This window comes from Macrobrachium nipponense, chromosome 42 (genome assembly GCF_015104395.2).
Source record: "Macrobrachium nipponense isolate FS-2020 chromosome 42, ASM1510439v2, whole genome shotgun sequence".
In the NCBI taxonomy this organism is placed as follows: Eukaryota; Metazoa; Arthropoda; class Malacostraca; order Decapoda; family Palaemonidae; genus Macrobrachium; species Macrobrachium nipponense.
In genome coordinates this window covers 50,022,510-50,086,027 of record NC_061103.1, presented here as the reverse complement: position 1 = coordinate 50,086,027, position 63,518 = coordinate 50,022,510, and the positions used below count along the sequence as shown (strand labels likewise).

General features: G+C 40.5%; 1 protein-coding gene across 1 annotated transcript; it reads right to left on the bottom strand.

Moving 5' to 3' along the window:
• Positions 1-4,624: 4,624 nt before the first annotated feature.
• On the bottom strand, positions 4,625-59,423 carry LOC135213201 (stress-induced-phosphoprotein 1-like; the record flags this gene model as incomplete). Its single annotated transcript, XM_064247174.1, is given in 8 exon segments — positions 4,625-4,883; positions 6,354-6,434; positions 23,220-23,362; positions 26,695-26,821; positions 33,813-34,005; positions 46,458-46,600; positions 49,644-49,778; positions 59,336-59,423. Coding segments are annotated over 8 exon segments (1,169 nt in total), but the record flags the coding sequence as incomplete, so codon positions are not given.
• Between the last annotated feature and the right edge of the window lie 4,095 nt (positions 59,424-63,518).

Genomic DNA, 63,518 nt, shown 5'->3' with positions numbered 1-63,518 from the left:
GAATATAAATGGACTTCCGGTATAAAGAGGGCACTTTCTATTATCCTCAGTGAACAATTACCCAGTTTACCTATGTCAAACCCGCAAAAAGGAGTGTTTATGTGCATATGCATCGTCATTTTGTTTACATATGACCAAAATCCGACCAAGCCACCATTCCCTTTCTGGTCGGTCAAGAGCTCAAAGAAGTCCGTTCTTTGCTTACTGATTCAGCTAAGTGCATAATATTAAGTTTGCCATAATCAACTCATTTCCCAGCACACGTTAGATTTACGATCGTTAGGCTAGCTCAGAAAATTTCATTTTTCGCTTATTAATCTCATTACCGAGGTTCATGGAATGATAGATGTAAGTTGAAAGCTAAGTGTACAATTTTAAGTTCGTGGAAGTTTTTTTAGTTTTTAAAGTTGAACAAATTGTGGATTAAAAGCTCTAAACAGTCGTTTTTCAACGTAAACATTGGCACTAATGATTTAGGATTATTAGCTCAGATTTTCGTTCTTCAGTTACAGATTTTTTTATTGAAGTTCATGAAAACAAGTTGAATGATAAGTCCCCAATTTCCAATTCCAGGTAACAATTTTTTAGTTTAGACAGTGGAAAAATAATTTTATTGTGCGTGAAAAGCCATAAACTGGCTTTTTCGCCAGTACACTCCGGAGCTTCTTACATTTTGTGATCATCAACTGTTTGTAGAAGCAAAAATTGTTTTGAAGAATTTATTATTCTTAGAAGTTATATCTAAAGAAATTATCTACAATTATCATTGATAACATAGATAAAGGCAGTCCGCGGGTTATGACGGGAGTTCCGTTCTTGAGACGCGTTGTAACCCGAATATCGTCTAAGCCGGAACATCATTAAAAATACTAAAAAAAACCCTTACTTTTAAGGCTTTGGGTGCATTCAAACTTATGTAAGCTGCACTCTTTTTACATTTTCCATCACAAAAAAACCTTCAAATATTGATTATTTTGCATTTTTGATGTCATATTTCTTCTGCCAGATCAGAGTTGTAGGTGTTGTAACCCTGGAAATAATTTCAGATGAATATAATTGAAAAGCGCCTTAACCTCGGAACGTCGTAAGCCGGGGACTTCCTGTAATCCTTTCAGATAACGATGTCTGGATTATGTAGCCTACAATCTACTTTAATTCAGTGAGAACATGTTAGTTAAACTGTAGTAGATATTGTCTGTAGCCTACAACGTAGGATTACAGCACTGAAGGTGAACAAAAATATCCTGGATTACGTAGCAACCTAAATTAACCCTTAGTAGACGGATACTCTCACATGAGCAGCAATAACAGGTTTTGGGTGGACAACGGAGTGACTCATGTTGAGTAACAATATTACCTGCCACCAATTTGGGGAAATCAGGCAGGAAAGTGGTGCCATCACTTCTATAGCCCATAAATTCACTAATGGCAACTTTAAGACTGGCTGAAATCGACAGGGCGGCTCATGAGACTTAGTTGGGATCTCATTTCAAAGGAGGATGTAGTGCCTCTGTCTTATTTACTCATAAATATGCCAAAGGGTTGCTGTTGGTTTTAGTTCTTATCTTTTATGATAGTATGTCAGTTATAAATGTAATTTTGCAAAGAAAAATAAGAAAAACCTGTAGAAATCCAAAAAAGATATTGCGCCTTCGTTCTCGGTAAATTTATGTAAATATTTTACAACAAATATGCTCAGAATTTGTTACTAATTCTACTTTTTGTTTTGTTGTGTGATCTATAATTATAATTTTACAAAATAAATGTATTTTAGAAAAATCATGTATAACTTCGTAACTTTTATGATTGTTTTGCAAAAGAGACTCCACAAGGGATTGTAAATAGTAATTTTCAACTTCTTGTGGTAGGTAGGAAAAATTTTGAATAATTTTTTTCTTACACCATGTGCATTTACATATCTTCCTCTTCCCATTGTTTTTTTTTTTTTTTTTCTTAAATTAACCAACCTCAAAACTTTGCCGGCCTGGGTTCTGCATATATTGATTGCCATTTTTTGTCGAGATCTGCAATGAATTTTTTCCCATAAGAAATAACTGAAAATGGATTAGTCCTTTCTTGACCACCAGTTATTACCCTAACCTTGCCTTTTTATACAAAACATTACCCATAAATAACAATTACATAACTTCAGTGTTAAATAACATACAATTCAATGCATTTTTTAAATTTTTCAATATATACTGTAGTAAAACAACTGCCGTAAGTGCACCCATTTTGGCCATGATACAATGGTTGACTGAGCGCCACAGGCTAGCCTGGGTACGTAGTATGTACTGTAAGGGGTGGGCATAATTATTGTTGCTAAGAAAAACACTGAATATCAAGCCTAAATCTCAGCAAATTAATAAAACACTAAAAATAAGCCAAATTAGGTTGTGTTATCATAAACTTAGCTAGTGGCCATGAGCAGACTTAAACAGACATAAACAAATCATACCCTCTACTGGATACTGTATACAAAATCACTTTAAAATATCTTTCAATAAGTGTTATATTAAATTTTCTCTCTCTCAAATTATTGTCGTAAAATGAGGGCACTTTTCATAGCCGCTGTATGCTTTATAGCGTGACATCAGACATCATTATCAGCGGAGTAATACCCATTGAAAGTAGATCCTCATAAATGTATGCCTTTAAAATTGGAAAGAAAGAATTCCGATATTAAGGATAACTGGGGGGCTGTCTATATCACAAAACCCTTTAATTTGATTATAAAATACTACCTATATTATCGCTTAGTAAACAACAAGGCTTGAAGTCATGCACGACTGGGAACTACGATTTACGAGCATCGTAAATCAAGCACGAGGGGAAATTATACGAATAATGACTAATGAGCAGACTGCAAAATGTTTTGGTAGGCAAAAGCATTGCCTGAAAAAAATATGTAGCACTTTACTTAATATACTACGTTTATAAATAATGTAGCTGCAATTCTTAAACCCAGTTTGCTTTTGCGAATTAAGTTCCATTCAGCATCTTAACTCAGAGATCATATCAGTAAAATGAAATCAGCTGATATATTCCGAATGTAAACAATACCAGAATGCACATGCCAGATCGTTCTGTTCATAATATAATTTGATAATATGGTAATAATACATGCTGTGTGTGTGTGTGTGTGTGTGTGTGTGGTGTGTGTGTGTGTGTGTGTGTGTGTGAGAAATGCAGGCAAAATTGATGTTCAAAAATAGCGAAATCACACTTTACGCTCATACAATCAATTATTGTGCCACATTTAAACACAACTTTGTTAATTTACAAGAAAGTATATAAATTACATATCTACCAGCCAATTGTAATGGCAATGAAGATATCAATTGCTCAATCAGCCAAGATTTTGAGAATGTAAACAATATTGAATGCAAATGGCTTACGATGACAATGCTTATATTCTATAAAATATGTTTTAACTTTTTTGAATTATCATTTTCTCCAGAAAATATTTATGTTTAGGCTTACACCTCTTCGGTTTTTAGAATTATGGATAGAGATCCTACTACGGTAACAAAGTAGAAACTCGCTCATCCTAACATCTAATTATGGTAATTGCTGTAATTAGTTTTGTTTACAGTATCAAAAGTTGTATCACTAGTGATTCACTTGAATAACCTGGTTTTTACCATTAATATTAGGTTACAAATGTTCTTTTTAGTGTCGAGTTGTGACTGTAGGCAACTATTGATACAACTATCAACACTTCAAGGGTTAGCCTATCATTGAAAATATCACAGGATTTTAAGTTGTCACAGAATGCCTCTTACTTTATATATTTTCAACAATCTTAAGTTCAATTGTGATTCTTACTACTATTTTCCTCACCAAATGAGCATGGGAACAACACCTATTAGTGGCGACTGACTGAACCACTTTTGTTTACAAAAATCATATGATTCATTAGGTCGGTTTCCGGATTTTTGGTGAGCTCAGATGACACGTTTACTCAAAATTTTCCGTTGAGATCCGATTATTTTGAGTTCTAATAGACTCGAGGTCCGGGTCTACTGTATTGTATTATTCTATATATTTCAAATTTATTTTTGTTATCTTAAACTTATGTTATTTTCTGTAATGCATTTTGTATTTCTATAGGCTTACATTTTTTGCTGATCAAACTAAAGATGTAGGAAATTTCATTTTCCTTATTTTTCTAACAACAAAAAAAAAAAAAAAAAAAAAAAAAAAAAAATCCACAAGTTAAAATTTACACACATTGGAATGATGTAAGTGGAAGTATTTCTGAATTTGACATAGCTAAATAATATGAGCCAGATACGATGAGTGAAATAAAAACCTGAAGTGAGGAATACAATAAAAGCCTGAAGTGATGAGTGCCTTATCTACAAGTGTAGAAACTTGTGGTAAACAACCTAATGGTGCAAATCTGAGGTTAATAATAACAAATAATCTGATGAATGTATATAAGCCTTACTACTGATATTCATGAGCTCAATTCATGTCTCTATATTTGATAAGTACCTTAAAAAAAAAAAAAAAAAAAAAAAAAAAAAAAAAAAAAAAAAAAAAAAAAAAAAAAAAAAAAAAAAAAAAAAAAAAAAAAAGGACGAATGCAACAAGGCTGTAGTACAGACGGGATACTTACTAAACTTAGGGTCAAGTCGTATGCATTCATCACAATCCTTCAGCCCTAAGTTGAACTCAGCTAGTTTAGTGTAGCAAGCAGCACGATTGGAGTAAATCTTTGGGTCGTCAGGGTTTCTTCTTATGGCCTCTGAATAATGTTTGATAGCCGCTGGGTAATCGCCATTCTTGAATTTTTCATTTCCTAACTCCTTCTCCTGCTCTGCTTTCACAGGATCTATGTAGGCCTTGCGCTCTTCTTCTCTAATTATCTTTTCTAACTGTAAAGTCAACATTTCACCTTTAGATTATGTCTTCAATAAGTTAATAACAGGCACTGAGGACAAAATATCCAAGTATAGGCAAAACCAACTACCAGAACCTGCAAAATTCTATTTGACTAAAACATACTTGAAAGTAGGATTAGAAAAACATTTATCAAAATCTAAAACTTTTGCATAGAGCTTTGTGACAATCTTTTCCAAGGCATACAGTAACTTGACCATATATTGTATTTTAATAAAACAATGGTTCCTAAAGTTTAAGGGGAATGACTGTTTCTACCTTATGATTGAAGGGATTTGCTTAAAATTATTACCACTCATTTTACAGCTAATAATGTAAATTCTTTCTTGAGAAATTTAGAAATTTGACCTCTTAGTTCATTTGTTTTGCAGTTGAAAAAATTGTTAAATCACTTCAAATTTAATATGCAAAATTAAAAGTAACACAGAATAGCAATTTTCCCAACAACAAAATAAAGATATAGTAAAGTTATACTACACTCTAAAATTTAATTTTCATTAAATTTGGAGAAATGAGCATTAAGTTTTGAACAAAGTATTTTTGAATAAATTTTTTTCGCATCTGATTGGCATGCCTTTCCTTTTTGCGTACAAAAGAAACAACATTGTCCATAAACCAATCTAAAAATGGTTTTTAGCAATATTAATTCAAGATATATTTATTTACATATAAACCCAGGTCCAAAATGAAATAACTCATCAAACTTAATTCTATCCAGAATCATTTAGATTCTTTGTTTTTTACTATTTGTCATTCACTGTGCATTGCATTACAAGCGATGAACAAAATTGTCCATGAACCAATCTAAGCTTTTCTTTTCTTTTTTTAGCAATCAAGTTTCTAGATAAGTTTACTTACAAATAAAACAGTGAATAACTTACTTGATCCTATCCAGAATTATTCATAGACATATTTTACAAATCTTTTTCACAATTTGTGGTTCACAATGTCATACAAGTGATGAACAAAATTGTTAATAAACCAATATAAAAAATGCTTAGCATTATGGCTTCAGGATGTTTATTTAGACATAAAACAGTTGAAAACTAATAATAACTAAAATTCAATATACCTTTAAGGGTGTGCTGACCGGTGAATTTCGAGGAATTGTCGTATTTTAGTTATTAACAATTTTCAACTGTTTTATATCTAAATACACATATCCTGAAGCAATAATCCTAAAAAAAATGAGTGTCTCTATGTAATACCAATCTTGATGGAAATATATGTTAGTATACCAAAATCTTCTGGAATAACTTAAAACCAAATCCCTTTAATCAATAACAGTAATTCAAGCATTTCTGGATGGTCTCCTTAGGTTGCCAGTGATTACAGAGTATTTTCTATAAAACAACATGAGCATTATCAATTAAATGAACTAGTGCAATAAACACCAGTTATAACCCCGTTCCCATCACCAGCATGACATGTTCCGACAAACTCACCTTACTTAGTAGTTCTTTTGTCTCCGGCGTCCTGTGTTCTGATAGACTCTTCTCATAAAATGTTTTCGCATTCTTAAAATCCTGAAAAGAAAATACAGGTTTGGTTAGCAAAACTATACACACTAGTACCTCAGACTTCGAACTTAATGCATTCCAGAAGGCTGCTCACAGAATGATTTTTTCGAAATATGAAACAAATATCCCCATAAGAAATAAAGGGAATCACGATAATTCGTTCCAGCCAAAAAAGTCAACCTTTTCATATTTTTTCTAATATTAATGTGTTCAAAAGTTGAATCAAGAGTGTAAAGTAATGAAGCAGTACGTTGTTTGAAATAAAATTTGTAATTTTATTTTTTGTGTACAATTTAGGAACTGTTTGGTGAAAATGATGCCCGGCCGGCTGGGGGACGGAGGAAGGTGAGACGGAAACCCTTTGAGGAAACTGAATTGGTTGCAGTACGCAAAGGTTCATAACATTTTATTCACATTAGGCACCAGGATAATCAAAGGAATCGCTAGTGTGTCTGAGAGAGAGAGAGAGAGAGAGAGAGAGAGAGAGAGAGAGAGAGAGAGAGAGAGAGAGAGAGAGAGAGAGAGAGAAAATCAGCGTGTTTACACTTGGATCTTTAAGTGCACAAGAGAATAATTATGCCACAATACATCAACTTACTGTTGGCAAACAGCAGACTTCTTAAAACAAACATGAGGATTTTGCAAACAAAGTAATAAGTCAAGACTGCAAGAAAAGGAGATAAAATAACTTTTCACAAGGAAGCCGTTTAAACAAACAGAGGCATGCAGAAGCTGAAAGCGGCACCAGTTTGTTTATTACAGAGCTAAGTTACTTTCCTTTCACAGAAGTAAAAAATCGTAAAAAGCAATTGTCACTATTTTACTGTAACAAAAATAAGTGATCTGTGATCGAGTGTAAGTGAATGAAATGGGAGAATAATCACCCCAGCTCAGCTGATAAGTCAGTGGGAAGCAGAGCCATTCTTCCCTCTCCTCTCCTCTCTCTCACTCTCTCTCTATCATCTCACTCAGTGCACCAAACACTGACTCAAGCAAGCTTTTTCTTAATTTCTTTTTATATTTGTACTATATTGCATTTGATTGTTTTCATGTTTTATCGTTATGTTGAATTTATTGTGAAATAACACTTATTTTTTATGCAAATTGGTACTGCTTTTAGATACATATTATAAATATTTTATTGTCTCTTCTCTCCTCAACAGTAAAAAACCACCATACACTCAAATGACTTAAAATCATTCATTCATTATTCCTCAAAAATATAAATGCCCCCCCCTTAAGTTAGCTGTGTATAACCGCAATGACGAATGAGTTTGTTACTTGTGTATGCTAAATTTTATTGTGAAAAGCTTTGTTTTTTTATTTATTAATTTGCTAATATTGTTAAACTAGACCATCTCACTTGGCGCACAGAACACTGGCTCAATTAAGACTTTTTCTGTATTGCATTGGATTGTTTTCATATTTTATCATTATGTTAAATTTAATGGGAAATTCCCTTTTTATGTGAATTGTTATTGCTTTTACATACATACAGTACATTAATATTTTAAGTCTCTCTTCTCCTCCTCTCCTCAATATATCAATGCTCCCTCGTTCAGTCTCAAGGCAGGTGGGCGTCACGTCTCCACAGTTACATACAATTTTATACATCTTTTATGCTAAATGTTATATTGAAAGCTAAATTTTATATTAAATGCTTTATGTATTTATTTATTTTGTCAAACATGGTTATCATTAAACTATATATTGTAAATGAAATTTTTTTTTTAAATATAGTTCAACTTGTTAAGCCCAGTGGACCATCGAATAAAAGTATAAACTAGATAACCAGTCAGTTTGAAGTACAAGCATTTGTTCAACAAACGTTACAAAATTTTCTCGAAAATTTCGTTTGAAAAACGGAAAGTCCGCCATAAGAAACGTTTGAGAAACGAGGTGCCACTGTATAACAAGTCCTGTTCAAAATTGTGATTAAAATAAAACGGGAAAAAAAATCTGATCAAAATATAAGTCTCATGAAAATTATTTCTTGAACACACAGCATTAAGTATATGTATAGGTATATACTAATAAAAAGATATTAATAAAGTGTTTCTAGACATACTTCAGCCATGTGAAGTGGCACCTGCTTCATAAATCACCTCTCAAGTACTATACCAAAATTTCATGTCATAAAATGATATTGTTATAATACAATAAAGTTTCATACATACTTACCTGGCAGATATATACATAGCTAAGACTCCGTCGTCCCCGACAGAAATTCAAATTTCGCGCCACTCGCTACCGGTAGGTCAGGTGATCTACCTGCCTGCCCTGGGCAGCAGGACTAGGAACCATTCCCGTTTTCTATCATATTTTCTCTCTTCCACCTGTCTCCTGCGGGGAGGCTGGGTGGGCCATTAATCGTATATATCTGCCAGGTAAGTATGTATGAAACTTTATTGTATTATAACAATATCATTTTCATACAATGAACTTACCCTGTTCCAGAATATATACATAAGTCTGATTGGCACCCTTTGGTGGAGGGTCAGAGACAGCTAATATGGAATAGACAGGTAAACAACATATGTTGTAGGTATAAAAGAAAAAAAAAAAACCTTGGTTCCTACCTGATAGGTGGTAGACTTCGTGGCTGTAGCCCGGTAGTCTGCATCACCTCAAAACTTTTAGCGAGATATTAGATCTATGGCTAGTTCTTGTGGGTCTGTCGATGGGTATAAGAACCGCTTACTCGGCAGAGCCTAAAAGGACTTTGTCAATGGGTACTGGACCACTTCTATGACAACACACCTTGTGAAGGAGCATAACCAATCCCGACCACCTGATCCTAAACCACCATGTTAGTTATATGAAATTGCTCTGAGTTAGCCCCGAACTCATAACAAACAACCCATAACTCGAAACGAAAAACTCATTTATACAAAAATTCTCAAAAAAAAAAAATTTTTAATACTCCCCTAAAAGATATCACAAGAGTTCCTTACTGAACAACAGTGACTGGCCGCCAGTGCAGCACCGAGCCCTCTTTGTCAGCAGGAAATCTAGAACTATCTAGTAGAAGGTATGTACAAATTTTAAGGATTGGTGTTTGCTCCCGTACCCAGTATTGTATCCGCCGATACACATGGTCCGAGAGAAAAACATTTCTCGTAGGTCACGCAACGTCTTTAAGATAGTGAGATGCAAAAACCTGAATTGGGGCCAGCCTCCAATATGTCGTGTCAATGATTTTCTTTAATGACATATTCTTCTGAAAAGAGAGACACGTCGCCACTGCTCTAACTTTCATGTGCTTTTACTCTTAAAAGCGGAAAAGAGTCGTCAGGACAGAACTTGTGAGCATCCGAATGACGCTCCTAATGAAGAAAGCTAATGCGTTCTTAGACATGATTCTTGTGGGGTCCTTAATCGAACACCAAAGACTTTGTCTAGAGCCTCCACTTTGTTTCTTTCTTTGTAAGAAGAACTTCAAGGCTCTTACCGGGCAAAGAGACCTTTCTGTTTCTCTCCCTACTAGACTCGATAAGCCTTTGATCTCGAATCTCTTGGGCCAGGGATTCGATGGATTTTCATTCTTCGCTAGAAAAAGAGTTCTACAAACGAGCAAAAGGCCGAGTCTTTGTTAAAAAAAACCGACTTCATCTTCTAGGGCATGAAGTTCGCCAACTCTTTTGGCTGTCGCCAAAGATAGAGAAACAAGCATTTTCTTGTTATATCCCTGAACGAAGCTACGTGGGGAGGCTCAAATCTGTCAGACGAAAGGAACTTGAGAACTACGTCCAGGTTCCAGCTGGGTGGAGTTAGTTCCTTCGATTTTGTCGTTTCAAACGATCTAATCAAGTCGTGCAGATCTTTATAGTCAGCAATGTCTAGGCCTCTGTTTCTAAATACTGCCGACAGCATGCTCCTGTATCCTTTGATTGTCGATACAGACAAATGAGAGACCTCTCTCAAGAACAATAGGAAAATCGGCGATTTCGGTTATAGAGGTACTGGAGGAGGACAACTTCTTAGACTTACACCACCTTCTGAATACCTCCCACTTCGACTGATAGACTCGTCTAGTGAAGCTCTGCGGGCTCTAGCGATAGCGCTTGCAAGCTTCGCGAGAAAACCCCCTCGCTCTGACAAGTCTTTCGATAGTCGAAAGGCAGTCAGAGCGAGAGCGGGGAGGTTTTGATGAAACCTCTCGAAGTGTGGCTGTCTGAGAAGATCCATCCTTTTTGGAAGGGATCTTGGGAAGTCTACTGTCCACTCCAGCACCTCTGCAAACCAATCTTGTGCTGGCCAAAACGGGGCTATCAGGGTCATCCTTGTCCCGTTGGACGCTACGAACTTTCTCAACACTTGTCCCAGGATTTTGAAAGGGGGGAAAGCGTACACGTCCACATGAGACAGTCCAGCAGGAAGGCGTCGACCACGAGAGCTCTTGGGTCTTCCACCACTGAACAAAAGACTTCCAGCCCTTTTGGAAAGGAATGGGCGAAACAGATCTACGTGAGGAGTGCCCCAAAGATCCCAAAGACTTCTGACACACCTCTGAATGGAAGAGTCCATTCTGTGTGAAGGACCTGGCTTCTCCGGCTCAGTCTGTCCGCCCTGATGTTTCTCGTCCCCTGAACAAATCTTGTTAGGAGGGCGATGTTTCTTTGTGAGGCCGGCCCAAATTAGCAGATCTCTTGCTATCTCGTAAAGCGACACTGAGTGTGTTCCTCCCTGCTTCCGAATGTAGGACAGGGCGGAGGTAGTGTTGTCCACATTCACTTGGACCACACTGTTCGTCACAAAGGGTTCGAAGAACTTTAGCGCTAATGAACTGCTAGAAGTTCTTTGCAATTTATGTGCCAGGACACCTGTGCTGTCCTTCCAGGTGCCTGACACTTCTCTCGGTCCTAGTGTTGCCTCAACCCTTCTCCGATGCGTCGGAATACAACACTCGGCTTGGGTTCGGAACTTCCAGAGAAATTCCCTTGTTCTCTTTTAGAGGGGACAACCACCATTGCAGGTGTGTGGTTTCATCTCCATTGGAAGGAGAAAAACTGTCGGAGAGAAGTCCCGTCTTCCAGTTCCACGATCTCCTTAGGAAAAACTGAAGAGGGCGAAGATGTAGTCTTCCTAGAGGAAAGAACTGTTCGAGCGAGGAAAGGGTGCCTAGTAGGCTTAACCATTCCCTCGCCGAAGTTCGTTCTTTCCCTAAGAAGAGAGACTTTTTCCAAGCCTCTCACGATTCTCTCTTGCGAAGGAAATACTCGAAAACCCCGAGAATCCATCTGAATCCCCAGATAGACTAAAGTTCTGTCTGGGAATCAGCTGTGACTTCTCGAGGTTCACGAGTAGTCCCAACGCCTTTATCAGGTCTAGGGTCAAAGAAAGGTCCTCCAAACACTGTCTCTCTGTTCTGGCCCTGATGAGCCAATCGTCCAAATATAGAGAGATGTTAACGCCTTTGAGGTGAAGAAAAACCTCGCCACATTCTTCATCAGGCTTGTGAAGACCTGAGGAGCTGTGGACAGGCCGAAACACAAGGCCCTGAACTGAAAGATCTTCCCCCCGTCATGAAACGGAGGGGTACTTCTTCGACGAAGGTGAATCGGGACATGAAAATAGGCGTCCTGGAGATCCAGCGGGACACCAATTCCAATCTCCATTGACGTAACGCCGCAAGGACTGAGCGGCCCGAACGTCTCCATAGAGAAACTTCTTCCCTTCGAACGAACTTGTTCAGAGCGCTGACATCTAGAACTGGTCTCCAGCCCCGAGGCTTTCACAACCAGGAAAAGCCGATTGTAAAACCCCGGAGAGTTTTGCTCTGGAACCAGTTCTATAGCTCTTTTGTCCCACATTTGATTCACCATCAGACGAAGAGTATCCCTCAGTACAGGGTCCCTGTATCTGCTGACAGTTCCCGCGGAATGGTCGTTAGTGGAGGACTGTCTTGGAAGGGGATAAGATATCCCTTCCTGATTATGGACATGGAAGAGGCGTCTGAGTTTATGAGTGACCAGGCGTCTGCAAATTCGAGAAGCCTGGCCCCCACTGGTGTTTGGAGGCTGTCTGTCTCACTTCCCTTTCTTAAAGGGACGGGAAGGAGCCTTACCTCTCCTCTCAAGACCTCTTCTCTTAGAGGTAGCTCTGGAGAGAGGCCCTCCTCGAAAGGGCTGAACCGTAGAAGTCGGTCCTTTCTTGTCAACAGAAACAAGAGGTCTCTTCTTCCTTGCAGTTTGCAGGAGAAGATCCTGAGTCGCCTTCTCAGTCAGTGATCGAGAAATGTCCTTCACTAACTGAGAAGGAAACAGGAAGTCAGACATGGGAGCGAAAACCAGGGTTGCTCTCTGTGAGGGAGGGAGAAACCGCCTTGGTTAGGAATGAACTAAAAATACTCCTCTTCTTAAGGAGTACTGCTCCGAAAAGAGAGGAGATTTCTCCCGATCCGTCTTGTACCGCCTTGTCAATACAAGCAAGAATACTGAGAATGACTTCGGGGTCAAGACCATCCGAGTCATGAGCTTTCTTAGACATCACCCCAAGGGACCAGTCTGAGGAAAATTAAACACTTCCAAAATATGGAAGAGTCCCTTGAGGAGATGGATCGTTCTCCGAAATAGCCCAAGACACGCGAGCTCCATTCAAAGCGTGTCTCCTTGACGAGTCAACCAAGGTTGAAAAAAAAGTCCCCCGCTTCTTGGCTGCCGCTGGAAGAGAAAGGCCCATGTTCTCCCCAGTTCGGTACCAGAAACCTCTCTTGCCAGAAAGTATGGCTGGAGGCATACAGAAGGTGGTCCTGCCCAGATCCTTCTTAGACAACATCCATTTGTCTAAGGACTGAAGCTCTCTTCATAGAGATCGTAGGTCTCATCTTCAAGGACCGACGAAGACTTAGGCACAATCGCACTCGAAAACAGTGATCGAGGCGAAGGAGGAGCGGCAGGAGTTAAAAGAATCTCCGTATTCTCGTAAAAGAAGGTCAGTTAGAAACTTTATAGTTCGAGACTCCTTCTCTCCCGTCACCCTCTTCTTCCAAATCTCCTTCTCCACCTTGTGGAGAATTCGGCCTGAAAAACGAGAGGATCTTCATCCCGTTCTCTCTCTACTGGTGACAAACTCCTACTAGGAGAGGGGCTCATAGAGTGAAACCGACTCTCTCTCACGTCTAAAAGAAGTCTCGCGTCTTTGCTTGACTTCCTGCGTGCCTGAACAGCTCCTCGCGCCTTGGGTCTGGCGCCTCGCGCTTGTCTTGCGCCTCGCGCTTGGCTGGCGCTTCACGCTTGGCTGGAGCGTGTAGCGCCTGGCTGGCATCTTCCGCGCCTGGCTGACGTCTCGCGCTTGTCTGGCGCCTCACGCAACTCCTCGCGCCTGGCTGGCGCCTCGCGCTTGGCTGAATCCTCACGCCTAACTGGCGCCTCGCGCCTGGCTGGCGCCTCAGGCCTGAGCGTATCCTGATCTCGAGCAACTCGCTCGGATAGATCCTGACGTTTGTACGACTCTTCGTGCCTGGAAGACGTCCCATGTCTGGCGGACGCTTCACGTCTGGCTGGAGAAAGAAGACGAGACTTCTTAATAGGAAGTCTAGCGTCCTTCTTGCGAGGGGGATCCCTTGAAAGAACTCCAACCAAAGAGGCAATCTGCTCTTGAACTGCAAGCAAAATCCTCTTGGAAGCCACCCCAGCGTCCTCTTCAGTAAGAAGCAGGAGAACTCGAAGGAGTGCGATCATCAAATACAGCTCTAGGAGGCGTCGAAACCAGCTTAGCCTTCTTGATAGAAGAAGGAGCTTCCTCCGAGAAGCGCTCCGGGCTCGAGTCGAACGCGCGCTCTTTCCAATGCCTTTTCAGTGGCCTAGAAAGATCAGAGTCCTTCCACCCTCGTTTAGGTAAGGAGAACCGGACGACGAGAAACAATCTCGTAGGACGCTTCTATTTGAGCGGTCCTGAGCAGACTGTAACGAAACGAACCTGCTGAAGGACGCCTGACCGTTGGGGATTCCCCACAACCTCCGTACGACTTTCGACTTTCCTACTCCTCTGGGTATGTGAGTTTTGGAAGAGGTCTAGGCCTGGGAGCATCGCAGGGACGGTCAGAACGCCCCCTCCTACAACACTGGGAACACTCACTTCACTTTGTAATTCACAATCACTAGCCTTACCTTGCATGGCCGCCATCTTTGTCTTCATTTTACGAAGAGTAGCCTTCAGATTGGCGATTTCAGAAGCCGAATCCGAATGCAAAGCCTGTGAGGATTCAGATACATAGGGAGAATCATATTCATTAACAAAAGGAGAGTTAGACTCAGAAAAAGGCTCAATAGGCCTTGTACTCACACTCTTTTGTGCAGCCCGTCTAATCCTATCCCTCTCTAACTTCTTCAAGTAAGAAGTTAGAGTCTTCCATTCATTAGCATCCAACTTTTCACACTCAATACAGGTGTTAGCCAAAGAACAGTCAAACCCCCTACATTTACGACATACAGTGTGAGGATCAACCGAAGCCTTCGGTATCCTCACCTTGCAGCCTACATTCACACACACTCTCACACTAACACTTGAATCAGACATTCTATTAGAAAAACATCAAAAGCAAGTCCAAATCCAGTCCACAGTAGCGAATGCCCAAAACACGATCCAGTACGTCACCAAGAAATCCCAATAAAGATGATCAATAAAGTCTTGAAAAGCGAATTCCAGTCAGGCAGGTTAGTAACAAAATGATGATACACCGGCGACAGAGAAAATATGATAGAAAACGGGAATGGTTCCTAGTCCTGCCGCCCAGGGCAGGCAGGTAGATCACCTGACCTACCGGTAGCGAGTGGCGCGAAATTTGAATTTCTGTCGGGGACGACGGAGTCTTAGCTATGTATATATCTGACAGGTAAGTTCATTGTATGAAAATTTACATTTATAAAGAGCTCAGTCAATTGCATTATGTATATATACTTACCAAGTTAATACTTAACTAACAAAGTTGCTTGCACGGCATCCTAAATTGAAAAATTCACAAACAAGTGACTGTTGCAAATAGGAGGCAGGCCCACCCACTGCAATGGGCGTTAGCAAGCAAAAGAAACCAACAGCATTCTAATTTATTGCCTCAATGTTCATCAAAATCAGAGGGGAGGAGGGCAGGCCCTGATTTAGTAATTAATTGGTAAGTATAACCTATATAAAACCTAATTTTGTTATAAAAATATTTTTATATAAGTAACTTACCAAGGAATTACAGAGCTGAATCCCACATTGACAGCCGGATAGGATGAATGGACTAATCTAATTCAGGGCTTGTCACTTCCTTAACTGGTAAGTGTGTTACAGCAGGGAGATGCTGTCTCTGGTGGTGCTCATCTTAACCTGCAGTGTGCGCAACTGCAGGGAATCTGACTGCTGATTAGATGTAATATAGATAATTTATGGCCCTGCCATAGGCACAGCATATCAACAAGACCTGAGAAATAACCTGTCACTTTACAGCATATCAATATTAAAAACCACTAAACCACCAATAAACTGGTGGGTCCTCCAGGTACCATGTACCTCCCGGGCTCCCCAAAAACTAGACACCCTTACCAAAAGAAGAGATAAAAGAGAGTTCATTTCTCTCCTATGTTCCCTCACCCAATACCATGCCAGCCACTGCCAATGGACCAAGGGTACTGCAAGTTTTTAAATATGCTCTCCTCTCTTTCTCTTCTATAGTACGACGCGAAGATACTTACACCTCCAATAAGTTGACTGAAGGATAGATGAGAGTGACAAGCTATGCTTGAAAGAGAGAGAGGTGGCTATTGCACTGACCGCATCAGCTCTAACTTTAAGTAACGGGAAAGAGTTCTGGATCCGGGAGTGTGTTTCAGATATCAGGTCACTAAAGTGGCCTACTAGGATCTTTGTTCTTAGCAAGGAAGCCCATGGTGAAAGAACAATCTGCATTGCTTTGGGAGAAACTGAATTTTATCTATTGCATATAGCTCATGCGTTTACCCATGGCCATGGCTACTAGGAACAGTTTTCTGCATGAGGTTCTTGAGGGAAGTGGAACTGAGCAGCTCGAAAGGAGGGCCAGTAAGCCACTTAAGGACTACATCCAAGTTCCAAGATACCACTCCAGACTTCTGCTGTTTGGATGTATCAAAAGATTTCAATAGGTCATGAAGATCTTGATTAATAGAAAGATCCAAATTTCAGTGCTTGAAAACCGAGGAGAGCATGGCCCAGTAACTTTTAATGGTGGACAAGGATAGGTTCTTAGAAGTCCTCAAGATGAGAAGAAAATCCACAATCTAGGCTACAGAAGTTTCAGAAGAAAATCTGCAATCTGGGCTACAGATTTTTCAGAAGACAAGATGTGATGTCTGAAGCACCATCTACGGTACACTGCCCACTTCATAAACTGGCGTCTGCATTTTGCAATAGCCTCTGCAGCTGCTCTTGAAAATCCTTTTGCTCTCATGAATTTCTTGAGTCTGAAGCCTGTTAGAGTGAGAGTGGACAACCCTTTGTGGTATCTCATGAAGTGCAGTTTTCTAAGTAACCATGGTTTTGGGGAAGCAGCCGCAGGAGTCTACCAGATGATGTAGAAGATCCGGGAACCATTCCTTCGTGGACCAGAACAGGGCGATGAGTGTCATCAAAACATTGTTGTGACCAAGCTGAAGGGAGGGAAGATAGAGAGGTCCAGACCCAACCAGTCTAACAGCATGGTGTCTGTTGCCTAAGCCAGGGGATCCAGGGCTGGAATACATAAAAGAGGAAGGCAGTTGTTCCTCGATGTTGCAAACAAATCTACGAAGGATCTGCCCCACAATCTCCACAGGTCAGTGCAAATCCTGTTGTCCAGGTCCAATCGGTGGGAAGAACATGTCTCCGACGACTCAGCTCCACCACCGGGACATTCAATTTCCCTCGAATGAATTGTGATGAGTGTCATGGTAACGGAACCAGTTCTTTTGCCATCTGACAGATGGAAGAAGAGTATGCACCCCTGTTTCTTGATATACAACAGGGCTGTGTGTTGTGGTGCAAGGACGAAGAGAAATGAAGGAGGCCCAGATGAATGGCCTTCAATTCCTTGATATTGTGGAGATTTGTCTATTTTGGGGGCCCTGTCTCAGAAACCTCTTGTTTCCCTTGAAGGGCTCCCCAGCCTAGATCTGAGGCATTTGAGTAGAAGTCGAACGGATCTCGCCGGTGAAAATCTTCTGTCTGGAAGCCACCACTGGAGATCTGTCTTCACCTCCCGAGTGATAGGAAAGGCAATCGAGTCCAGTTGAGTCTTCCTGTCCCATTTGGCTTTGAGGAAGAATTGATTTCTCATGTGCAACCTGCCCAATGGAACGAAGGTTGCAATTGAAAACAGTGTTCATAGAAGGCTCATCCACTGAGGGGCCCACGACGAGAGAGAGAGAACTTGTTGACCATCTGAATGTAGTCTGCGACTCTCTTGGGGGACGGAAAAGCCCGAAAGGTCCTAGAGTTGAGAATCATCCCCAAATAAAGAATCTTGCTGAGCTGGAAAAACTGGGACTTCTGGCAATTTAGGATTCCCAATTTTTGAGAGTATTGTTTGAAGGTCCTTCGTGCATGTTTCCTTCGAAGGGGAGTGAAGAAGCCAATTGTCTAGATAGATCAAGGCTGATGTTGATACCCACTAGATGGAGCTATTTGGTGAGAGGAGACAGGACACGAGAGAATACTTGAGGGGCTGTGGAGAGGCCAAAACACGGGGACCAAAATTGAAAAACCTTTCCTTGGAAGGTGAACAAGAGATATTTCCTGGCATCTGATGGGGATATGAAAACATGCATCTTGCATATCCAGTGATGATCCAATTGCCCAAATTAATGGAGGCCATGACTGACTGGCTCGTCTTCATCTTGAACTGGTCTTTACTACAGGGCAACTGAGGGTGCTTACATCTAATACCGGCTTCCAGCTCCAGGATGCTTTGGGAACTATGAATAGGTGAATGTAGAAGCCTTGGGAGTTTGTGTCTTTTACTTCGTCTAAGGCATTCTTCAGAAGGAGGGAGGATAATTTCTTCGAAAGAACCAAATACCTCTCCGAGCCGTAAGTATGCCATCAATGTGATGGGAGAAGAGACAAAAGGTGGGTCTCCAAACCTGGGATGCAGTAGCCCTCCTTTCATACCCTGACAATCCACGGTTCTGCTCCTCTGTGATTCCACTTCTCCCAGAATAAGAGAAGTTTGGCTCCCACTGGAGCATGAAGGACTTCTGGCTCACATCTTTATCTGGAGCTTGGAGGAGGAGTGCTTCTTGGAGGATTTTGACTGAAAAGCACAGGCTGGAGCGAGGCGTAGACTGAGACTAAGGTCTCTTCTCACTAAAGGAGTGCTGCTGAAGTGGACACAAACTTCTGGCAAGAGGACACAATCAAAGAAGTCTTGGGGCGATGCAATGACTGCGTCAGTTGATCCTGGGTAGATTTCTTCTGCAGATCCAAAGCAATTTGCTCTACCATCGCCTGAGGAAGAAGACGAGATGGGTCCAGAGGTGGGAAAAGCAAGGTAGATTTCTGCAACAACTTAAACCTCCTCACGAAGTGAACGAACACCAAAGGTCCCTCTTCTTCAGCACTCCAAAAGCGAAAAGAGACCCAAGTTCAGAAGAGGCATCTTGAATTGCTTTATCAGTGCAAGAAAGCATGCCCAAAAGGTCTGCAGTAACAGCATCATCTAATCCTTTTGCATGTTCAATCTTCTTGTGAGGGCTCCCACTGTCCAATCTAGGAAACTGAACACTTCCAAAACCTTGAAAAGATTCTTTACTAAGGGGTCCAGTTGCATAAGGCCGATAGGTTCTCTTGATTAAGTGAGAGGGAGGGTATGGAAATGTGACCACTTTCAAGGCTTTCTTAGAGAAGGTAGACAGCACCACCTTGGGAGGGCGAGATAAATCGAGCTGAGCCTTAGAGAGTTGTAAGCAGTAAGTTGCAGATTTTTGTTTTGTATCCTCATCTCCTGAAGAAACAGATGGTACGTCAGGAGCAGTCTTGGTATCTCTTGAGGGAGGAGCTTTCCTGATATAATTGAGGATCTCCGTAAGTTGATCCTTGAATGGAGCGAGAGAGGGGTCATCCAATTCTGAAGCTCGAACTTGTTACAGAGGATGAGAAGAGCATCTGAAAGAAGATGGCGCAGTGTTAAAAGTCTGCTGTAATCACAGGTGCATGAAAAACAGGAGACAGCAGGAAGCACGGGAGACAGTGATGGGAGTGCAGCCATGACTGGACTCTCAGGTGTGGGAGCCTTGTGACAAGACAGGTGCAATGCCTGTGATTCGACTCCAAATCTGAACTAGATGATAAGCGGCGCATATCCACTGATATGCCTTTCCAATGGCAGACAGTCAAATCCTGGGATTTAACAAAAGGAGGGATAAAGGGGGCAGCAATCTGTGGGCAAACCCCATCAGCTTTCCTTGGACCTCCGGTATGTCTTCTAACTGGAGCAGGGGAGCGGGACAGTGACCTTCGTCTAGGAGAGCTGATGGGATGGGAAACCACCTCCTCCACTAACACTTTATCACTATTCACTTTGTCACACACACTCTCAACCTCATCCATGAGGACTTGAAGGGTCACCCTTATCTCAGATGACTAAGTTACAACTAGGTTAAATTTCCTACCAAATCTGGAATTAATCCTAGATTTGAGACTGGCAATGGCATCGGTTCAGTAGCATGGCGCTGAGCCTGGGAGTGGGTGGGGGAATAGAAAGAAGAATGAGGATGGGAGAAAGTCATTTTTAGAAGAGGTAAGTGCAAGACCGGGGTCTATCTTAGGCCTAGGTGAAGAATCTCTACTAACAGACGTCCTACTTACGGCACAAGCGGCTGCCTTTCTAATCCTACTTTTCTCCAATTTATTCAGGTCCTTTGACTCCAAACAAGTAAGCTCTCTTGTACAAACTTACACCCTACACTTACTGCACATGGTTATGTGCATCATAGCAGCAAATCGAACCAAAGAGGTACCAGTTGAGAACTAAAGAGGATATTTCACAGACTTCTACAAACCGATGAACAATGAATGCATGAGCAAGACTGTGTTGTCGACTGCACAGCATAAATTAGAATGATGCTGTTGGCTTCGGTTGCTCGCTAGTTCACGTTGCAGTGGACGGGGTCTGTCACACCCCTTTTGCAAAAGTCAACTGTTTGCAAATTTTTTAATTAGGATGAGATGCAAGCATAATTGTTAGCTAAGTACTAATTACTTGGTAAGTTACTTATATAAAACTAACATTTACATTCTTGGTACTAACAATATTACTATCTATGTGACCCATGAAGAAGTGCTATGGATGTGACAACATTTCACAAACTTCTGCTACTACTTATCTTCGTACACCTTCCACTGTTTTGGGTTGCATTACTTTATGCTGGCACTATAACAGGCCTCCATGTGTTGCACAGTTCCTTCCAAACTCTTTCACCACGTAGTCTCATTATGCAACTCATCCTAACCCTTAAACGCCGAAGCAGTAAAATAAAAATTGTCTCCCGTGTGCCGGAGGTGTTTCGGAGTGAGCGAGGAAGCGGAAAAAATATTTTTTTCAAAAAATCACAGCGCACTTACTTTTCAAGATTAAGAGTTCATTTTTGGCTCCTTTTTTTGTCATTGGCTGAAATTTAGTATGCAACCATCAAAAATGAAAAAAAATATCATTATCATATATAAATAATGAGATATATGATAGCGCAAAAACAAAATTTCATATATAATTGTATTCAAATCCCGCTGTGCGCAAAACGGTTAAAGGTAACAAGTTACTTTTTTTTCGTTGTAATGTACACTAAATTGCGATTATTTTGGTATATAACACATTTTAAAACAATACAAGCAACACAGAGAAAATATTATCACAAAATAATGCATGAATTCATAACGCGCGAACGTAAACAAATATTTTTTTCAATAATTCACCATAAATCTAAATATTGTCCTAGAGACTTCAAATTTCTTTCAAAATGAAGACAAATGATTGAATATTACTATACTGTAAGAGTATTAGCTTACAATTGCAGTTTTCGACCATATCTGACGAGTTAAAAGTTGACCGAATGTCAAATTTTTTTATATATTTCTTTTTATATGCAATTATTTCGGAAATTAGAAAAGCTACAACCTTCAAATATTTTTTGTTTTATTCTACATGAAATTGCGCACATTTTCATATATAAAACTCTATGAAATGCCTAATATGAAACAGGGCAAATATTCCGAGAATGGGACGTACGCATTTCGGAGATTTGTGGCACCGCGCACTGAGGGAAGGAAAGTTTTTTTTTTTTTTTTTAATTCACCATAAATCTAAATATTGTGCTAGAGACTTCGAATTTGTTTCAAGATGAATATAAATGACTGAATATTACTAGACTGTAAGAGTTTTAGCTTACAATTGCGTTTTTCGACCATTTCGGTAGAGTCAAAGTTGACCGAACGTGGTTTTTTTCTATTTATTGTGATTTATATGCAAATATTTCAAAAATGAGAAAAGCTACAACCTTCAATTATTTATTGTTGTATTCAACATGAAATTGCACACATTTTCATATATAAAACTTTATGTAACGGCTAATTTAAAATGGTGCAAACATTACCACAATCGCACGTATGATTTTTTCGGAAAGTTACCGCGCGGACGTAAAGAAAATGTTATTTTTTTCATAAATTCACCATAAATCGAAATATTGTGCTAGAGACTTCCAATTTATTGCAAAATGAAGGTAAATGATTGAATATTACTAGAATATAAGCGTTTTAGCTTACAATTGCGTTTTTCGACCATTTCGGTAGAGTCAAAGTTGACCGAAGGTTGAAATTTTGGCACTTATCGTTATTTATATGAAAATATCTCAAAACTGATAAAAGCTACAATCAAGAGTATTTTTTTGTTGTATTCTACATAAAAATGCGCACATTTTCATATATAATTCTCCATGTAACGGCTAATTTAAAATGGTACAAAAATTATGTCAAAGTGACGAAATAATTTCCGAGATGTGTCACAGATACTTTTTAGTGCGTCAAGAAAGAAATTCGCGCTTGCGCGCCTGCATAACGATTGTAAACAAAACAACCCCTTGATCCGTGAACTCACAGCATCCCCCAAGGCACGTGATTCAAGAGTTTTCGGCTGGAAGGCCTAAAAGTATTTTTCCGCGAATGTTTAAAAAAACTTTTGTATGTCGACGTAAAATACGTCCAGTCGGCACCCGAGACAAAAAATGTTGACGTAAAATACCTCCAGTCGGCGTTTAAGGGTTAATAAACATATCCTAAGTATCGGGTGGCCCGACTCTAGAGGCCTTTTCATGTCACTGCGTTTTACCAAATTGCAGAGTCAGGGAATTTTTGTTGACCAAGAATACAACAGAGATAAAAAAAACTTTTATTCTAGGGCAGCTCAGCCATAAACTACTACGAGTACCTAAGGGGGTGGCGAGCCATTTTGTCAGATACATGCCTAATGGGAACCTATACCAATTCCTTATTCTTGTGTACCTATCAGCTTGGTTCCTTAAATTTTAGCATCTTGCAACTCAAGAGGTACTGCAAGTAGTTACTAAGAAGGGCTCTTTTCCTTCCTCCCCAGCCATTCCACAGCCGTGCTTTCATTCAAACATATAACTTTACTTTTCTCATACACTTTCAAGCAATTTGTCTCCCCTCCCCCAATTTTTATCTCACTATTACCCATCCAAATACAAAACTAAGAACAGGTGTACGTAATTTCTTAATGACCTTTACTTAAAAATGCGCACACACAAACATACACACAAAAACACAAACAGTCTTAGTCCTTACCTTTTTGGCCCTATAACAATTACCAATTCTGGTGAGGACTCTTGCAATTAACTTGAAATCAGCTCTATTTTCACGACCAACATCAACAGCTTCTTGACAAACTTTTATACATTCGTCATAGTTCTTCATTTCAAAATAAACAGCTGAAATTGAAGTTGATTATTATTACACATCACTTTACAGGTAAAAGAATAAAAGAAACTCCTGAGAGCATAACATCTGATACAATATTTGTTTATTCTCAAATCTAAGAATCTTGTATAGCAAACATGGAACAAGGTTGTACTTTGCATGGCCTTTAGAGCCACTGCCTGGCAGACATCAATAAACATAAAGATCACACATTACAGTCCTTACTCATATCGCATATGTTCACAGTACACAATTCACCTATACCATAGCATCCCCATTTTACATCCAGAGTCCTACTAAGCAGGCAGTTCACATGTATCTTGCACCTGAGTAAAAATGTGCCCAATTCCAAGGCTACTACAGGAGTGTGAAATTGGAATATTCCTTGGGTATGATGTGGCAAGACTTGTCAGGCAGGCCATCAAATTGTATGTATTGATTATATATCAGTTTAAAGTTTAGTCAGTATCATTTTATTTTTATTTTTCTGCATTGGTGAAATGTGGGTGGTATTTATTTATAAAATGTATAAAAAACCACACGTTCAATTTTATAAGATGTTTCACCACAAACCAATAATTATATTTCGAAGTGAAACCACTTGTGTTGTGATGTCAAGACTGCAAGATGATGGCGCAGGAGGGGGAAAAATGTAAACAAAAGCAAGATGAACCAGCAAGTCGTGTAGTTATGTGCTTAGATGCGAGCTCTCTGTGTTAGGTTGCAGTTTGTGGGTTGTAAGTCAAGTTGCGTTGTTTTTATGCTATTAAGCTGGATTATACTGGAAGAGGAACGTGAACAGGTTCGGTAGATTGGATGATTGTAGCATATTGGACAGGCTATGCTAGAAAAATATTCAAGCGCGACCTGCTGTCCCCAGTTATGCTGTTATGCCAACAGTATCCATTTGCAAAAACAAATTACTATAATACACTAGGATTTAAAATATTAATGTTTTTAATACATTTTTTACTTACTGTACCCAGTGATATTGCTTGCATATACAGTTAGTGCACAGTTGCAGTCCCCCGGTTATTGGAGATCTGGTTTTATGGCACTTGTCTAGCCATGATGACTGAGTTTTTGGCACCAATCGCCACTTAACAGTGGCAATAAACAGGGATCGGCACTATTTTTGCCGATTTTTAGTCATCGTCACGCCGTTGGGAACGGAACCCCATGACCAACTAGTATAATTGAGGACAGTAGACATGGATATCAACTGTCACCAATGAGTCAAAGCTCGTGTGAAACCTTTTGATGCCTCTGACAGGCAGAGGCAGAGGATGCAAAACGACTAAATAGGCATCATGAAAAAAACTCTCTTAATGACACTCCTATCTTCAACTTGGAAGAGGTTAAATGAAGAACTTACTCATCTGAAACAGCAACTCTTCATACTTCCTCAATTAACTATTTTGTGCATTCAAAGCAACATAAGGGAACTTGCCTTCAGAAAAGGAAGGCTATACCATTGCACAAGACATCAATAACCCTGGGTTCTATATTGTCAGTTGAATTGAATATAGAATTTTGGCCAAAGGCCAAGCACTGGGACCTATGAAGTCATTCAGTGCTGAAATGGAAATTGACAGTACATAAAAGGTTTAAAAGGTGTAAAAGGAGAAAAAACTCAGTTGTACTATGAATCAAATGTTAGAAGAGGGTGGAGAGTAAGATAGAAGCACAAGAATATGAAAGGTGGTACAGTAAAATGAACAAAAACAGTTGCACCTAAGGGCAAATGGCACGCTGCAAAGAGCTGTAAGGAAGAACAACCCCGTATGTGCCTTCATCCTATAACTGGCAATTTGGCTAATAACAATCCTCCTTGTCTGGGACAAGATATGAACCCTTCATCTAAAAAGATTTCCTGGAAGCATAAGCTGGAAAAAAAGATGACTGCTGGCACCGAGATTGAATGTTGCAAGGCCTTGGGCAGTAGGGAGACTTGTGACTTGGAGAGGGAAGATGTGCCCCCGCTGCAAATAAATGACTGCCCTGGTGTACATGAAAGTAGGCATTTCACCAAACTCTTTGAAAAATGAAAGGATCCAAAGGGTCAGCTATGTGAAGCCAAGATGGTTAGCAGAAAATAGATGACTGGAGAGATCTTTAAATGTGGTATACCTCTTTAACTTTTATCAGACGGTATAGTGTAAGCTAAGTGTAGATGTAGGTCCTACTCAAAGGACTTTAGAAACACCCTCTTAATATTTGGCATTCACATGACAGAAAACTGGCATCATTGAGAACCTACAGGCCTGGAACAAGCACCCATGGCTCCTAAAATATTTACATTTATGCTGGTTTGGCAAGAACAGGCAGAAAAAATCCCAGGCAGTCATATCCTATGCTCATCTCGTGCATGAACCTCGCATTTTAAGTAACTTCTCTAAAAATGGTGAAAATGGACTTCATCATAGGAAGATTACACCTAGTAAATGTCTGTCGCCCTACCACAAACCAGCAATTCAAGCTTTCTTAAGGGAATGTGAAAGATATTCAGAACTGAAAGGCAGAATGATTCTCAGTGATTTCCTCAATCAAAGTTCACCAATAAACTTTAGCCTGTAAGGAGCTGAACCTTAAAATAAAGGAAAGACCAGGTTGTAATCCATCAGCCAGCAATTCACGGCAGTCAAAGTTACATGGATGACAGGAGTCACACTAAATCTCCAAAATACAATGTGGATCCTTTTCTGTACACATGAGAACCATTACAAGCAGTTATGGATGACACAAAACACAGGCAGTCCCCGGCTATCGGTGGTCTTGGTTAATGGTGATCCAGTTTTATGGGGCTTGAAAATTGATGATTTATGGCATCAAAACGGGCTGAGTTTCAGTTATCGGCGCCATAAGGTGCTGATAATAGAGATATGGCACCATAAGGTGCTGGTAATAAGTTATGGCACCATAATATATCCAACAACAGCCCCAGTAACCAAAACTCGGCGCCCCAAGCACCATAAATCACCAAGTTTTGGTTACTGGCAGTTTTCACTTAGCACCCAGCTGAGAACGGAAGCCCCGCCAATAACCAGGGCTGCCTGTACTGGGACCTATCTCACCTAAAATGCACTATGGTCATACTCATCAGAGCACAGCCAACTGGTACAAGGAAAAATTATGACCTAAGTTTACAAAAATTCACTAAATTAAGCTAGCTCACATGGTTACACCCAACTGTAAGGTAACATTACTGCAGACAAGAGAACAACTACCTAAGGGATGCAGCTTTTAGTATGCACTATGTGCAGTACATTGCTGTAAATTATTAAATAATGAAAACCATAACTTATTGACTTACTTGCCCTTAAAGCAAACTGGGACAACTTACCAGATTTGTTACTGATGAAAGTCATATCAGTAGGATCCAACTTGATTGCTTCATCATAGTGATTCAACGCAGTAGGAAAATCTTTGGACTTGTAAGCAGCATTTCCTTTTTCCTTACACTGAAGAGCCTGAAAAATCATGAAATAAAGCAGTTTGTTATCTATTACTGTCAATACTTTACCAACTACCGTAATGAACTGCTATTAAAATGTCAGTCTTCTAACACAGAAAAACCATATTTGTGGTGGTCTGAGAATTAACCCTTACAAGATGGGCTGAATACGTATACTATATCAAGCACACCCTCAGACTAGGCAAACTTCAAGGTTGGCCAAAAAAAAAAAAAAAAAAAAAAAAAAAAAAAAAAAAAAAAGAAAGAGGAAGATACGCAAATGCACATGGTGTAAGAAAAATAAATTAACAATTTTTATGTACCTTCCTTAGGAAATTGAGAGTAAATATTTACAACCCTGTGCGAGGGCCTCTTTTCCCAGACATTTGTAAAAATTTGCTAATTTTACCAAGTTATACTTTTTATTATAATTTATCTCATTTGAATTTGTAAAATATTTTCATAAAATAAAGTTTCACATATACTTACCAAACAATTACATAGCTGAAAGTTTCCTTAACTGGCAGTCGAAAAATCAAATTTTCCTGCCCACTTTTGGTCATATGCTGCCGAGCATATGACCAACAATTGACTGAGTTTGGTTGTACAAGGGAAGCAAGTTCACGTAATATTAGCAAATACAGTGGTCCCCCCCTATTCGTGAGGGATGCGTACCAGACACCCCCCCCCCCAAATAGTTAAAACAAGCGAATAGTTGGAACCCCTATAAAAACGCTAAAACAGCCTATTTTGTCAGTTAAGACTCAAGAAAAACCCACTAAAAATTTTTAAACTGGGTTTGTTAATAGTTTTGTCACAAAAATTGCATTTTATGATAAGATGAAATTGATAAAAAAAAATAATAATAATAATAAGATGCAATAATGACTCTCCCTACAAAAGCTAGTGTAACTAGCTCGTGTTTGAAATTGTTGACAAAAGTTCAGAACCAGCTAGACTTTATTTTATATATTTTAGTATATTAGAGGGGAGGGGACCAGGTGCCAGCTAAGCTTTTCAAGACACCTTTGAGTGTGACAGTAAGAGAAATTTTGATTGGGTTTTTCTCAAAACATTAGTTTTCTACATTCAAATCTCCATAAACAAGTGATTTATAAATGGTTTTGAATACTTCAAATAGCATAATATTCAGTAATTATTTGGGAATAATTTTGCATGGTAATTTTTCATTTTTAATTGTATTTTCTATAATACTTTATGTAATTTGTGGGGGTTTTTGGTGCTATTTATTATTTTATTTTTTCATAGTAAACAAAACCTAACTTGACAATTCTATTTATGCAATTTTTCTTTGTGATATAATCTTTGATTTGGTTTTTGAATATCTGAAATTGATTGATAAATAATGGTGGATAGTGTTTTCAAAATTTGGAGGAAAAAAAAAAAAAGTATCTAAAAACAAACTCACAAAAAATACATTTTTGCTCCCATAAATATTTTGTGTACACATTAATTAAAACAATATAAATCAGCACTGTAACTTTCATTATGATAGCTTATGATAACCCAGGCCCCCCGGCTGATACCCTTAAATAAATTAATGCCTCTGGTCGGCGCTCTCATCACCTGTAGGAGACGTGGCAGTAATGGCCAGGTTTGTCCGTACTTCTTGTGGGATTTTGTAACCATGGCAATTCTCCGATGATTAACATAAGACATACAATTTGTCCTTGCCCTGGGCAAAGACCAGACAACAAACCAAAATACCATCACCTACACTAAATTTAAAACCACACAACCCAACCCAAAAAAACTAGAGGGTACTTTGAGTACATCGTACCCCCAGGCTTCCCAAAGATTGACAACCCTCGAAATACACAAGGCAAAGAGGCAGAAGGAAAGAAGTCCCCCCAATGCTTCCTCTTCCAACACCATGCCACCTACAGATAATGGCCCCACATTAAGACAGTTTTTTTCAAAAGTTGATTCTGTGTCTTTCAGATAGTGTGAAGCAAACACTAACTTCGATTTCCAAAATGTGGCTTGAAGGATGGAAGACAGACTTATTGTGCTGAAAAGCAAAGGTCACTACTACTCAAATTTTGTGTGCTTTCACCTTAAGGACAGGGAGGACCTCTCAAACTTGTGAGTGGACTTTAGAAAAACTGAAAGAGCATTCTTGGAGAGTGGATGGTAGGGTCTCTCCAAACACCAAAGACGATTCGATGTTCTTCTTTTCTCAGTCCTATGAAAATAATACCCAATAGCTCTTAATAGACAAAACAGTCTCTCCTCCTCCTCTGGTCCCAATATGTCCAAGAGGTTTTCAATTATAAAAGAACGAGACCAAGGCTTCAATGTGTCTTCGTTCTTTAAAAGAAAGTATCCTACATGAGAGTACACTGCATTGTTTTAAGTGAAACTCACCTCCTTGCAGGTGTCATGAATCTCCCTCACCATATTAGCTGTTGTCAATGCCACTAAAAATAGTGTCTTCTTCATAAGTTTTTAAAAAAGCAAACAACATTGCAAGACAATGTCAAGGTTCCAATTGACATCCCCAAACTTTTCCACTTTCGATGTTTCAAAGGAATTGATTAGGTCACTGATATCCTGATTGGTCGAAAGGTTAAGTCATCTATGCTTAAATACCAAGGAAAGCATAGATCTACAGCCCTTTATGAGAGTAGCCAGTTTCTTCTTCTCTCAAAAAATAGCAAAAATTCCACTATTTGTGCAATAGAGGATGAAGAAGAAGATATGACTCTGTCGGCACCAGCTTCAGAAAATACTCCACTTGCAAGAAGCAGCTTTTACATCTTGCAATAGCTTCTGCCACTCTGCAGAAAATCCCTTCTCTGACAGGATTCCTGACAGTCTGAGCCTATCAGGCCAAGAGTGAATAACCCTTGATACTACCTCTTAAAGTGGGATTGTTCGAGTAGATATAGACTTTGTGGAAGAAGTCTGGGGAAGTTCACAGGCAGAGTGAGAAGATCTGGGAACCAATCTTTCCTGGGCCAGAATGGTGCCACAAGTCATTAACACATCCTGATGCGACAAACTTGTTGATGACCTCTCTTGTGAGTCTGAAGGGAGGAAAGGCATAAACATCGAGTCCTGTCAATTCCAGGAGCACCACATCTGTTCTCCAAGCTTGCAGACCTGGAACAGGTGAGATCTATGGATGGTTTGCCCCTGTAACCTCCAAAGATCTTGGCAAACTCTCGCATTCAGAGCCTATTCCGTAAGGAGAACTTGGTTGAAGCGACTCAGTTAGTCTACTAAGACATTCATCTTATCTTGAATTAAGCACGGAAAAAACTTGCCTTTGTCACGGTTCGCCCAAAGTAGAAGATCCTTGGCCACCTTGAGAGAAAACGAATGAGTCACAATCTATTTGTGGACATATGACAGAGCCGTGGTGTTGTCTACATAAATCACCAAGTTTCTCCCTGCGACTAACAGTGCGAAGGCCTGAAGTCCTGGGAAGATCACCTCCAATTCCTTCACGTTTATGTGGAGGGCCTTCTGTTGGTCTGTCCAGATCCCTGATACTCTCTTCCCTCCTAAAAGTGCTCCCCAGTCATTGTCTGATGTATCAGAGAAAAACTCTAGGTCAGGGTTCAGAGTTACAAGAGAAATCCCTTCTTGAAGCTTCTCCAGCGACAGCCACCACCATAGCCATAGATCTAGTTTTATTTCCTCTGTAATTGAAAAAACAAGTCTTGGTTGATCCTTCCGATTCAAGCTTGCCTTCAGGAAGTACTGGAGAGGTCTAATGTGGAGATGGCCTAATGTTATGAACGACTCCACCGATGCTGAAGTCCCTAGTAAATTCATCCACTCCAGGGCTAAGCAAGATGGATGAACTAAGAACTCTTGGACTGAACTAGTCATGAATCATCATCAAATAAGGAATCCTCAATTTTTCCTTTGAAGATGAACCTCAAAAATTTCATGGACGACTGGTGACTAGGGACATGGGAGTAGGTATTTTCCATGTTGAGGGTCATCATCCAGTCATCTGGCTGGAAAGCTGATATAACAGAATGACTTGTTTCCATGTGAAATTTTGTCTTCAAAACACAAAGGTTCAAAGCATTGATGTCTAGAATGGGCCTCCGCTCCCCAAAGCCTTTGGGACGTCAAAAAGTCTGTTGTAAACCCTTTCAGGTTTAAAAGTTCTTTACCTCCTCTATTGCTTGCTTCCTGATCAGAGCCTCCACTTCTTTGCTTATAGCCAAGGCTCTCCTGATCCCTCAAAGTATGCTGTCAATGCAATGGGAACACTGGACAACGGGGTTCTTCTTGGAAGAGGCTTGAGTAACCTTCCCGAAGCACTTGTACTACCCACGGTTCTGCTCCTCTCTGGCCCCACTCTTCCCAGGTCTCACTCCTACTGGTGTGTGAAGGACTTCTGGATTACTTAGATGTCAACTTGAAGGATGCCTTCTTGGTTGACTTAGCTGGGGCACAAAAGTTGGACTAGGGTCATGTCTGCAGCTTCATCTTGCCTCCCTGAAAGGGGTGCTTCTGTAATGGAGACGACTTAGCTCCTGTAGGTGGTCTCTCCTTCAGGCACCTTGTAGACTGATTCAGGAGATCTTTCGTTGAATTCTTTTTTGAGATCCAAAATCACCTGGAAAAAGGTGTGACTTCAGGGGTGGGAAGAGCAAAGTACATTTCTGGGTCATTACTCCCCTGGAGGAAAAGCAGCACCACAATTCCCTCTTCTTGAGAATCCCCCTTGTGAAAAGGGAAGCTAATTCTCCTGAGCCATCTCTCACTGCCGGACAAGGCACCCAACCAGTCCGACGCGAATTCTTCACATGAAGACTGGGATTCCTCAATAATGACTTTCATGCCTCTAAACAAATTCTTAACAAGATAGTCAAAAGTCCAGTGTCAAAAACATCACTTTCGCCACAGCAAAAGCTGATTTTCTATTAGCGTCTGCCAGACCAGAGGCATCTCATCGGGAGGAAGAGGCAGAAACTCCCAGGGAAAAAACCTTTACACTTGTGTAAAAGCAGTACTTCTTAGTGAGAAGTTTTGATAGTGGATAGGCAAAAGATGCCTTCCCTAACTCTGGTTTGGTAGCCAACCACTTGTTCACCTCCAACACCTTTTTTGCGGACTGTGATAGCACAAACTTCGGCAATCCACTCTCGACTGTCTTCCTGTCCATTACAAAACTCTTGAGTGGAGAGGAGGGGGGAGCTGATTCGAAGAAATCTAAATAATTCAGTAGAAAATACTTCAGAAGGTTTGAATATCCTGCTCTGGTTCCTCTTGTTCTAACGACACAGGCGACAGAACAATATCTTCCCCCCAGGGAGCAGTAGCTTTCTTGAGAAAACCCATTAATTCTTGAAGCTGCTGCCTAAATGGTCCTAATGATCTATCATCTTTGGCGCAAAGGGTATAGACGTTAAAAGCTGTAGAAGTCAAATGATTCACGATTCAGTCAGATTGACTGAATGGTGAGGTTTGCACAGGAGGAGGTGAATAAGAAGAGACTCCTGTCAACGAGCACCTGGGAGAGTCAACAGCGCTGGAGCGAGTCTGATGATCCGAGCACCTTGGAGCCAGAATCTGTCATCAGCATGACCTTGACTCTCTCCTGATGCCTGATGTGATCCTTAAACAAAAGGGTCAGGCACAAAACTGCAGGATGGATGTGGACTCCTTACTGGCTCCTTATGCTTCTAACTGGAGGAGTCAAACAATCTGCAAAAGAAGCATGCCTCTTGAGAGGATGAGAAACCACTAGACATCTATGACGTTGCTTCTTGTCCGGCGACGACACTTCCGACTCCCACGAAAACTCCACTTCACTCACATCAATGCCTTTCCAATGGTGCTTAGTCGAAACCCTCGAGTCAACAGGTTCAACGGAGTCGATGACTGCCCGTGGGCAAAACCCACCCATCTCCCTTCGACCTCTAGTACATCTTCCGGGTGCAGGGGAGCAGGACTGGCCTTTGTCTGGGAGTACTGGGGGGATGGACAGCCACCTCCTCAGGAACAACACTTGCATTGGCACTGGGCACTATTCAATTTCTTGACAAAAGTTTCCCACATTGGATCATCCCAACCCTGACATTCACTGCAAGTCAATTCTTTATTGCACTCTTGCCCCCTTTAACTAGAGTCCAACATAATTAACACTAAGCTAATTTAGCTAACTGAAAAGCTAAATGAAAGCTAATAAATCAACCACCAAAAGAATACTTCACCAAAAATATAGATAACACAAAAGCGATGAAATAAGACTGCAGCAGGAACCACCGATGTTAACCAGTAGCCGGCCGAAAACAAATTGTTGGTTGTTTGCTCAGCAGCGCCAGGTGTTCCTGAAAGATGGCGGGCACTGTTCACCTACACTAATGATGGCATCACCGCTGCCAAAATTTGAAGTTTCAACTGCCTGGTAAGGAAGCTTTCACCTATATAGTTGTTTGGTAAATCACTTCTGTGAAAATCATAATTACAGCTCACACAATATAACAACAGATAAGAACTAAAATCAGTAACAAATTCTGAGTACACTGATTGTAAAACAGTTATAATAAATACTGAGCTGAGGAGATGCAGTACCTTTTGAAGATATATGTATGTTTTTCCTTACATTCCTTTGCTTTTTTTTTTTTACTATTTCCCCTGAAATACTACCATAATAGATAAGAACTAAAACCAACAGCAACCCCTGGGTTTATTTATGAGCAAATACATAAAAAGATGACCTGGGATAGGGATGGGCAGTACATTCACCCATCCAATTTCAAAATACACTGTCCTCTACTGAGTTACTAGAGCTGCCAAAAGGCATTTACGGCCCATGGAAGTAATATGAACAACTTTCCCCCCAAATTCATCCAACCCTACAGTGCCTAACATTAACACTCATTTGAGTTAGTCCAGCATTCTCAAAACCTGTTAATAGTTCCTCATATGATCACATCTGTCCAGTATGGGTTAATTCTGAAAATGTTGAGATCATGTAGACTCCTAGGGTCAATATGTATAACAAACACTTTTACCTTGAGTTGTTCTGGTGTTTTGTCAACTTCCATTTTTTCCTCTTTCTTAGGCGGAGGAGGAGATGCTTTTTTAGGTGGCGGAGATTGCTCAGAATCTTCGTCGTCGTCGTCATCATCCATTGGCGCTGCTCCTACGTCCATGCCTAACAACACGCTCAAAGTTGTAAGGATTCTCTTGTCATTAAGACGAGTCCTGCAAGCAACAGAGATTTGCTGAGTGACGAGAGGTTTTTTCTCTTTGAGAATACTTAACTACCAAAACTACAGAAAACATTTCATGTTGGTTTGAAAATACTTTTGCCAAAATATAAGGTTGCAGATACTACATAGTACCTAGAGCTTGAGCTTTAACATCTTTTTATTTAAAAAAAAAAAAATTATTCCTCTGAAAACCAACAGTACTCATGAACACCAAAATTAAAGCATTCAATTCACAAATATAGAATAGTGAAAATATCCATAATTTCAAGGGTATGCCATACACAAACAACTGGACTACCACAAATATTTGTAACAACTTGGTTCACAAGCCAAAATCAGTTTAAAAAAGCATTCATGACGAATAAAGACGAGTTCTGAATCACAATAAGAATGAAGTGAATTTGTAGATAGCAATATCCATCTCTTAATTTTGCTTATGGAACCTACAATGATTCAGTAGGTAGGAATGTGAACCGAGTTTTCTTCTGTCTTGTTCACTTTCTAATTAAATTTCGAGGTATAGGTTTCAATCTGAACCCTTTTCTCAAAAGTTTTTAATTTCCTATCTCCATAATTCAACAGCTACTAGCGGTCACACTGACTGCTAATCTGCCACTAAACTTTATCCTGATAATTCCTTAGACACTGCTGTTAAGACTGGTTGCTCCACACCAATTCATCCTCCTTATTCATTTCATCTAACACTATTCAGACTAAGGGAGTCTACAATACAAGTGTGTCTGGCTGACAAACAGTTGCCAAATTCCCCATACAGTCAACTGGTCCTAATCTTGCTTATTCTTTATCCACTAATATTCAGTCTACATGATCCTTTCCCACTTACCTTTCTCTTGTTAACCCCACATCTGCTAAATATATTTACAGGTGACACCCCCACCCCCTCATATGTGGCTCTGGATTTGCACCTTTGCCTATTTGAAGATTTTCCTGTGGAACGTATAGCTAAATCCCACTTTTGCAGACTCACGATTTGGGGATTTTTCTACAAACCGTATATACCAATTACCCGTGGAAAATTTGCCTATTCAGTATTTTTCACTGGGAAATATTCACAAATTACTGTATTTTCACAAAATTTTTTTACTAAATGCACTTTTTGTGATAAAACTAAAAAAACTCGGGTATAAGCATTTTCATTTTTTTTTTTTTATAAATATATAACTATCAAATAGGCAGTTCCATGCATTTTTAGTGATTTCAAGTATTTGTGGATTTTAGCTATTTGTGTGGAGGACAAGGTCTCCTGTATCATCATTATTTGCAGAAAATTTGCCTATTTGCAGAACTTCTCATAGAGAAATATTCACTATTTAATATATTTTCTTATTTTCATGACTGCATTTTTCATGACAAAACTATTAAAATAGGCAGGTACACATTTTTAGAAGGGGGTTTTAGGTGTTTGAACTATCAAAATAGGCAGTTTAAAATGTTTCAGAGGGGTGTCGAGCATTCGCAGATTAGCTATTCACAGGGGCTGTGGTCCCCATCCCCTCGAATATTGGAGGTCAGCTGTAGTATTTACTTTCCTTGCTGTGCACAGTCCATAACACACTAGGATATTGTTCAAATTCCACATTAGTTGCAAACAAACTTTTACATCCTTATTCTAATTCTAAGTTCTACATAACAGAGAATATAAAAAATCTATTGTGACAAAAAAAAAAAAAAAACTTAGCATATTTTACTTCTTCCAACAGTCTATCAGGCTATTCTATCCAATTGTTCAATTTAAAGCCTCCTGTTATTCAAATACTAAAAGGAATCTTTATTTAGGACAAAGCCTTAATGCTTCATCAACCAAAGTTAAAATAGTACACGAATAAAAATACTGTTATGGTATTAATTAAGCAATAAAATGAGAACTGACACCTTTGTCACTTGTAATCTGTTCCCCATTAAGACTGTCCTTTGCTTTTGCCATCCATGAATGACCTCTGAACCTTGAAACTATCAATTTATGAAATATAATCCATTAACTTGGATTGCAGTTGGTTCTGTGTAGCAATAAGACCTACTGGTTTAAAAATACCAAATTTGTAACTAATTTGTATTTTTCATAACTAACAAACCTGAGGTCTTAACATTAGGATTTACTAGCGCCAAGCTGGAAAACCGGTAGATTTAAAATTACCCTTGTGAATCAAGGGACTAATGGCATCTATACCAGGTCACGGGGCATGTATACCCAGAATGCCCACAGCTACCTGTGACCCACCAGTTATATTTCTAACCCAGTTTAGACTACTAGAGGGGTGGTTCGAGGTGGGCCTTTAACTGTTAAGACCTCAGGTTTGTTAGTTATGAAAAATACAAATTAGTTACAAATTTGGTATTTGTTCATACACGAAACAAACCTTCGGTCTTAACATTAGGATAGACTTACTATTGGAGGGAGGTAAGTCTCTACAACTGACTGGGAGTTTGCCACCTTATCCATTTCCGAATATATAGGGAAATTCTAAGAGAATGGACAATGAACCTAGGACCAAAGATATAAGCGGATCTATTGGTTTTCCACGGGTGTAGATACCATTCTACTGTTTACTCTTGTCCCTTGCAACTGGATCCACCTTACCCCTCTTTTCCCTATTATCCAGAGGGGGCGTGTGCTTGCTACTGAAAAGTATATCATCACCTAAGATAGCTTCACAGTATGGCTGACCACCTCACCTGCATCTAGTCCATTCCAGCACATGGACGGTTACTCTCCGTTCATATTGGCCCGTAGTTAAAGGGAGTAGGAAGAAAGTAGTAAAGAAAAAAGACTAGTCATCCCATCCATTCTACTTTCATACCTTCATCTTAGACTAGACACAAACTGTGTAGCAATAAGACCTACTGGTTTAAAAATACCAAATTTGTAACTAATTTGTATTTTTCATAACTAACAAACCTGAGGTCTTAACATTAGGATTTACTAGCGCCAAGCTGGAAACCGGTAGAATTAAAATTACACTTGTGAGATCAAGGGACTAATGGCATCTATACCAGGTCACGGGGCATGTATACCCAGAATGCCCACAGCTACCTGTGACCCACCAGTTATATTTCTAACCCAGTTAGACTACTAGAGGGGTGGTTCGAGGTGGGCCTTTAACTGTTAAGACCTCAGGTTTGTTAGTTATGAAAAATACAAATTAGTTACAAATTTGGTATTTGTTCATACACGAAACAAACCTTCGGTCTTAACATTAGGATAGACTTACTATTGGAGGGAGGTAAGTCTCTACAACTGACTGGGAGTTTGCCACCTTATCCATTTCCGAATATATAGGGAAATTCTAAGAGAATGGACAATGAACCTAGGACCAAAGATATAAGCGGATCTATTGGTTTTCTCCCACTGGGTGTAGATACCATTCTACTGTTTACTCTTGTCCCTTGCAACTGGATCCACCTTCACCCCTCTTTTCCCTATTATCCAGAGGGGTGTGTTGCTACTGAAAAGTATATCATCACCTAAGATAGCTTCACAGTATGGCTGACCACCTCACCTGCATCTAGTCCGTTCCAGCACATGACGGTACTCTCCTTCATATTGCCCGTAGTTAAAGGAGTAGGAAGAAAGTAGTAAAGAAAAAAGACTAGTCATCCCATCCATTCTACTTTCATACCTTCATCTTAGACTAGACACAAACTGACCCGCCAGGGGCACTGGATGAACTATATCACTTGTTGGGCCGCCACCACTGGACCCAAGGAAAAGGTGTCCAAGGATCTATGGGCAACATCTTTCAAATAAAATGAGGTGAAAGTTGTTGGCGTTTCCACACGCCAGCTTTCAGAATTTTATCCACAGACATGTTCTTCTTAAATGCCAGGGAAGCACTCACGCCCCTGATGTCATGAGCTCTAGCTCCCACCTGGCTATCTGACCCTCTGTCTTCTGCCGTATAAGCATCTCTGATCGTCTCCCTTAGCCAAAACGATATTGTATTCTTGGACACTTCCTTCTTGTTCCGTCCTGTACTTACGAACAACCTCCGGCACCCCAGCCTGAGGTGCCTTGTTCTCTTTAAGTACTCCCTTAGTGCCCTGACGGGGCACAGGAGCATCTCAGCTTTGTCGTTGTCTACAAAGTCTGCCAAGGAAGGTATGGTAAAGGAGTCGAATCTGCCGTCTACTATTGTTGGATTTTGGGTCTTGGCCACGAATTCTGGGAGAAACTCAAATACCATTGATCTCCAACCTCTTGAGTGCTTTATGAGATATGAGAGGCCATGTAGCTCCCCCACCCTTTTGGTTGAAGCCAGGGCCAATAAGAAGACTGTCTTCAGGTCAGGCTCCTATCCGTGGACTGCCTTAGTGGTTCGTTCCGATAGGGGGGTTTTGTCAGACTACTCAGTACCTTGGTCAGATCCCAATCTGGGGCTTTTAGCTCCTTTGGTGGGCATGACTGTTCAAAGCTCCTCATCAGCATGGCCAACTCCCATGAAGACGATATGTCCACTCCTTTCATTCGTAAGACTGAGGCTAGAGCCGCCCTGTACCCCTTCACTACAGATACAGACATATGTTTTTCTGTTCTGAGATATATCAGAAAGTCTGCTAACTGCTGAATAGTGGTACCGAGTGGAGACACGTTCCCTCTACGACACCAATCACAGTATGCTGACCACTTTCCTTGGTATACTGTCGCAGATGATTTTCTGATATTACCTGCCATCTGAGTTGCTGCTTTCTGCGAAAACCCTCGCGCTCGGAGGAGATACTTGACAGTCTCCACCCGTGAAGCGATAGGGACTTCACCGACTGGTGGTACCTCTCCACGTGCGGCTGACACAGAAGGTTGCTCCATGGAGGTAACTCTCTTGGCACATCTACTAGGAGTTCCAGTAGGTCTGGAAACCACTCTGCTTTCGGCCATAACGGGGCTACCAGGGTCATCTTGAGGTTCTGAGACCGCATTACCCTGTTCAGAACCTGACGGATTAGACAAAATGGAGGAAATGCGTACACGTCCAGATTGTCCCAGGGGTGTTGTAGCGCATCTTCTGCTACTGCCTCTGCGTCTGGGACAACTGAACAATACACTTCCAACTTTTTGTTGTACCTGGTTGCGAATAGGTCTATGATCGGTCCTTCCCACAACATGAGCATCCTGTCCACTACCTGTTGGTGCATAGGGACCACTCCGTTCCCAGAATCTGATCCCTGCGGCTCAACTTGTCGGCCACTATGTTTCTTTTTCCCGGAATATACCTGGCCTTGATGTCTACCAGGTTCTCTATAGCCCACTGGTGAAGTTGAACTGTCATCACATGTACTGCCGAGAAACTAGGCCTCCTTGCTTGTTTATATAAGCTACTACTGTGGTGTTGTCTGACATCAATACCACTGAGTGTCCCTTTACTCTCTCCCTGAATTCCTGTAGAGCCAGAAAAGCTGCTTTCAACTCCAGCACGTTTATATGGAGTTCTCTGTCCTTGCAACTCCATTTTGCTGACACCATCAACTCCTCCATATGGGCTCCCCAGCCTTCTAGTGACGCATCCGAGAACAGCAAGAGGTCTGGGGAGGATTGTTGAAGGGGGACACTCACTGTCAGATTGTCGTCGTTCACCCACCACAGCAAGTCTTTCCTCACTTCTGCCGACAAGGGAATTTGCTTGTACGGGTGATCTACTGTTGGTGACCAAAACTCCTTCATCCTCCATTGTAGGGACCGAAGGTGTAGCCTTCCTTGTGGTACTAGCTTCTCCAGGGAGGTTAGGATTCCCAGCACCACCTGCCACTGTCTTGCTGGCTGTGTCTGTTTTCCCAGAAAGGCATTCACCACCCCTTGTTTTGCATTTCTCTATTCTTTCGGTCTGTCGGGAATACTTTGGCTTGTGTTGTGTCTATCCACCATTCCAGATATTCCAAACGTTGATGAATCCACTGCGACTTCTCCTGATTTACCACAATACCTAGGCTGTGACAAAGCTGCAGGAGGGCCGCCCTGTCCCTGAGTAATTTCTCCCTGGACTTTGCTATCACCAGCCAATCGTCCAGATATCTTATTAGCCTGATCCCCTGAGCATGCGCCCACGCCGACACGAGGGTGAACACTCTTGTAAAAACTTGAGTATACGTTGTCAATCCGAAGCACAGGACCTTGAATTCGAAAGCTTTCCCTGCAAGACTGAAGCGGAGAAATTTCCTTGAAGACTGATGGACTGGTATCTGAAAGTATGCATCCTTTAGATCGACTGTCAGCATAAAGTCTCCGATTCTGACTGCTTGTAGAACCGTTTTCGGAGTTTCCATCTTGAAACTGGTTTTCCTTATAAACAGATTCAGCGTTGATAGGTCTATTACTGTCCTCCACTCCCCGTTGGCTTTGGGTACCAGGAAAATCCTGCTGTAGAAGCCTTTTGCCGGACTGCATACTTGTTGCACAGCTCCTTTTTCCATCATCTTCTTCACTTCGTCCTGCAGAATAGTGGCCTTCTGAGATTTGTGGGCATAAGTGAGGGGTAAAACGTGGGGTAATGGTTGATCTGTCAGGGGCGGGGTTACCTCGAACGGGCATCAAATACCCGATCCTGAGAACATCCACCACCCACTGCTCTGCCCCTAGTTCCTGCCACACCTTCCAGTGATTTGCCAGGCAACCCCCACTGGTGTGGCCGAGTGATGGGAGGCGCCCATCCTATCTTCTTGAGCCTCTCCTCTTCCCCTATTGCCCCTTCCTCTGTTGTTTCTATTGTGAAGGGCCGATGAGTTATCCTCTTTGGGGAAGAGGGTCTTGTGACTATTAGGGATGCTATGTCTCACTGTCTTCTTTCGAGATATCTGCTGTTGTCTTCCCTCCAAAGGAGTAGTTTGACTGTTAGACGTTTTCCTAACTGCCTGTTGCACCAACCTATCGTTAGTGTCCATCCTTCTTCTATCTATCGCCCCTTCCAGTATGACCTCTGGCAACAGCAGTTGCGATTCCAAGATATCCCCATTCCTCATTGCTAACAGGGAATCCAAATCCACATTGCGGCTTAGTCTAGCCAACGCTGCATCTCTCCTCATTAGCAGGATATTTGCCCAAACATTGGCACTTACGTTTGTCAGGTACGCAATCGCCTTGGAACCTGACTGTAGTAATCTAATGAACAATGGTTCATCCACTACTTTTCTTGTTGCTTCCGAGGATGCAATCTTCGCCACTGCTGTTGACCAAAGGTCTAACCAAGAAGCAGCCTGAAAGACAGAAGAAGCTGTTGCTTCTAAGTAGCAGCCTCTTGGTACGTCATCGAAGGGCACTCCATTTTAACCTGATCCAAGGTTAATCCAGGCCTTAACCTTACAACATTAGGGTTCATTTGTCTAGACAGCAAAGGGACCTTCGGTGTCGTATAATATTTCCTTTGCTTTATCATTGGGGGGGGGGGGGGAATAAATTTAAATGATCTATTAGATCTAAGAATTGGAATATCCCTCCCTGCAATCTTTGCATTTACGTGTTGCAAGACCGATTCTGCATGACTCGAACAAGGCAATTCATACGACACCTTTGGTATCCCTCTTTAGTCCAAATGCCATGTCAATTCCAGGAGGAAGCATACTGGCCGGTGTTTCTGTCTTCTCCGGAAAGGTTATTGAATTGACGAATCAAATCAATCACTCTGCATACGAGGCCAGAAACTCTTGGTTTTCTCCTTCCTCCGGCTCTAGTGTACCATTCTCGTCACAAGGGATGTTGTCTCGCCTCTATCTTCTGACAGACGGCCCGGAATTCCACGGCCGCCTGCCCCTACGGCCGCGGTCTCTTTGATCTTTGCTGGCCGCTGTTGGCTCGATCCCAGGATAGCAGCAGGGGAACGAGAACGTCTCACTCTTTCTCTGCTCACGGATCTAGAGCGAGAATCTCCGTCTAGATCTCCAAGATGAAGGCTCCCTTAAGACAGAGATAAGTTCGTCTCTATTAGTATTGGCATCGTTTTCGAGCGTCGGCGAGCCCGGCCTCGACCTTCTATCCAGACGGACACTGCCTTCCACGAACGTATCCGCCGAGGTTGCCAACTTCCTCCTATTTTGTTTTTCGTTAACTTTTAATAGGAGCCTTATCGACCTTTCGTACGTATTTTGAACGGCCTTCGAAGGGCGAAACTGCGGGACCTGCATTCCCATCCTCATGCTGACAACCTTTCGCCGCCAACGTCGATTTTAACCAGAGGTATCGCAGTTTTTGCGATCCGAACTGGCAACTCCGCCTCGGACCGCTAAGCCCGGTCGGCCGTCACCTCCTTCTCGCTTGTTCGGATTCTTGCGAACGGCTTCGTCTGCCAACCTTGTGCTTAATAGCCACTGACTTTCCGACCTTCTTGCTGACTTGGAAATGACAGTCTTGTCCGAAGATGAGGAAGAATTGATTCTTCTCCTCTTAGCCCAGAGGATCCGCCAGGAAACTCCCGAATCCTCCTCCAACGCTTGACTGGCGCTCGCCGTGACGTTATCGGACTTAGCGATGACGCCGAACTAGAGGAAGAAGACGAAGAAGGCGAATCACACTTTTTCGTTTTGTCTCTCTTATTCATCCTCTTCTCTATATCCTGTAATTTCTGCATTACAGTTTGCATTGACGGGTCAGAAGGCGTATTAGCGTCTGGGTGTAGCGAAAAAGGCCGAGAATCGGTCTGTGACGTCATCACGCCTGCCATATCGGAGTGTGACGTATGTTGTGACGTCATCCCTCTCGTAGGGAGAGACTGAGAGGTTTCTGCTGGCAACCGCACGTTTGCTGCCAAACTACCTCCCACGTTCTGCATCGCTGTAAACACTGAGTGGGATGGTGAAGCACGGCATTAATTCCCATAAATTGCAAGCCCGGGGGATGAGGAACATTCAGCGCTGCCGGAACCCTGCTGGAACCGTGAGCGTCATATAATGCGCAAGCAGGACCATCCAAGGTTGGTACGCCTGGTAGGCCTAGCGCTGACCACGTACCATCTTACCTATGCGCTTGAGTAGCAGGAGCCTGGAACAAAGATGGCAGATCTCCCCCTCTACTTGCTGGGAACAAAGGAGAGTGCAAATTATTCATAAAATTACCAAGGCCCCTCCTGACGTTTCCGATACAGAACCGCTAGGAGAAACCGAAGGGGTATGAGACAAATCAAAAGCAGGTGGAGAAACATATGGAGCAGCCTGGTTTTATTACCGATACAAAAGAAGGCGGTAAGGTTTGGTCATCCAAAGATGGCGTCCCCCCCACCCAACTGCACCCCTTCCTTTTGTATTGGCTTTTCCCATAGAACTTCTTCCACTGTTCCACCGACCAACCGCGACAAACAGAACACGGATTAGTAACCGTACATTACGTTTTCCCTGCACCTACTACACGTTGGATGAGGATCCATCGACACCGAAGTAGAACCTAGAACATGGAAAGCCACTGACTCCTGGGCATTTCCTTTGTCTCCTCTTCGAAACGGTAGACGATCCCGATGTTGAGGCAAAATTCTCCATCATACAGTATAACACTCTTACCACACACTGATCACACTTGGAGAAAGAAAAGGAATGAAAAATAAAAAATGAAATGGATAAAGAACGGGCAAACTGAAAAAACCGGCTTTAAATGAGATAGACAGTAACACGTCTTATCTTAAAGGCGGTAGGAAAATAACTGGTGGGTCACAGGTAGCCGTGGGCATTCTGGGTATACATGCCCCGTGACCTGGTATAGATGCCATTAGTCCCTGATCTCACAACGTGTAATTTTAGTTTCTCCGTTTCCAGCTTGGCGCTAGTAAATCCTGTAATGTTAAGACCGAAGGTTTGTTTCGTGTAGAACAAATATTAACCTCTTAAGCCGGAGCCCTAAAAATCAAAACGTCTCCCGTATGCCGGGCCTGGTTTGGAGTGAGCGCAGAAGTGGAAAAAATTATTTTTTCAAAAAATTACAGCGCGCGTACTTTTGAAGATTAAGAGTTCATTTTTGGCTCCTTTTTTTGTTTTTTTTTGCATTGCCTGAAGTTTAGAATGCAACCATCAGAAATGAAAAATAATATCATTATCATATGTAAATAATGCGATATATGTAGCGAAAAAAAAAAAATTCATACAAAATTGTATTCAAATCACGCTGTGCAGAAAACGGTCAAAGCTAACCAGTTACTTTTTTTGCGTTGTATTGTACACTAAATTGCAATCATTTTGATATATATACATTGTAAAACAATAAAATGTAACACCGGAAAAATATTATCACAAAATGATGTACGAATTCGTAACGCGCGGACGCAAAAAAATATTTTTTTTTTTTTCAAAAATTCACCGTAATTCTAAATAATGTTCTAGAGACTTCCAATTTGTTTCAAAATTAAGACAAATGATTGAATATTACGATACTGTAAGAGTTTTAGATTAGAATTGCAGATTTCGACCATTTCGGACGAGTTAAATTTGACCGAATGTCGAAATTTTAATATATATATTTTTTCATATGCACATATTTCGAAGATGGAAAAAGCTACAACCTTCAATTATTTTTTATTGTATTTCTTCATGAATTTGCGCACATTTTGATATATGAAACTCTATAAAAAGGCTAATATGAAAGGAGCAAATATTAGGATAATGCCATGTACGTATTTCGGAGACTTGCGGCCGCGAATCGGCGCGCGGTAGTGAAGGTAAATATATTTTTCAAAAATTCACCATAAATCACAATATTGTTTTAGAGACTTCAAATTGTTTCAAAATGAAGAAACATGACGGAATATTACTAGGCCGTAAGAGTTTTAGCTTACAATTGCGTTTTTTCAACTATTTCTGGTAGAGTCAAATTTGACCGAACGTGTGTTTTTTTTCTATTTATCGTGATTTATATGCAAATATTTCGAAAAAAGAGAAAAGCTACAACCTTCAATCATTTTTAGTTGTATTCTACATGAAATTGCGCACATTTTCATATATAAAACTTTATGAAACAGCTAATTTTAAATGGTGCAAACATTTCGACAATCGCACAAAAAAATTCTGATTTTTTCGGAAGAGTTACCGCGCGAACGTAATTTTTTTTTTTTTTTTCATAAATTCACCATAAATCAAAATATTGTTCTAGAGACTTCCAAGTCGTTGCAAAATGAAGGTAAATGATTGAATATTACTAGAATATAAGAGTTTTAGCTTACAATTGCGTTTTTCGACCATTTCGGTAGAGTCAAAGCTGACCGAAAGTTGAAATTTTTGCACTTAAACGTTATTTATATGAAAATGATTTCAAAACTGATAAAAGCTACAACCAGGGGTTGTCTTTTGTTGTATTGTGCATGGAAATTGCGCACATTTCCATATATAAAAACTTTATGTAACGGCAAATTTAAAAGGGTGCAAACATTAGGACAATCGCACGAAAAAATTTATCGGAAGAGTTTATCGCACGCACGAATAAGGAAAAGGTTTTTTCATAAATTCACCATAAATCGAAATATGTGCTAGAGACGTCCAATTTGTTGCAAAATGAAGGCAAATGATTGAATATTACTATAATATAAGAATTTACGCTTACAATTGCGTTTCTCGACCATTTCTGTAGAAGTCAAAGTTGACCGAAGGTTGAAATTTTTGCACTTATCGTTATTTATATGAAAATATTTCAAAATTGATAAAAGCTACAATCAGAGTATTTTTTAGTTGTATTGTGCATGAAATTGCGCACATTTTCATATATAATACTTTCATGTAAAGGATAATTTAAAATGGTGCAATAATTATGTCAAAGTGACGAAATAATTTCCGAGATGTGTCACTGATACTTTTTAGTGCGATAAGAAAGAAATTCGCGCTTGCGCGCCTGCGTAGCGATTGTAAACAAAACAACGCCTTGATCCGTGAACTCCCAGCATCCCCCAAGGCGCGTGATACAAAAGTTTTCGGCTGGTAGGCCTATAAGTATTTTTCCGCGAATTTTTAAAAAAACTTTTTTGAGCCGACGTATGATACGTCCAATCGGCATACGGGAGACATTTTGACTCGACGTTTAATACGTCCAATCGGCGTAAGAGGGTTAATATAATACTGCTAGGCACCAACAAGAAGCATCTACAAAAAAATAATTGAAAAATACAAACTACTTGTACATTACATACAATAAAAAACCACAATAAAAGAGTCAGTGAAATACAGTCCAGAATACAGCAATTACTAGTGCTAACAAAAGAGAACAATACTAAAAAGCTCACAATAAGTAATAAATACATTCATGGGATTGTATCTACCCAGCCTTACAACAAAAACGTTTTGTAAAGTAGGTGGTCAGTTTTTGTATCAAAACTTGACATATGTGCTTGTATTATCAAGATGATTGCATGATATAAGTGAATAAAAAAAGTTAAAACTACAGAGACACACTAGCATCTAAATAAAGTTCTGTTTCTTGCGTAACCCTTCAAATTACTATTCTATTGCAATATAAAAAGTGTTGACTTTGCTACTTACCCTAGGTCCTGAGGGTTGGTCTGTAGTTGGCTAATCATCTTGAGGTATTCGGGGTCTTTCATGAACTCTCGTGTACGTGGGTCCTGAGTAAGCTTCACCATTATATTCGGATCACTAAACGGGTTCATTTTATCTCCTCCCATCTGGAAATATACAAGGGATACTATAATACCGCTTACTAAGGCTTTACAATGAACTTCACTTAGCATTAACCTCTAAATGACATCTTATTGCATTTGCTCTTACTGGTACATACAACATTCTGAAGACAGAAAGATGGGCAACTGCCTAAACCTTCCTAGTACCAAATAGTATACTGCTTTAATTCATACTACAATCGTCACCTGGGATTCGTAAGGATAGGGACAACAAAAACCCCAACCCCTCGTTAACCTGAAATCTGTGAATACTTGACACCCCTCTAAAAATGCTTACACCCACCTATTGTTCCTCCCTATTTTAATAGTTTTATCCTGAAAAATGTATTTAGTCATGAAAATACAGTACAGGCAGTCCCCGGGTTACGACGGGGGTTCCGTTCTTGAGACGCGTCGTAAGCCGGAACATCGTAAAAAATCCTAAGAAAACCTTACTTTTAATGCTTTGGGTCCATTGAAAACTATGTAAACTTCATTCTTATGGCATTTTTCATCAAAAAAAAACTTCAAATATTGATTATTTTGCATTTTTTGTATCATATTTCATCTGCCAGATGAGCGTTGTAGGCGTCATAACCCTGGAAATAATGTCTGATGAATATAATTGAAAAGCGTCGTAACCTCGGAACGTCGTAAGCCGAGACCGCCGTAACCCGGGGACTGCCTGTAATTAGTGAATATTTCTATGAAAAATTCTGCAAATAAGCAAATTTTCCGTGAATAATGTGGATATATGTTTAAACAGAAAATTCTGTGATTAGGTGAAAACAGCAAAAAGAGAACCCACGAATATGTAGGGGTCAATTGTATTGCTAAAGCTCTCGAAGCATTACTCAAATCCACCTTTCAGAAATCCTCAAACCCAAACACTTCTTTTAAATACAGTTAAGGCTTCTATAACACAAAATCTTTTGGTCAACTTTCCTATATCAAATATATTTTTTGTTTTTCTTGAGTAATTCTTATATAACGCTTCACACCTGTTGTTCGAGATGGCATATCTACTCCCTTCTCATCTCTTATTAAATGAATGGCTTCATGGTCCTATTTAGAGGTCATTGACCCCTAAAAGACTACTTCCTTTCCTAATTTTGATAAAGATTAACCCTTAAAGGACGGTTAGCTTCTCAGGAGTAGTAATAACAGGTTTGGGGTGTGGAAGGATTGATCCTGTAGATAAGCAACATTAAACGCCATCGCTTTCAAAAGAATCGGGCAGGAAAGAGGTGCCAATACTTCTGTAGCCCTTAAATCCACTAATGGTAAATTTGACACTGCTTAAAATCAAGACACGACACCTCATGCACGCTTAGTAGTGATTTTGATTTCGAGGAAGTGTACAGTTTCTCTGTCTCATATGATGTCTTTTTATGAATTTGCTCATAAATATACCAAAGGGCTGCTGTTGGTTTTAGTTCTTGCCTTTTATGATAGTATGTCAGTTGTAAATGTAATTTTGCAAAGAAAAAGGCAAAGAATTAGAAGTCTTATTAAAAAGTATTGTTGCATTAACTCCATTAATTCTGTATTGTCTCCTCTATTTTCTTTATCAAGGATTTCTCATCTCAGTGTTGCTAAAACTGGGAGGCAGCGTCCCAAAGGGGACTGTCAAATCCAGTAGAGTCAAATTGAATTATATTTATTACTGCTACTACACGTTGTAGTCTCTGTAACTGCCAAGCCATTATCTGGGCAAAATGCTGCATTGAGAGAGAGAGAGAGAGAGAGAGAGAGAGAGAGAGAGAGAGAGAGAGAGAGAGAGAGAGAGAGAGAGAGAGAGAGAGAGAGAGAACTTGTAGTAGCAGTAATATAGTAATTCAATATGACTCTACTGGATTTGACGATCCCCTTTAGCACACTGCTTGCCAGTTTTAGCAAAACTGAGAAATCCTTGATAAGGAAAATAAAGAAGACTATACAAAATTAATGGAGCTGATGCAGTAATCCTTTTTAATAAGACTTGTTTAAAAGAGCGTCTACTCCCTAGATATAGTTAGATAAAAAGATGTATAAATAAAAAAAGTTATTGAATCTTCATTCTTGGTAAATTTACTTATATATTTTTCAACAAATGCTAAGAATTTGTTTCTGATTTTATTTCTTATCTGTTTTGATACTGTGAGATCTGTAATTATAATTTTACAAAATACGCAAGTCTGCGAATACAGGGTTTTACTGTATAACAACTTAGGGGTGGAGTCCAGGAACATCATATGATATCGAGTACTTTGCGCCACGGTACTGTATTCAAATGACATTATGGAAAAGCATTCAGAGTTAGAATGGACCCTAGCAAAATGGACATGGGTGGAATTACAATGTATCCACAAGATTTCCTGATAAAGGGTACTGCTGATAATCCCAGATCTCCCCAGTCCAGTGTAGCTGGGCACTTCAGAGGTCCAATTCCAAAAGAAAAATGTCATTGACAAAGGAAATATTCCACCAATTTGAGTTCTATCAAATGAATGAGTGAAAATGAAGACACAGACAGCGAAAATGGCGAGTGATGGAGACAACTCGCTTATCAAGTAGCAGGGCTAGTGTATTTGGATGTTTGGCCCTTTGGCTAGTTTTGCAACTTGTAATGGAGGAGATTAATTACCAAATTACAATTTTACTGGGATGGCAGAAGTGATGCATGACTTTGGAGTGAGTGATAATGTGGAATCACTATTTTAGGAAAATGCAGTGGGGCAAGTCATGACTGATGAAACAAACCCATACCATGAACATTGTGTTGCTAGTCAACCACCACAATCTGATAGTAGATGCTCAAGGAAAAAATGTCGTCAAAATTATAACTTTTTACAGAAGTTTCCTTTTTAGTGGAACTGGTAGGCAGTTAATTTGCACTAAACAGGTATAAAACATTCAAAATCTGTTTATCAACAATTAAAAGAATCTATAACAAAAATTAGCAAATAACATCAAAAACAAGAGGAAAGAACCCAATAAGGGAATTTTGCAGTTCATATTTTCTCTCTGAACTAAAACTTTAACACACAAAGTCATACATAACACTTACTTTTCTCCGACAATCAGTGAGACCTTCCCTTAATTGTGCATTGCTGGGGTCGTGCCGAAGACCAGTTTCATAGGCTGCCACTGCTTCTGGGTGTCTACCCAAGTATGCCAAAGCAGCACCTTTCCTGGAATAACCCTGAAAGATTCAACTAACATTAGCGCTGAAATCTAAGGTTAACTACTTTCAAAACATCTAAAATTCAAAATGTTGCCAGAGCAATTCTTTATTAAATCGACACTTACAAAAAGCATGTTTAAAAATCAAACTATCAAACTATAGTACAGTCACCGCCCTACTTACGATATTCAGAGTTATGAACAGACATGGCCACAAGTTGAATTTGTGTTTGGAGTGCTCCCCTTCGCTACCTGTCAGTTAAAATTTTGCACTGTGCACTTATTCTGCTAACAAGTTTTTGCAAAGAACAAAAGAACACAAGGAAGAACCTTCCCTGATTATCCTGTGCATTCTCACGATTAACTACCATGTATGTTTCTTACAATTGCGATAATACTCATTCATACTCATAAAATAGTCCTACTTATTTCTATCTTCCTGATTTAAGTTGTTCTTTGATAAATTCCCATTTTCTATATATTTCCTTTCCCAACAGGAAACGTTTAGTATGTATTTTTGTCAATAGATGGTGGTGTGCACCGTTTACTTTAAGAACTTCCAATGTCAGATGCTGCTCCTGGGAAATTCTCTCCAAGTTCATAACTTTCAAAGCATGGAAATACTACTGAATTTTGAATGTTACACAAATATAAAAAATGTTCTCCTTTTTAACTTTCCAGCATACAAAGTAATTATTTAAAATACTGAAAGATTTAAAAATACAGTGAAAGAGTACTATCTATGACTCCCAAGTTTACTTGAAAAAGTAAACCATCAACAAAAATTATGCACGGCTTATTAATAACCAACTTAGGAACAATTCACGATACGAACGGCCAACCAAATCTTTCGTAAGTCAGGTAGTGACTGTATTGTATAAACAAACTCAAATGAGCATGAAAGACAAATTTTTTTCTAGTACGAGATCTTTCCTTTCTATTTAAGACAACATACCACATTCACTCATTCATACAAAACTTCCAACCCTCCATCACTCATGCCCTTCTACTAAAGCCTTAATCACCTAATATCCTTGGTTTTCCTGTCACCTTTTAATTCAAATGCAAGAGTTTGAGGACATCAATTTAGGATATCTTCTCTTTGATTTCCTCGGGAATGCCCATAGCCCTCCTCAATGCAATCCCTACTTATTTCTATTTTATCAAGAACAGCCTCAATACCTGCTAAAATAGCAGATGAACCCCTGCCTGAACTCTGACCCATATTGGTTCCAATAATAAGTACTATTATAAACATTTCCCTGAATCACACTTATATTTATGTTTTCTTGAAAACTTATCTATACCCATATACTCCATGTTTTGATTTATATAGATTTTTGGCATAATGCCAAGCGCTGGGGCAACTAAGGCTATTCAGCACTGAAACAGAAATTGACAGTAAAAGGTCTGAGAGGTGTTACAGGAGGAAAACCTGGCATTTGCACTATTAAACAATTGTTTGGAGAGGGTGGACAGTAAGAAGGAAAAAAGATAATATGAAGGGAGGTACAGTGAAAGGAATGAAAGTAGTTGCAGCTAGGGGCCGAAGGAACGGTCCAAAGAACCTCAAGTAATGCCTACATTGCATCGAATGAGGTGTTCTGATGGCAGGGAGATATTCCATGTTGCCTCTTAATCCCCCCAACGGTTAGGTTGCTAACTTGTTATGAGTTTACCTGGAACCCTCAGCAGAAAAGGGGATTTTCCTTGGAGTTTTGACCAAGTCCCCTGACTTAATGTTTAATAAATCAACTTCCCTGTCAAATGACATTTTTATGATAAAATAAAATTGTTTATACCTACCCACCCAGTAATTACTTAGCAAAGTGTTTCTACTCAACAGCAGTTTATTAGCGATTCTTTTGTGTTTAAGAGGTGACAGGATCCCCGGCCACTTTCGGGGTAGGAGAGAGGAATAACTCGGCGATGCACTCAATTTATTTATGCTAAAAGTCCAGATGCGGGGAGGAGGGTGGGCTCCATCCATAATTACAGGCAGTCCCCGGTTATTGGCGGACTCAGTTAATGGTGATCCGGTTTTAGCACCATAAAATCAGCGATTTATGGCGCCATAACACGCACAGTTCCGGTTACCAATAATATCGCCCGATTCATTAAAATGGTTCCCGAGCCTAGTTGTGATGCATTTGAAAAGGAATCTAGGTCTGGGTTCGATGGTAGTAGACTTACCTTGTGTCAATTTCCTTTCTGAACTCTACCAATGGAAGTCCTCTTTTATCTATGGAGTTTTTGGAAGGACAAGATCATCCTGGTGTACTTTCTGATCCCAGCAGGCCTTCAGGTAAAATTGTAGCGGTCTCATATGAAGCCTTCCCAGTATCACAGATTGTACTAATGAGGCCAGAGTGAATAGGAAGCTCATCCAATGCAAGAACAAAGGGAAAGAAAATTGATCATTTTTTGTCTGTAATTTTCCACTCTCTTGTTGGACAGAGAAACCCAAAAAGTCTGAGATTTTATATGAATCCACAAAAAAAAAAGAATGTTCTGAGTAGGATTCAGTTGAGAACTTTGCATGTTCAGTAATAAACCCAATTCCTGAGTTAGTTGTAACGTTTTGTAAGTCCTCCATACAAGATTCCTTTGTCAGGGAGCGAAGCAACCAGTCGTCCAGTAAAGCAAGATCTTGACTACTGTCAATGAAGCCAACTTTCGAGGGGAGCAAAACCCAAGAGAACTACTGTGGGGCAGTCAAGAGGCCAAACCATAGTGTTTTGAACTGAAAAACTTGGTTGTGAGATACAAACTTTAGATACTTTCTCAAATTTACATGTCTGGGAGTATGAAAATAGGACAATTTTTTTTTTATTTTTATTTTATATAAATTTGTGTTTTTCATAATTAAAAAACCTGAGGTCTTAACAATAGGATAAATTTTCTAACGCCAGCTGGAAACCAGTTAAAAAAATCAAAGATTGTAAATGTAAGGAATCTATGGCATCTGGCATCCAATGCGTAGTTAACAGAAGCCCATTCAGTGTATTTGAATCCAGGAAACGCACCAGTCTTTCTTACAACCTAGGATGAGACGAAACAAGACCAGATTCATTACATTCATGTTGGCCACAAGAAATCGATTTGCTATTACTCCTCCCTTCCCTTGCTGGAGAGAGGCGTTTTCGCTACTGAGAAGCAGATTTGCACGTTGCATGGGACATGAAAAGTGCTGTAACAGTCTGGCTGCAACGCTCACCTGCATCAAGCCAGTTCCAGCAGGAATGAAGAAAGGAGAAAAGGGAAAGAAAAGAGGCCAATCAAATCCCTCATTCCCTACTCCACGCAATCATCTTAGGCAAGATACAAACTGTCCCGCCAGTGGCACTGGACGATTACGTTTTTCATGCAGAAGAAAGTGAGAGTGGTTTGAGGCTGCCATGAACCAGCATTCAAAACCTATGAAGATATAAGTACTTTAAAATGCCAGGGAGGAACTTCATGAGGAGGAGTCAGCTTGTCTAAGCACGTTGCGTAAACAAACAAGTTGCGTAAACAAACAAAAGGGTGTACTTGGTTCTTTCTTAACCTGGTTTGTGTTGACATGAAGTCTATGACACCTTACCTCTAGGAGATGGGACGTTCAGATAACTATGCAGTGCTTCAGGGGACCCTGAAGCTTTCCAACCCTTCCAAGGAAGCTTAGGTCAGAAGGAAAACTACTTACAAAATCAGTTTCCAGGGAGATGACTGATGCATGGACTCGAAGAAGGTTGAGAAAGAAAACTTAGAAAGTGAGTAGGGTGCCATACTCAGTACTACAGCGAGGTCCCAAGTAAGAGGTCTGAGCTTCCAAGTGAACAAGACCAATCCAAGCTCTTGAACAACACCTAGGATTCTGAGGGCGAAGAGAGGTCTGCATCCTTCAGACAAACTAAACACAAGTCAGTCCTGTAGTACCTCGACAGTATCAACAGAAGGAACTTCCTCTGTTCTGGAAAACATTCAGATCTTGTCTACCGAACAGGAACTCTGAGTGAAGAGGAACCCTTTTGATATCACCAATCACAGCAGCTGACCTCTCACATTGTACACGGCTGACAAGGATCCTCCTAAATAATAGCCTTACATTTAAGTTGCTGTTTTGCATGAAAGATCTCTCATAAGAGATACTGGATCGATTTTATAAATGATGAGATAAATATCATAAATGATTGGAGGCATCCCTCTACAAGAAACTGGTGAAGAAGGTTGTGCCAAGGATGAATCTCTTGACTAGTACTCAGTTTGGGGTTAAGGCGGTACTGGGGTTAACCAAAGACTTTGGAACTTGACAAAGGTTGCACCCCTTAAATTACTACTCCGAAATGTTCCTGTACTTGTGAGACTCCTCCGAAAGTTGGGGTGCTCATCTAGAAGAGCTCCTGGCCTCGGTGGCATGGAGCATACAAGACAAACGTCCACATCAGAGAGTTGGAGTCAAGCAGAATTCCCTCAAACTTTAGAATATTCGAGGAAGATAGGTGTGGGCACACTATCATTCAGCCTCCCAGAGAATTCCCAGAAAGCAGAAAGGAGTCAACTTCTCCAAAAAATTATTATGGGGCCGTAAGTAGACCTCTACCTTCCTGTCAAAGAGAAGAGGCCTAATATAGGTCTTTTCCAATTATAGACAGACAAGATATTAGGATAACCCAAGGGGATATCTTAAGAAAATGCTCAGCACCGATATGTTCTAAATATCCTACTGTCAACTTGTGCATTGTCAAAGTAACTGCGGAACCACCATGGCAATGTTCCTGAACAAAATAACACATAGCTAAGATGGATCTTAACTACTTCCTAGATAAGAACTCCATTACTGATTTGGTTACACAATAAAGAGGTAGGTTAAGCTAGGAACTAAACCCAACCAAATCCCAAACTCTTGAACAGGAAAATCTTGCAAAATTCAAGAAGCAGAAGAACATGCTCTGGGTATTTGAAGAGCATGCCCGAACTATGCTATGCTAAGCAAGGCTAAGAACCCAACCACTTGCAAGGCTAAGAACTTAACTACTTAGGCTAGGAATTTTGTTAAGTTCTTTTCGAACTAGCTAAGCTAGGCTAAGAACTCAACCAGTTGCTAGGCTAAGATATTTAAGGCATGTTCAACTAACTAGGCTAGGCCCAGCTAAGAACTCCACTACTTAGACTCGCCTAGGCCAAGATGGTCAAGGCAGATCGACTAGTTAGGCTAGGTCAGGCTAAGAACTCAACCACTTGCTAGGCTAAGATGGTTAAGGTAGGCTCAATGCCAGGCTAAGAACTCAACCACTTAGGCTAGGCTATGTCAGAAAGGTCAACAGTTCCTTATCCTTCCTTTCCCTTGAAGCCTTCTTAGTCTAGACTCTAATACCTTACCAGAGAGTACATCAATATTCTTGTAGGAACAATTCAAATGAAAATAAACAAAGAAACAAGAATTACTCCTACCCGGTAAAGTCTGCAGTCTTGGGTGCAAAGATTTCCAATTACCACAATGAAGGCTGCATGGCTTGATTGAATGAATCCATTGACTATCTCTGGAGGACGTCCATCAGTCTTTGCTGTGGACAAAAGGGATTGCACAGACATTCCAAATTACTGTTGGCTAGGTCACCATCTCTTCCACCAAAAGAACTACTGCCTTGAATGACAGAATAAGATCCTGAATTCACCTTTGACAAAGAAGAAACAGGAATGCAGCTGTGTGACAAACCAAGCATATGGATGTACGATGAACCAAATACATGGGTGCGATGAATCATGTACATAAATGTGCAATGAAACACATACATGGACGTGGGATGAATCACATACATGGACGTGCGATGAATCACGTACATGGATATACAATGAGTCACGTACTTGGACTAGTGATGAACCACATACATGGACGTGCAATGAGATGTAAAACAATCCATGTGTGAATGTCAGGGAGATCATCACTCTTTGCCAGGAAGAGTCACAACCCCTACTCTGGAAGGCAAACGACAAAACTAGGACCTCTATTAGGTACATGCATGTACGACAAAACACGTACATGGTCATGATATATACAACAATCCCTGTGAGAACATCAGAAGGTCACTCATTGCCTATAGGAGTCTCGACCCCTGACTCTGGAAGACAAACAATGAAAGTAGGACCTCCATCACATACATGGCCGTGTTCACCTCTGACCCCTAAATCGGAGACTTCTCATCATGTGAAGTACTCAAAACAAGCTGAGGAGACATAGAACCAGCCTAAGAATATTGATGTGAGGAAAGATCAACGATGACTGGAACACATCCTTGTACCTGATGGGGAGAGTAATGTCCGAATCCTCCAATGTCCAACTCAAGACAAAGGGGAGGAGGAGGAGAAGGCAATGGAGAAGGGGAAGTAGCCCTTGGCCTACGACACTTCTTCCTTGGAACCACGGGACACCTCCAACTTAACACGGAGTCCAGCCAAACAACCATCTCTTGAAACAACACTTCCGATGGATTGACTGCCATGACGTCATGGACAAGGCGGAGGGAGAGATGTCATCAAATTGCAGAAAGTATGAATTGGACTAACAGTGAAGTGGCAACTGAATTCAAACTCAAGCTCTCAATCTTTGCTGGACAATCCGAAGTGGACATGATAAGTCAGACTTATCTTTCGAACTCTGAAAGAGTTTCTGTTCTACGTGTGGAAGAGTGAAAGATCAAGACCAATAGTAATACATAGAGATTCTTTAAGTTTAGGAAATAAGTTTAGATAGGTTTGATGAGCTAGGGATAAGATTGAGTAAGTTTCATTCTGTAATACAACACTGATAAATAAGGTTAAGGAGAATCGGAGTTTCATTTCCTAACCTTCAAATTTGTTCCCACTAACCTGCCTCAAATGCAAAACTGAAGGACCCTACAGGGTCAACAAATCCTAGGTTGATTTTATATTTAATTGAGAGGCAATCTCACTTACCATCTCCTGTAGGAATAGTACTTCTTAATCAGAGGAAAAAAATAGAAGTGCAGACTTCTGTGGTGTTGTCACACTCTTAAAAGTGAAAAACAACCACATTGCTCTCTTAACCACTCCCAGTGTGTACAGCCCAGCCATCTCTTGTACCCATCCCTTACTGCTGTATTGACGCAAGAGAAAAAATTATGCAATTCCAACGTACACTCCTCTGGAATTCCCAGGCCTTTAACTTTTTTTTGCCAGCACTCCAATACACCAATCCAGGAAGCTTAGCACCTCGAAGGACTTAAAAAGGCTCTTAAGCAGGTGGTCCATTTCCACGGACGAGAAGAAAACCTTTGCAGAAGTGAGAGCTGACCTACAACCTGCATCGACCAGCCCGGAGAAGTCTCCCTAGGAGGCAACAGCCACACCCAGGGAAGGAGTTTCTCCCGTTACATAAGGCCAGTTATGCTGGTGAGCGAGATGATAAGGTGGTATACTAGAACAGGCCTTTCCCTGCTCTCTCTTTTCTGAAAGCCAATTCTCCATCTCTTGTAGAGCTTTCTTTGATGACAATGAGGGCAGCATCTTCGCAGGTCTCACAGAGTTCGATGGCTGATTTACTCATCTTGAAGGACAATGTAGGAGACGAAGGAGAAGTGGGTGAGAAAAATGCTGGGAAATCCTCCAACATAGAACAATGTAAGGAGTTAAACGGAGTTGGATTCCTGGCTTGATCCGTGTCCTCATCTAAAGATAAAGGTGATAAATTCAGATCCATAGGCAACGCTGAAGATGTCGAAGGTTTCTGAAACAGAAGAAAATTATCATTCAGTTGACGGCAGAGGCATCAATGAAGGATCTACACTTGCTTCAGGATGCTCGTGAGATCCAGTGCGTGACTCATCAAAATAACGAGAAGCAGAACGGGAGAAATTGGCCAACACAGAGCGCTCTGAACTATCTGAATATTCAGCCGAATCAGGGCGCTTTAGGGGAAGACACAGCATACCTGGCTGAAACAGGGCACCTCAAGTCTGTGAAATAATGTTTCTGATACAAAGTCAAACATCGGTCTATCTTCCCTTGTCAATCCATGGTCGAAAAATGCTCGGGAGTATCCCACTTGCTGCATGAAGATTGTGGGCTAAATGTAGGCTCCCTCCACCTCTTAAGAGGGCAGGCTAAGGAGACAGATCCCTAGCAGGCCTTCTCCTCAGAGGGCACAATTCATCAGGGAAGTGCCAAAAATGCCTCTTGCTCGGAGAGGACTCTCTTGAACTCTATGCGAGTTGGTTCACTTCCATACGCCTTTCTAACGGCCATCTGTCTCAACCTGGGTCACTACAGGTTGGACTGAAGGGGCAGCTGCCCATGGGCAGGCCCCACTGACCTACCTTGTCAGTGGGACAAGCAGTCACCTCCTCCACTCTCACTTTACTTGCAATTACACCTTCACTTTTTTCAAACTTATCCATAAGGGCCCTTACTGATGGCCCTATTTGGACTACTGTATTAACTACTATATTGAACCTTTGATCTGACTTATTTTCGAGGCTGACAAAGCGGTTTGGTTTGGAAGTATAGGAGAAAGGAGTAGTGCATACCTTTCAGAATTAACAGATCCAGGAGTAACAGGAATAGGTAAAGGGGAAGGCACAGCATACCTGGCTAAATGCTATCTTACTGCCGGCTTTAACAGCCGCCACCTTCTTACAATACTTTTATAACTTTCCTAAATGAGATGATAAAGTTATCCATTTCTGTTCTGTCCAGTCCTTACACTCGTTGCAGGTCAAACTATTACTATTACAAATCTGTCTTCTGCAATTTGTACAAAGTGTGAGAATCGCAGGGTGCTTTAGTCATCTGGGTGTTACAGCCTTTGTTGCAATACCAGAAACTAGAATTTCTAGTAAGATATCTAACCTGGCAAAGCAGTCAAATCAATCTTAACTGATTGTCACAGTTTGGAAAAAATAAACAATAATGCCGAACGGCACCAAAAATACTTCACCCACCAATGAGAAGAAAACAAAAATCCAAACCACCAGCAGCTTAGTCAACACCAGGTGTAGACTTGACAAGCAGCAGAAACAGAGTGCTTGGCTGCGGTCTTCTACCTCAAAAGTGGGCAGGGTTCCAGGCACCTACCTAGAAACAAGAGAACTGCTACTGCTAATACTGCCATCAAGGAGAAACTCTTAGCTAAGTAATTACTGGGTAAGCTACTAAAATAAAAATAACATTTGCCACTTCATTTCTCTAAGTGTATGAAAATTTATTCTGGATTCTAGAGTTGTTGACCAAATGTTGTTGCACTCTTTGAGACTTATATGTGTTACCAAAATGTTCTTCTCAAACAGTTGTCACAGATAGCAATTGCTTCAGTGGCATCAAGTTTGTTTACAGGAATTCTCATAACTTTTGAGGTCTTCCAATTCTGCCATGTCAGTTTTTGGTGAACAAGTGGCTACCAACTAATATGTATCAGGATTTAAAACCTGATATGGCCATGTTTGCCGATTGATAATGGGGACTCACGTGTATGCATAAACATTGCTAGCTAAATCTCTTATATGTCCAGGTCTAACCAGATGTTGAACCTTGAGCACAAAAAGTTAGAGGTTGGTAATTTACAGGGCACTTGTAACTTACCTTTCCCCAATCAGGTTTCAATTCGACTGTCTTATTTGCATCTGTGAGGGCATCTTCATACTTTTCAAGTTTTGCATATGCCGCAGAGCTAGAAAAAAATTAATAAAAATTAATAAGAGGAATAACTTTCCAAATTCTACTTTGTGGTTCTTCAAATGCCCAAATTCTTCACATAAATTACTAACCACTGGTTCAGAGTACTGTACTGAAAGCAGAAATTAAGATCTTGCTCAATATAAATCAAAATAGTTAACCAAATCTAAGAATAAAACTCATGAATCAACTTTTTCTTAAACCCTATCTTTACTACATCCTGATTTATAAACTTCCAAGAAACAATGGACTGATATTTAGGATTCAAAAAGACATTTTTATAATAAAACAAATTTTTGTATATACTTGCCAAATATTTACATAGCTATAAGTTTCTAACAATACAGCAGTTAAAAAATGTGAAAAATTTTGGAAGTTGCGGTTGTGCTCTTTTGTTTTGGATGTAGGTAACTCACTCTGCCCACTTTTGGAGAAGAATAGGTATAACATAGCTAAACAGAACAATTTGTTTGTGCCATATGTCCATAGCAAGGAGGTGGAAAGGTTCTCATAATGTAATTACTTGGCAAGTAAATAAAAAAATTTATTTTATTATAAAAATGTAATTTCTATATAAGTAACTTACAAAGTAATTACATAGCTGAATCCCACATTGACAGGAGGTGGGATATATGGAAATATACTATTTCAATGCTAATATTCTAAATAGAACTTAACATGAAATAGTAAGTTAGCTAACACTGACGGATGCCTGTTGTAACCTTACCTGGTGAGGGAGCTACCGCAGGTAATTACTGCCTATGGTCACAGCTCCTCTTGACCTGTAGTGACAGAGCATCAGGACCATGTGTTGTCTCTACTTTAGTGGGTGCTTTGCAAACATGGGATAACTTTGCTTCTTGCCAAAGCTGATAATTCATAGAAAATAAATGCCCTTGCCCTGGGCACAGTACAACAAAGACCAGAATTTCAGAATTAACACCTACATCATAATTGAAAAACATTCAACAAAAATGCTATCAAAGAAAACTTCCATAAAGGACAATGACTGGAGGGTACTCCGGTACCTCCACAATTCCCCAGACAAACTCATCAACCTTAATCAAGGCGAGGAGATAGTAAAATAGGCCGTCAACTATCCTTCGCTACCCAGTACCATGCCAGCTGCAGAGAATGGACTACTGTACTGCATTTAATGAAAACTGTTTTGACGTTCCTAAGATAATGCATAGCAAATACTGATCTATATTTCCAGTATGCAGACTGCAGGATTATAGACAGATTCCACTTAAAAGCTAGTGAAGTGGCTACCGCCCTTATGACATGTGCTGTAACTTTTAATGAGGGGAATACTTCAAGTAATTTAGAATGAATTTCCACATGTCTCTCAAGAAAGAAAGCCATGGCATTCTTTGATAATGCACATAAGGGATCTCTCGCTGAGCACAACAAGCTCTGAGAGGCACCTGTAATCCATTTCATTCTTTCTAAACAGCATTTAAGAGCCCTAATTGGACAGAGTTCTGTCTTGGTCTGTAGGCCCTAGAAACTCTGATTAACCTCTAATTAAAAACTAACATGGCCAAGGTTTTGAGGGGTGTTCATTCTTCACCAAAAAACCTACTGTAAAGGAGCCAACTGCATTTCTTTGAGAAAATCCTACCCTTTCATCAAGGGTTTGCACTTCACTTACTTTTTTGGACAGCTAGAGATACTAAAACTATTTCCTTCCTTGTCAAATCCCTATGGGAAGCAGAATTCAACAGCTCAAAAGGAGGACCTTAGTCATATCCAAAGACTTGAATAAATCTGCAATATCTAGGTTTGTTGACAAGTCTCGACCTCTATGTCTAAAAACTGATGACAGCATTGACCTGTAGCCTTTAGAGGTTGGTGTACCTAATCCCTTTGTGGATATCAAATAAAATCTGCAATCTCAGTTACAGTGGTTTCAGAAGAGATATTATTTTCTCTGCACCACAATCTGAAAACTGACCACTTTGCTTGATAAAGATCAGCAGAAGACTGGCACCTGCACTTTGCAATTGCTTCTGCAGCTCTTCACTCTGACAAGCTTCCTGACAGTCTACAGCCTGTCAAGAGCAAGAGTGGATAATCCTTGATTTAATCAAAGGAAGTGGGGCTGTTTGAGAAGCCTTGTTTTCTGAGGTAACAGCCTGGGGAAATACACTAGCTGATTAATTAAGTCCGGAAACCACTCTTCTGTGGCCAGAAGGGAGCTACCAATGTCATCAAGATGTTGCTATGGGGAATGAATTTATTCAATACTTCTCTCACCATGCTGAATGGGTGGAAATTGTATACGTCTAGATTCAACCAGTCCTGGAGCATGGCATTCATTGCCCAAGGCTGAGGGTCTGGAACTGGCAAACAATAAAGAGGAAGACGACAATTCATCGATGTCACGAACAGATCTACCAATGGTTTTTCCCCATCGTTTCCACAGGTGGGTGCATGCCTGTGGATTTAAAGACCACTCCCTCAGTTGTACCTGCTGGCGGCAGCTTAGTTCGTCCACTAGAATGTTCAACGTTCCCTGGATGAATTGGGTCAGTATAAACATCTGGTTGCTCTCTAACCATAACAGAAGCTCCCTGGCTTCTTGGTACAGGTAGCTTGGTTATTGGCTGGAATTCCATTGCCGGGGGGTCGCTGATAAGTGGAAACTACCATTAACCAAAACTCAACGATTTATGCCAATAACCGGTTATCGGCAGCCGCATAAGCACCCTTATGCCGTGCCATAAGGCACCTTATGGCTCCAATAACTGGAATTTGGCCCGTTATGGCACCAATAAATCACAGATTTTGTCGCTGGACAAGCGCCATAAAACCGTATCGCCAATAACCAGGGACTGCCTGTATAGAGAAAATGAATGAGTTCCTCCTTCATTCTTTACGTATGCTAACACTGTCATGTTGTTGGAGTGAGCTATTACTATTTTGTTGTGCACCAGAGTTGAAAATGCCTGAAGGGCTAGACGTATTGCTCTCAACTCCTTTATGTTGACGAGTAGGTTCTTCTCTGTTGGAGACCACATCCCCGCAATTTCTCTGCCATCCAACAGGGCTTCCCAACCTAGGTCTGATGTGTCAGAATATAATGTTAGGTTGGTGTTCAATGTGTGCAACAATTTTCCTACTGCAAACCTGCATTCTTCTAGCCACCACTGAAGATCCTCTTTGATCTCGGAAGAAACTGGCCTTTCGGTAAAACTGGAGGTCTGATGTGTAATCTTCCTTAAGGCATAAACTTTTTTTCTATTAATAAAAGTGTCCCCAACAGGCTCATCCATTCCTTGGCTGAGCACGAGGGACAAGAGAGTAAGGTTTGGATTTTCTTCCAGCAATTTGTTATTCAATGATCAAAGGGAGAAGCCTAAAAACTCGGAGAACCTATCTACATTCCCTACATAAAGTATTAACTGAGAGGGAATCAGTTGTGAATTCTTTAGGTTGATCAGTAATCCAAATTGGCGTGCTAAATTCATAGTCTTCTGTAGGTCCTCTATGCACTTGGCTCACGAGGGGGAGCGAAGGAGCCAGTCGTGGAGATATTGGCACACGTTTATGCCCATGAGGTGAAGGCACTTGGAGAGAGGTGCAAGAACTCTGGTGAATACCTGGGGAGCTGTGGAAAGGCCACAACTCAGTGCCCTGAATTGGAAGATCTGTCCCTGAAATACAAACCTCATATTTCCTGGACTCTGGATGGACTGGAATATGAAAGTATGCGTCCTTGCATGCCTTTCATTACCATCCAATCCCCTTGTTAGATGGGTAACAGGACTGACTGGTTTGTTTCCATAGTGAATTTGGTTGTCTCTACAAATAAATTCAGGGCACTGACATCAAGGACAGGTCTCCACTGCCTGAAGACTTTGGGACGACAAATCAACAGCTGTAAAAACCTTTGCACATTACGTCTTCGACCAATTCCACAGCCTGCTTCTCTAAAAGAGCAGATACTTCCTGAAGCAGGGCTGAAAACCTCTGGGGATATCGAGCTGGTTTTCAAGTTGATGGGCAAAGAGGTTAAGGAAGGTTTCTCCCTGAACAGGATGGCATATCCCCCCCCCTTGATGCATTTAATGCCCACAGTTCTACA